Here is a 72,089-nt window from a genome sequence, read left to right on the forward strand (position 1 = left end):
GTGTCCTGTCACCATAGGAGTGCTAACTAGTTTTGAATCCTCCAAACCAAAAGTTTTCAATATTTCCTTCACACACTTAGACTGAGTGATGTATATACCATATCTCATCTGATATACTTGCAAATCAACAAAGAACTTGATCTATCCAAACATATACATCTCAAATTTTCAATAAACTTTAGTGTTTTCCAAGTGAACTAGGGTTGGCCAAGTGACAACAAGAAATGTTAAATTGAAATCAATACCTTCCATTTATGAATAACCTTTACATGCCAATCTTTCTTTAGTTTGAACCACTTTATCTTCCTTATTTAGCTTGATTCTAATTTATTTCTAATCATATTCTTGTTCAAGGGTCTAGAAACAAGAATCCAAGTATTGTTCTTCTAATTTTGATCCAATTATTTATAGATTTCACCCAACTTTCATCATTATAGGCTTTATTAACACCTTTAGGCTTGATCTTGGATATTAGACATGTTTCACTCCTAGCAATCTTTCCTCTAGACTGAACACCTCTATTAATATCACCAATAATAGAATTCTTTATATGATTAATCCTTACATGTTGTAGAGACTTTGGAGTAGATCTTGTAGCACTTTCCTTGGTATCAACATTTCCACATTAACCTCTATCTTATCTACCAAAAAATTCAACAACTCAATCTAGATCTGCATTTCTTCATTTTGACTATCTTCTTCATTTATATCACATATGTAGTTGCTTCCAAATATTTTTACACTCTCATCAACTCTAACATTAACACTCTCAGCAATTTTCTCCAGTATAAATTTGTAACATTTATAATCTTTTCTCTTAGTAGAGAAACAAAGAAGTATTCCCCCATCACTTCTACAATCAAACTTTCCAACATCTCCATCTCTGTTTATATAGAATTTACTTCAAAAAAATCTAAAGTATTTCACAATACGAGCACCACCATACCATAATTCATAAGAAGTATTATTGGTTCCTCTCTTCATGTAAACTTTGTTCAATGTATACACTACAGTACACATGACTTCTCTCTATTAGATTTACAGAAATTTTCTTTCAATAATTATAGTTCTAGTTGTGTCTAGAACTCATCTATTCCTTTTCTCAATAATACCATTCTAATGTGGTTTTTGCAATGCATAAGTTTGTCTCTTAAGTTCATGTTCATCAGAAAAAGCATAGAATTCACTAGATGCGGATTCACCCATATCTAATCTTAAACACTAAAGTCTTATTTTGGATTTAGTCTCAACCATCATCTTAAAGATCTAAAAATTCTAAAATGATTATAATTTCTCTTCCAAATATGTCACCCACATCATTTCAAAGACGTCATCAATAAATAGCATGAAGTATTTGTCTCTATAGTAACTTCTTGTTCTTGTAGGACCACATAAATTTGTGTACACCAAATCCAAGAAACCACTCATGTAATGCCTACCCCTAGTTGACTTTTCATGTTAGATTGTTGAATTCTTTTAGGCCAGTTTTATGATTTTGTTTTATGATTAGTGATACTTGGTTACCAAATTTTATTAGATGTATTTCATATTTAGTTGATTTATGTGATGAGTCACTTAGTTATTTCATGTGTTTGGGATTATTTCTATGATGATACATGTATGTTCATTTAGTGGTTTCTAGTTATCTCATGATGATAGTTAAATGTGTAATTTATATGTGATTTTGATGGACACTTACCCCATACTTGCATGTGTATGGTGTACTTGTCTATTTTACTTTATGATTAACATTTTGATGTGGTTGAGGGAGGGAGTCATAGTCACCTACTAGTCGGGATCTACACGATGCACCACTTACCGCCATTTCTTATTTAGTTTAGATTATATGTGTATGTACATGCTCAAATTTTATACAGATTACAAGTATCGAGCATTGACTTCCCTAAATTGCCAAGATGAGTGTGCCCTATCACAATATCTCAATGGTAAAAGAGGGGAGATAATTCTTGAGTCCAAATCCTAACCTAAGCCAATTGTCCTAGAAAGTAAGACAAGTATCTAAGTTGTTTACCCTTCTAAATTTGTCAAGTGATGTGAATTCGTGATTTTGACCCTGGAGTTTGAATCTATTATTTGTCTTCAATTGAGTTGTTGTATTTAGTCTTGTGGGTCTGTTGTGATTTTTAGTTATAATTAAATCAAATTAAAATAGTATTTAATGATTTAATTTAATAAAAAAATTATAAAGAAAATTCAATATTTAATTATATATAATTAATTGATAAATTAATTAAATAAAAGAATTAAATTTAAAGATATATTTAAAGTTCTAATTTTGGCACAATCATATTTATTTTATTTAATAATATATATTTAGGAGTTTCATGTTTATAATAAACTCTAAATATTAATATTTATATTATTTAAGTTAATAAATAGTTTATTAAAAATGTCTCAAGAATTAATTAGCAAGGGAAAGAAATTAATTTAATAAAGATTATTTTAATTAAATTGCAAAAGCTTGCACATGAAAATTAAAATATAATAAAGTAATAAAGGAAAAGGGTTTCACGTGATTGCACAATCGAAGCCCTAATTTGGGGAAAAACTCTTTTTTAGGGAATTAGAGTTCATTTCTCCATGTTGAGGTTTGGAGGAGTCGATTTTTAAGAAGAAGGTTTCAAAAAAAAAGGGGAAATTATTTGTGAGCTCTTTGCATTCATTATTTTAGCATTAAATCCAGGTAGGATCTTGTGAGTTTTACGTAGTAGATTTGTTCTTAAAAATATATGTCTTCTCCTTGTCTGATTGAAATTGTTTCAGATTATATTTGGGTTGAAACTCTTGTTTGAGAAAAAAATTGATTTTTGTTATTGAATTGTCTGTGATTTAATCTGAAACCCTTGTTTGGTAAATTAGGTGATTAGTAGTTGAATTTGTTAAAATAGCATGTCATTTTAGAAGAGAAAACTCGATTTGTTTATCAATTTGATTGTTTTATCTAACATTATTAAATATAAAAAAATGAATTTAATTGTGGAAGGGCATTGATATTTGTTTTTAATAAATAATAATAATAATAAATTATATGTTTGAAGGTGGGTGGGGCCACCAATCCCCCACCCACCCTGCGGCTACAAGACAGACCACAAGGCAACCTATTGTTGTCATAGCAACAACTATTGCCTTACGGTAAATTTAAAAAAAAAGGTAAGGTGGTTTTATAGTCCACGACACTATGCCATAGTTTTTGGGTTTATGTATGGTGACAATGATATGCGACTACCTCGTACTCTTTCTCAAGAGGCGCTTGGCACTACAAATGAGGCGTACATACCCTACCCCCCAGTGGGATTTGAACTTGTGACCTCTCTTTCAAGAGTACAAATTCTCCACCACTAGGCCAACTTAGGTTGTACGCTGCTATTGCAGCATGCCACGTCAACTTTTCCATAAATGGTCAGCAGGCCTTAAATGCTTATTTTATTTTGTTTGTTATTTTTTAAAATACTAAATTATTAAATTTTTTAACTTAGTTTGTGCTTAGTTTAAAATAATTAAAATTAATTTAATTTAGTTAAATTAAAAGATATGGTAATATTAATTTGTTAATATTATTTCATTGTTATAGGAATGATGATTGTTAATAAATTAAACTATTTATTAATAGTTAATAATTATTATTTTAAATGGTTAATATTAATTATTTAATTTTGTTAATATGCATTTAAAATTATATTTGAGTTTGAAAATTTCAAGTCGTTTGGAAATGAGGTTTTGTGTTAAATCAATCAGGTTTAATTAAACTATTTATTTTGAACCTAATGTTTGATTTATCTAAATAATCATGATGAACTTCTAGGGTTACATTGTTAAATGAAGTATGTAAACTTGAACCCTATTGATTAAGCAAAATCTTGTGTTTTCAAAATGAGATAAAATTATGAAACTACACTGCTAGGTTGTATTTTTTCTTTTGTGTTGAGTTTCGCATTTGATTTAGTACATTGACCAACCAAGATGTTTACTAAAGGCTTGGGTCTATGATGATGTTATGTACATGATCTTTTATACTTGACCATGGTAATGTGTCATATGTTGTCTATGATGAGTTTTGATCATTGTTTGTTAATGTTTTCCAGTTCTTGTATAGAATTAAGGTGATGACTGTGACTTTCTTTTTGTAACCTTTGAGATTTCGATCGGTTATCTTCTAGTGCTTTCCAGTTGCTTGTTTAGGACTGAGGTGATTATTGTGATTTTTCTTGTGGTGCTTTCCAATTGCTTACATAGGACTGAGGTGATTGTTATGAATGTTCTTTAGGTGCTTTCTAGTTGCTTGTATAGGACTGGGGTGATTATTGTGTTTTATCCTTTGGTGCTTTCTAGTTGCTTGTATAAAACTGAGGTGATATTGAGATTTGTCATTAGGTGCTTTCCAGTTGCTTGTAAAGGAGTGGGGTGATTACTATGTTTTATTTATTGGTGTTTTCCACTCACTTGTAAAGGACTAAGTTGAAAATTATGATTTTATGATTTGCACTTTTATGAGCCTAGGGTAGGTAATCTATGTGTACATTAGGAAGTGGCTTGCAATGGAGGTCGGAGCCCAGAGTGGTTGCTTGGGTAACCCATTGTAAGTTGTTTTAATAAGTGATAACATTTCACTAAATGGGTTTTTAAATGAATTAATAAGAGTCATTATTTTTCCTTGCCCATGCCTGGAGTGCTACTACAAGTTAGGATGGGAGTAGAGAGGATGTTTGGTTGTGACTTTGCTTTATTAGTATGCCTTGTCTGTACGAGAGGATATTGGTACCGCATAGAGACACTAGGAGGCTAAAGTCCAAAGAGGTTACCTGGGTAACCTTAGAGTTGGTTCATGCGATGACACTTGCCCACTTACATATTATATTTCCTACATGTATTTTTTGTCTCTAGGTTTAGATGATACTTGTGTCTTGGTAGCCTTTGAGATAGTTTTCTATCATGATTTCCTTGACCTAGATGTTGGTTATGACTTGTGGTTTGATTTCTGTATGGGACTTGAGACTATCGTGTGGGAGTGGGCCATTTAGGTCACCACGAGGTTGGGTGGTAGTGCATTTTTCTTATACCATTGAGATTCATCTATTGGATGTCGTTGCTAGATGTACCTGTGCAGTTGATCCTTTCTATCTGATCTTATATTTCTGTTGGATAGTTATATTTTGTTGTACTTTATTTTTTTATTAAATATCTTATGAGATGCTGTATTTTTATCCTTGATGTATATTCTTTGAGTTTTTCATAACATGTGACTTGTACAGTGGATGATTGTGCATTCCGGTTATGCCAAGTGGCATCCTATGTAATTGTATATTCTTTTAATCGATCTGTATTTGTGATTATTACATGATGTGGATTTTGGTTATGTGTTACATTTAATATTAATAAACTTTTACATATGACTCAATGTCATGGAACCCTTAAGAGATGTAATCTATTTATGATGATTGTATGTATATGAGTCATTGCTTCTACTATATTATTTTTTGATGTTATTATCTTTCAAAAATAAAATTGTTTGGTAAACTTAGTGAAACTTTAGGTTAATTTCTTTTGGGTTCCCTGGCGAGGTGTTACAACTTGAAGCGTACATCTTATTTCCAAAAGTAGATTTAGTCATCATTTCCAATTTCCATTCTTTACATATGTTATTATGCTTTATCAATCTAGGAAAATCTCCAACAATATTGCTTACACTAACATTTATCATTTTGTCAAAGTTTACATGATAAATCTTCTTAGCCATAACCAACTATAATAAATCCTACAAATTAAACATGTATTATCAACTAGCTACAAGTGAAATAAATTACCTTCAATCTACATACCAAATACAATTAATTATTTGCTACTTCCAAGAATTTTGCACATATCGTTCATGAATTCCAACTTGTACCCTTTAGCCAATAGTCATCCAACATTCAACAAAATATGTTTTAATCCTTTAACATGCATAACATATTCACTCTTATTCTTACCATTAAGAGAAATGGAGTATTTTTTGTTTTATCCAACAAGGGACATCATTTCCAAACCTAAAAATACCTCTAGAGTCTTCAAATTTTACAAACTTACCCTTACCACAAATCATATGATGTAAACATTTGATATCTATGACCTATTCTCTTATTTTCTCAACATACAAAACTAAATATCTCTCTTCATTAGTATTCTCTTCTTTAATAGAAATGAAATCAATCTCTTCCTTATTGGTAACATATGTAACATATTGATCATAAGGCAAAAGAGCAACAAGAGTGCGCCGAAGCTGCCCAGACCATGCTCGAGATGGAGAAGTAGTTTGCTAGGTTGGGTCTCTGTCCTTTGGTTTTTGTTTCTCCTGGCTTTGACTTTTTGTCTGGTCTCTGTTTTTCTGGTTGGTTCTCTGGCCTATTTAGTGGGCAGTTGTTTCGGGCTGGGCCTTTGGGCTTATTTTCAGCCGTAAGACTTATGTTTTGGCTGGGCATTTTTTCGCTTATTTTCAGCCTTTCTTGTTGTTAAACTTATGGGTTTCAGGACCCCTTAAAACCTGTTTACCTTATCAAAAACATATTCATTATCAATGACACCTTCATCAATAACATAATAAATTTTATGTCCCTTATGGCTGTATTTATTATACTTTCCTTTAAATTGTTGATCTCTAGCAACTTTATTAGGATATCTAGATGCAATATGACCAATCTTTCTACAATTAAAGTATTTGAAAGGTGTATTTCCTTCATAATGACTAGATTTGTTTTAGGTGTTCTTCTTACAATTAGAGCTTTGAGCTCATGTAGCTTCCTCTCTTCAATCTCTTCCCAATCTTTATCATATCTTACAAGTCTAGCAGAACTTGATAAATTTGCAGAATTGTCATACTCAACTATCCTTTTATGATTATTTTCAGTAAAAGAATCCCCATATTCAATTAATCTTCTATCCTTACTTATTCTATCTTTTAATGCAATCTAAAATTTTAGGAGTTCCTTATCAAGGTAGTCATCTCAAGTGCACAAAGTATTACAACCATTGCTTTTGAAGAAAATTTTCTAATTATTCTTCAATAGAATCAACTTTATCATTATAACACTTCAAAAAATATCTCATAATCTTGTTTATAACTTTATCTTTTGTCAAGGTTCCTCCAACACATTTGATTGAGAAAACTAAATCATTTATCCTCTACAGAAATGATGTGATCGTCTCATTTTTACTCATTCTCATTTCTTCATACTTTCCTTCCAATACTTGCAATTTAGCTTGATTATTATATTGATCCCCTTCATAAGTAGTTTCTAGTTTAGTCCATACCCCATAAGTTATTTTATATCCATAGATATGTGAATATTCATTATCAGACAAGGCACTAATAATAGCTTCTCTAAATATCATATTTTCTATTAATTTCTTCTTCTCTATTGTTGAAGCTTTTGATAAATCATTCGATATAGAATAACCTTTGTTTGACAATCTACCTATACACATCTCCCATGCATATTAAGTATCCATATAATCCTTCCATATTAGATAATTTGCACATCAAACTTCAAAGTCTCTTTCCTCAAACTTGTCATACTGCATGTCATTAAAGTAATTAATCTCCTCCAAAAATATATGCACTTTGATACTAGTTATTAGACCCAAAGAAGGAAAGCATGACTAAGAGGGGAATGAATTATATATAATAATTAAGTGCATAAAACCACACAAACATAAACAGATTTGAATAATCAACAATGACTGCAAATATTCAACACGTGACACAAGAACACTAGATCTGTTCTATTACCAAAATCCGGTGGGAATCTAACCCATAAGATGATGTATTCTACTAGAAGTGCTACCTAATTAAGAGCATGAAAAATAGAGAACTAAAGGTGCATATAAACCCATAGGTTTACAACCAAATCAGCAAGGTACACTTCTCAGAGAACACTTCTCACGTACAATGTAATATCGATTCCTCAATTAGGTTCACCTATCTTATTACTACAATTACATCAAGTTGGACAAGCAGTCTATTACAATCAAGCTAATAAAAAACATCTCTTGTGCCAATATAATCCCAATGAAATACAATATCTATCTTCTCATACTTACCTCACATTCATATTCCTTACACCCTCCTCAAATACTCACAAATTTAAATCGATCTATCATTTCTACCAATTACAAAGAATAATTAACCACTAGGCTTAATAGATGACCTAGCATTACAAAAGATGTAACAATTATGCTCAACCTCTCATGCGATAAAAAATAAGTTGATTAGAACTTAGATATGACTCAAAACTTGACTCACACCATCACCAATGTAATACCAAACACCAAAACATGTTACTTCATCAAATTGGTCAAGAACTAAATGAAGAAACATCCACCCACTACCAAATTACAATTTCAATCTCCTTAATCAATGTGAACCAACAACATGATCGTCACATGATTCAAGAATAGAAATAGGCAACTTGAAAACCATCATAAACCATCACAATACCTCCAACATGAAATCCAAACTTATCTTTAGAGTTGAACACTAAGAACATTAAACTATCAACTCAGTCAAATCAAAAGATAGCTAGTTCATGTACTCAACATCATGAGTAATAGCAACTGCAAACACAATGATAATGCACAAAAATAATATCAACATCGCAACCTTTGAATTGTCAAAACTAGTTCGTATCGAACCAAAAACCCAACCCTTGCACTTAGGAACATTGTAGCATTTGTAACCAAAATATTTATCAAAACTCATCCAAACAACCATCTAAACCTTTGTAAGTTAATAAGCATCAACTACAGACAACACATAAACTCTAACGAAAATAGCGTATGTAGATCTTTATTGTAATACCCAAACCAACACAAAAATACCAAAATAATGCATTGTCTACAACAACAAAGATTATGTTGACATCAATGACAAAACATTAATGTCAACATACCAAAGCAACATCTAGCAATCTCACCAAATATGCAACACAATCTAAAAGCAGTTACAAGATCTTAATGAGTTTTTATAATACTTAGATTTGAAGAGGGTATAACAGATGTTATAGATCCTAGAATTGATTTGTTCTTATAATACAACTTTAGGGCTTGATTAGGTGAAGGCCTCAAAATTTGTAACCTAGTCTCCTATTTAGTTTATAAATGTGTTCACAAAAATAATCTCCCACTATTTGGAAATTAACTTGGCCTATATACTAAATCCCACGATACCCATGGTTTTGCTCAAAATTTGTGGGCAAGTTTTGTTTGCCTTATAGTCTAAAGTTTAAATCTCAATAATGAACCAAGAATATTTACAAAATCCTTTAAATAATCTATTGATTTGAAAGAATCATGTTCTCCTTGGATTTCTAGAGGACCAATTCAATCACTTTAGAACAAAGATAGAAAACAAAAAGCATTTTAAAGATATCTAAGATTATATATGTTGATGTGTGCTTTAATCATGTTGTTATAAATTATCTATATTAATATTCTCTAATTATTATTGAAATAACATCATTCAGATAAAGAGTACATAACTTTTTAAATATTTTAATGTAATATACAAATCAACTCACGAAAATAAATCACAATATCCAAATTAAATATTAAATTTAAATCTTAAAAAACATAACTTAGTTTCTTTGTACCCGTGTAAATAATTCAAGATAATATACTATTACATAATTCAAAATCATATAATATTACATAATGCAAAATCATACAACTTTCACAATTACAAGTATTGATAATTGCTGCCCAAGATAGTCAAAAGCTAAAAAGAACCCTCCATTAAAAAGATGACTACAATAAATGTTCCAAAGTTGCTTTCTCAAAGGGCATGAAGGTGGTCCCCAAGAAAAAGCTGCACAATTAGTACCATGATGCAATAAGTATAAAGAAGATGCTCATGACCAACATACATTGACTAGAGGGAACTAAATGTTCTTGATAAGATGCACAATGTACATATGCCAAAAGGGAATACAATGACACCTAACATGCGAGAAAGAGGAGATGCTCATAATTCTCTTTAACAATTTGAGCCCACCATAAAGAGACCATGATGGTACTGGCCTTACATTCTCTATGCTTGTCTCACACTCTGAACTCCATTCATCTCCCCTCCACGATGGGATTCCCTTCTCACTTCACCCTTCAATCAATTGTCGTCACCAATAGAAACCCTCGAAACAGCCTAAAGTTCTAGGTATCCCTAGCTTCCAAACCCTAAATTAGGGCAAGGTGCTTTCAAACCCTATATTAGGGCAAAGTGCTTCAAACACTAACTTATTTAACCCTCAGATCAGGGCAAAGTGCTTCAAACCCTAACTTGTTAACCCTCAGATTAGGGCAAAGTGTTACGAAATCCTAAATTAGGGCAAAATGTTACAAACCCTAACCAATAAACCCTCAGATTAGGGCATGGTGCTCCGAAACCCTAAAGTAGGGCAAATAGTTACAAACCCTAAGCAAGAAACCCTCAAATTAGGGGTACGAGGAAATAAACGTTTGTTTATTGTACCTGTGAAATGGGCATGCATAGCAGACAGGACGACCAAGCGAAAACTAATAATGGAAAGACGACAGAGCAAGTAAATCAATCAGCGGAAATATAGCCACTAAATCGACAGAGATGGTTGAGAATGGAGAATGGTGGGCCGTAATACAATAATCCGCCTTCCATAAAGTAAACAACAGACAAAAATAGTTTAGTCACGTTGACGTCTGGTTACATAAGCACAACTTTTTCTGGTCGAGCTTTTCAAGGCCAGGGTTTTGGAATTTGCCTTTGCTTCCTCCTGCATAGAAATGGAAAGATGGTGATTGAATTTGACGGTTGGTCTTGTCTGTGAAGATAATGAAATGGTTTTGTTGAGATTTTTTTCCTTAATTTATATACTGTTAAGTATTTTGATTTTATGGAGTATGAGTTTACTATTTTAATCTTGAGCTTACTCCTTATCTTATTGGATTCGGTTCAATAAGAATCTTTCTTTCAACTTCATACATTTATCAAGGATGTATTGAAAATAGAAAGATGTTTTCACATTTGAATCTAGAGATCTTTAAATATAAAAATATTTTCATATTTAAACAAATAATATATAACGTGGAGATAGGAATGATCATATATATTTGTGATCATTCATATATTTTAGTACAATCTTTTTTGTTTAATAATTTTATTTATTTTTATTTTTAATATGCTACAATTAAAATTTAATCTTTTTTTAGGAATAAGTGTGTGAGAATCTATTAAGTAGGAACTAAATACATATATTCACAAAAATAATTGGGCTCTAGAATAACACATCCATAGCTTGGAAAACTTATAATGACGTAAATTAAAGTCGCTTGAGTGGTGTGGAAAACACTAGTCAAATAAATTTGGATTCTGGTCATTTGGTTTACCTTGTACATTAGTATGGTCATCAAGCGGGAATACACCACACCTCTTCTTCTTTATCCTTGTGTTCAAATGTACACATCCTTGTTGTCCAAGGTGATGTTGAGAATAGACCACCCCGTATCTTCTTAATTTTTACCCTTATCTTCTAGTTAGCGTAACCCCTTTTAAGCATTAGAGGTTAGCCAACTAGAACTTCAAGAATCTAAAGTTGATTAACTAGAACCACTACAAGCTAACAACCTTGCAGTCCCAATGAGGGGGTAGAGATTGACAAGTAGCTTATGATGAGTAGTTGTGGTTGCCTGGCAAGATGGGGGACTAGGGTCGATGACCACAGAAATGCTAACATGTGTGTTAACCATAAGAGAGAAAATGAGCCTGAGAGGCAAAATGGTTTGGAAACACCCTCACAATAGTGTAAACTTGTAGCATTGTCACATTAATCAAGTAATTCTATTTTTTTAACCCAAGGTATCCTCGTGACCTAGCCTAGCCCCCTTGGAGATGCACTTACTCATCCGCAGAACCAAGTGCATCAAAGAAGCAAGTTACCCTATTTGAACCCAAGACATGGGGACTACCCACAACATTAATCAAGTAATTCTTAAAGGTGAGCTACCCCGGGCCACCTTGCTAACTTGATGAATCTAGAGCAAAACATTTGAGCAAATATTATCTTTATAGTAAAATGAAACATTTGTAGCAATGCATTAGTTAATAAAAAGTGCAAAAATTCTAAAATTGGGATCTGAAGAGGATTCCAACCCTAAAAGAAGGCCAACTTTGATTATACCTCGAGGAAATGTGAGGCCAATGCCCCCAAAATAACCATATGTTGATGGAAAGACTCTAGGCAGAAGGGACAAAAAAATGAATCCAACACAATGGTTGTTGACTATGCAATATAATGATAAAAGGTGTTGAACGAGTTGAAAAAAATGGTTAACAGTCTTAGATTCCCTTATGTCCGAGACAATACCCTATGAATAAGTCTTGGAAAAGAATACATCGAGCAAAGTGTGGGTGAACTTAGGCTCAACAGTTTTTGGCCAAATGTTGTGAAATTTGCATTGTTAGAGCTAGAGAAACAAAGTGTCATCTCAAATTTCACAAAAAAATGTTATACATCAAACACTATGACCACCTAATTTAGCATATTCTCTTGGAAGTGAATTATAATCTTAGTTCCAAATTTGGTGACACTTTGAGCGCATTTAATGATAATATTCATTTTTAATTATATTATATCATGACAAGAATGATGATTTTTTTCAAATTTTAATAGATTATAAGATGTTTAAAAATATAGAAATATTATTATTATTTGATTCCTTATGTTGATCTTAATTTTAGTCGTATTCAAATTAAATTTTATTTTTAGAATAATTCTAATTATAAAAATGAGTGTCTTGTATTTTATCAGTATCTTGTGTGTGTATCTTGTATTTTATTAGTTGTTTATGTTTTTCTATGTGTGTTTTTAATTTAGTATTATAGCACATAATTTTATTATTTTACATATGTGTTCTCTTAAGATTAAGATAAGATAAGATAATATTAATGTCCAACAAGAGACCACAACACAAGTCTCGCGACTAGGAGCTTACAACCAAGAAGATAGCACCAAACGGAACTCCAAATGATGCTGACAAAAGAGCAAGCAAGAAACCTAAAATAGAAGATGAAGAAGAGAGCAAGAATCACCCCAAATAGGGTTAGTGTTTAGGGATCCTTTCTCAAAGGGAAAAAGGACAACAATGAATGAGATGGACGGGGGCAACCAGGGGCTTTGTTCTATCGCTGAGTGTTCCAAGAGAAGTGTCTCTGGCGAAGAGGAACACGACGGGATTTCACTGATCTGGAGTGGCCAATATAAGATTGTTTATATTGGCATAAGGAATTCTTTTATTTTCACTATTTATTGGCATAAGGAATTCTTTTATTTTCACTATTTACTTTATCATTTTATGTTTAAGGGAAAAATTGCTCAAACCCTCTTGCAGCAAAGTTGTTTTATTCATTGGATGAGATTAGCATGGTGGATCGTCGTGAGGTCCATCTCATTGAATTTAGAGCAAGGAAGTCACGCATTGTCGATTGTTTCATCACATTTGGTGAATCCATTATTTCTTGGTTACAATTCTTGCTTTTATCCTTTTGACTGCAAGGTAGGGCCTTCTTGTTTTATTGTTTTCACTCCATTTGAACAAGAGTACCTAGGGTAGACATGTGGAGTGGCTTCTCTCGTGTACCCGGGTGGTTGACAAGGTAACGTGGAGAGGTTTAAAAAACTGATAACCAAAATTAACTAATGGGCAATAAAACTTAATGAAAAGATAAGAGAACATCTATATAGTTGTTGAGCATCCCAAGGGAGCTGATTCAAGGGTGAGGTGCATATACGGTCGTCAATCTTTTGCGGGAGTTGATTTGAGGGCACGACATGAGGCCTCCTATTAGAGTTCTCATGCCTCTTGAGGGAGTTTAGTGATACTATATATAGTTTGGGCTTGTCCATGCCAGGAAAATTACACTCCATTAGAGTCCCTAAATAGTTATCTCATAAAGTGTTTGACCAATGACCTGTTGGGAGTTGTATCTTCCCAATTCAAAAGTTTGCCTATCGAATGCTTTTGGGTTCGAGCATTATGATGTTGCACCATTGTTGCATTTAAAACCAGTTAATGAACTTGTATGGTTTAATCACCTAGGAAATTGTGTTTGGGCATTATAAGTCACTTTGAAAAAGTGTTTATATTGGCATCAGGTATTCTTTTATTTTCACTTTTTACTTTATCATTTTATGTTTAGGGGCAAAATTGCTCAAACCCTCTTGCGAAAAAGTTATTTTATTCGTTGGATGAGATTAGCTCAATGGATTGTCGTGAGGTCCATCTCATTGAATTTATAGCAAGGAAATCTTGCATTGTTGACTGTTTCATCGCATTTGGTGAATCCATTATTTCTTGGTTACAATTCCCGCTTTTATCCTTTTGACTGCAAGGTAGGCCCTTCTTGTTTTATTGTTCTCACTCCATTTTAGCTTCCATTTTTTATTGCATTTGATTAGAAGATGAGAGCTAGTATTCCCCTATGGTTCCATGGTTTAATTCGACTTAGTTGGATGGGGCAAACATCTCTATGCTTTGGGTGTTTTAATTTGTAAGTTTTCATATTGTTATGTTGTTGGAATTGTCTTGAGAGGTCGTAGCTCAATTTTCATTTGAGATTTGGGTGTTTGATCTCATTTAGCAAGTGGATTTTTTATTTCATCAAATTCTAGGAAGTTTAATTTTTGGGTCGCCTCATTTTGCATGCCACCCAGATTTTGTAGGTGTTTATTGGCACAAGTTTTGGTTGTGGATTTGGAATGTTTGCTAGGGTTCCAATCCAACCATGGTCTTAATTTGTGTGCATTAGAATTTGTGTTGAATCCATGCTCCCAGGAATATGTCTGGCACTGAATTTTACACTTTCATTTTATTAGCATATGTTTTTTTGGTTCCTTTGGTTTTTGTGAAGTTGGTTGTGCCTACACATGAGTAGGTGTGTGTGTATAATAGGATCTTGTGAGAACCAAACTCCTGGATAACATGTGCACGTGCGTATAACAGGATCTTGTGAGAACCGAACTCCTGGATATAGGTCGGCTAAGAGATTGTTCATTTGAGGGTTGGGTTGGGGATTTGTATTACCTATGGGTACTAATCATTTGATGAGCAAGAGTACCTAGGGTAGACATGTGGATTGGCTTCTCTCATCTACCCAGGTGGTTGACAAGGTAACATGGAGAGGTTTAAACAAGTGAACCAAAATTAACTAATGGATAATAAAACTTAATGTAAAGATAAGAGAACACCTATATAGTTATTGAGCATCCTGAGGGAGCTGATTCAAGGATGAGGTGCATATACGATCATCAGTCTTTTGCGGGAGTTGATTTGAGGGCACGACATGATGCCTCCTATTAGAGTTGACTCATGTCTCCAAAGGGAGTTTAGTGATACTATATATAGTTTGGGCTTGTCCATGCCAAGAAAATTACACTCCACTAGAGTCCCTAAATAGTTATCTCATAAAGTGTTAGACCAATGACCTGTTGGGAGTTGTATCTTCCCAATTCAAAAGTTTGCCTATCGAATGCTTTTGGGTTCAAGCATTATGACGTTGCACCGTTGTTGCGTTTAAAACCAGATAATGAACTTGTATGGTTTAATCACCTAGGAAATTGTGTTTGGGCATTAAAATGAATACCGTAATAAATGTTAGCTTATATCTTGGAATGAATATTATATGCTTAATTCATGTAGTTGGAAATGAATGCATTGGTAAGTAGTGATGCTTAGGGATCTTTGGTCGTTCAATGTTTAGTCTTTTGTTGCAATCTTTGTAAGTATGTTTTACCTTTATCTTTAAAAAAATAGCCTATGTTTATCCCTATACCCAAGGATCTTTGGGCAGGGCATTACAAACTATATTACTATCCAAAGAAAGATTATTTTAGCAATTAAAACACATATGCATGTGTCTTTCTGTATAAAACTCCTTTTGCCCCTTCTCTTAAGCATGCATTTGCAATGTCTCAAACTGAATATCAAAATCATTTACATAACTCATAATTGCTTTGGTGGAGAATTACTACTGTTAATTTGAATATTGGGCATTACCTTACCAAGAATATCAGACCGCTTTACAAATTGATTTGTTTTCTTTCTCCTCCTTATTCAATGATTTCTCCTAAGTTTTAGCATGTGCAAGAACTGTTATCTTCATTAGCTCATCTTCATCTATATTCTCCAAATTTATTTGACCATGAGTCTCAGTTAAATAAAGGGATTCTAATGATTCTCTTGCCAACAATGGCTCTATCCCACTAAAAGATGTACCTTTTTTAATGTCAATGAGATTAATCTCATCCAGTTTATCAACATTATTAGATATCTCATTGAATTATCTAACTTCCTCAAGAACTTGCACATCTAGGCTATCATATGTTTGTATGTCTTCTGCTATGGTGGTCTCTATGTCCAATGGTTGTGTACGGTAGTCTCTAGTTCATGTTCAATAGTCATAAGCCCAATGATAGAATATCCTTACTCAGTTATCATCTCTTTAAGTTCATATTTCTCAATATTGACATCTTCTTGTGAATAAATTGTTATGGAAACTCCTGCTATAAATGCATTTGGTTCTCTTCTAATAGGCAAAAAATTGATAATCAGTAAATTTATTTTTTCCTGTCCTCTTAGTTCTAGGCTCTTTCCTCTTAGAGACATATGACCTCATTTCTACAATCATCCTACTAATAACACCATTTGTGTTGGCAATCATTTCATTTATCCTTCAAGTCATCAAAATATCACTTCTTTTCATAGTAAGCATGATCTTAGCTTTCCCTAATAGATTGGTTGTCTCTCCATTTCTAATTGACGGGAGCATCCCAGATATAGATTCTTCTTGAATCTATATTGCTTCCAATACTTAAATGATTGTAAGTATCAAAAATTCTAGTAGAGTGTCTTATTTGCAATGATGATTTAATTCTTACCAAAGAAGGTAGCCTCATTGTCAAATCCAAGAAAGATTTAGGCTTTGCATTTGAGATTAAGAATCTTGATCTTATGGATTGCTTCCTAGCATTGGAAGTGTGGCAAAGACCTAATGAGATTATTCTTAGTCAAGGGAAATACACCAAGGATATCTTGCAATGGTTTGGGATGATGGACTGGAAATCCATACCTAATCTAGCTAGTTCTAATTTGGCAAATCTCAACATGTACATACATCTTAAAACTTTAATATATATAGTGAATAATACACCATATATTTGTTATGTAACAAGCACTCTTAATCAATTCATGTGTGAGCCAAAATAAAATTCATCTAACTATAACCAAGCAAAGCATATCTTGAGATACTTGTGTGGCATAGTGGGATACAATTTGAGATATACTTCAAATGAAGATTTGAAATTACAAGGTTATTCTAACTCTGATTGGATCAGGAGTGTAACTAATACAAAAGCACCTACAGATGTTGCTTGATTTTGGGGTCTACCACTATTTCCTAGTATAGCAAGAAGCAAACCTCAGTGCCACAACGCAATGCATAATTGAATGCATTACAACATGTGTAGCACCTCGAGAAGTGTAGCTTTGAAAATTGCATGCAAGTTTGTTTGGTCAAGCATTGGAGCCAATTGTGATTCATTGTGATAATCAAAAATGTGTGAAGCTCTTTCTCAATCCAATGTCTCATGTTAGTACAAACACATTAAGATCAAATATCATTACATCGGAGATAATGTTGTTAAGGAAAGCTATTGCTCTTATCAATAGGGAGTCTCAACATCAATGACCCCTTCTATGTGCTAAAATGCACATTTCTCTAAGATAGAGAAATAAGAGCCAAAAGCCCTTAAGGGACTCATGGTGAACTTCATGTTGAGACTTCATGAGACATCACATTGAGGGACTCCAAGATGAGTACTAGTATATTTATTCCTTTTCTCACATCGAAGTACCCATGGTGTACATCATATTGAATGACTCCATGACGCTATCATGTTGAGAGATTTCATGATAAAAATATTTTCCACAAAGTGGTGGTCATTATAGGTGTTATGTTGAGAAACTCCATTGACATAGATATTTGGAAAGACACCTCTCTAGCTAAGATGGAGTATTGATGATATAGTTGCAAGAGATATCTCTCTCCATATTCAAATTAAATAACTGATTGGTAAAGTCAATCTTTCTATTGTGTTGTTGCTTCATATGTTGTTGAAGTCGAAGCAACACAATCATCATTCCATGTGTTCCTCTATCATCACCTTTTTTAAGTAACCTAGTCGTAGAGACTTCAAATGTCTTGGAATTTTCTATTTGTATAGACAAACACTCAACTCGTAATTCTCTTCGTTGTCTCGATGATGAAGAGTTCGACTCTCCATGAGGAAGGGAATTTAATAAGTTTGTGCAACATCGAGAGACAGTTTGATATGTCTCGGCTACGTTTATTTTGGGCACACCAATGTTTGATATTATTATTTGCTTAAGTTGAGGCATGTATGAAGCATTCTTTATTGTCTATAGATATTTAGATGTTTCTTTTTGTTGTCTCGGAGATACCAATATTAGAAAAGATTAGCATGGTTTGTGTACAAACATTTCGAGAGAAGTGTTGTTAGTTCGTCATTGCAGTTTAGTTTTGTGTGAATTGTAAATCAGACTTCAGCTTATTCATCAATAAAGTGATATTTGTGACCAAGTTCTCTCACTCAAATTGGAGGATTTTTCTAGGGTAATTACTTGTGTTTTCTGTATATTGATTTTTCCTTTGTGCTGGTCATGTTCGTTTCTAATATAAAATCAACATTTTGGGTGTGTTAGGGAGGTAACGTCCCCAAGATACTAACAAAAGGCATTAACATTTTTTGAGACTTGTAAATCAATGAATCTGGGTTCCCAATCAGGGATTGGAAGCTGGTAAATTTAACAGCTGAGGACATCTACCTTGTATTTGCTTTGTCTCATTGCTAAGGTGGTCACCAGAGAGTAGCTTGGTACAGTACAACAAGATGTATATAGAAAATTGTAGGTTGGTAAATTTAACAGCTGAGGGCATCTACCTTGTATTTGTTTTTTCTCATTGCTGAGGTGGTCATCGGAGAGTAGCTTGGTACAGTACAACACGATGTATATAGAAAATTGTAGGTTGACCATAGCTTTCAATTGAATATACTCCTGCAAGATTGCCAATATACAGCACTCAAGAGTGTACCTAGAGTTTTTTCAAACAACTTAAAATGTTTACATTGTTAAATAATAAAACAAAATCTATTCTCTTATGAACTCTCACCAAGACAAAGGTGAAAAAGTTCTATTCGGCGTAGTAGGTCAAAATTTATTAAAAACCACCCGAGGGACCTATTTTCCTTTGGCCAATTAGGGGAGTCGCCAAATGATACTAGTCGGCAAAATGACAATAAATTACAGACTTCCAAAAGAACATGGTATAATACATAACATCTCTGGCGTTATAGCATGGCACTTGTAGTATTATCTTGCAGTAGCCATGCTATGTGGGGCGTACAAATTAGTTTTTTTAGTCTCCTTCATTAGTCCTTTTAGATGAGGATTTAAATTGATAAATTTCCCAGTAAATATATAAAACTTGCATTTTAACTAGATTTGTGTGATTATTAAAATTAAAGCTCAAATCCAAGTGCAAATGAATGACAGAAATCTTGTATTTGACAATTGATTCAAAAGAACCTTGAATTCAAGGCAATTAAAAATTAAACAAGTGCAAGTCGCAGCCTTTCCTACCTTCATCAATATGTGCATGAGAACTGCCTTGAAATAACAACAGTAAGCACATCGAGCAAATTTAAGTCGATGTACATAAATAACATATCAAATTTTAATGACCAACAATTCATTTTATACAAATAAATGGAGATCCTGTCTGATCAATGCTGGTATCCATTTCAGGAGAGATTGTATAACTGCAGTAGGCGACTCTATTCTGTATGTGTTGCCAGAAATCCTAACATTCATCCTCCCTTTGTTTGAGCTAGTAGCAAAGACTGGAGACCATTTTCCTCATTCGGACTTCAAATCCCCTATTCCATTAGAGGAATTCAGCATTCCTGAGTGCCTTGAGGAAACCTGCTCTGATTTTGAGGAACTAGTCTCTTTTTTCCGTCTTTCCCTAGCATAATTCTGGGCAGTTGCTGTAATTATTTGGTTGAAGAAGAAAATAAGCATAAGCCATACGAATGTATTCCACATGAGCGCAAGTGAGAAATTCCATCTTTTACCCTGCAAAAGTTTCCCTTGCACACGTGAGGACTGAGCAACAAAAAATTCAAAATGCTACAAACAATCCAGGATGAGAAATATAGTCTCATGCACAAGTATCAACTGGCAATTTCCATCACAACAAGAGTTAGTTATGTCACTTAGGTTTTGCTTTTCATGGATATCAAGAGCTAATCAGAGGCAGCTTCTTCTACAAAATGTCCCATACCAAGCATGACCTCTGGGACCTTCCGAAAATTTTATAATGCAATGCTTCACAAGGAATATAAGACAGGTACTTCACAGAATCTCTATTATTTCCTTAGCAGAAACCAAGCAGCTCTTTGGAAAGGAAAGCTTTGTCCAGTTAACACCAGAACATCTCTAACAATGACCCTACTCAAGCTTTCAAAAGAAAGCTGGAAGCAGAACTGGGTGTAAAGGCGATAAGGACCCGATATGCCAGTTTATAAGGACTGTTGAGTAAAACTTCAAACCATTGGAAGTGCAAGAATTACAAAACCAAGAGAGATTTGGATGTTCAATCTCTCATCTGCAGTTATTTTAGTGCATTTTCCTAAGCAAAGAAGACGGGATCTAATTTTACAATGTACCATCCAATTTTTAAGTATGCCAAATTTCTTCTGATGTTCTGAACATTCATTTTCCCCTCGTGTGTCAGCCCCCTTCCAAAGCTTCCTAATGTTCAAAAGCTTCCTAATGTTCAGAGTTATATTCTCCTATAAAAATTTGGAATGAGTAGTAATTAAACAAGATTTGTAAGCTGGACCAGCAACCGGAATATACAGTTACAGCTAATTGCACCATCAACTAAAATAAGGTTTCTCATATACAGATCTATGTGAATCTAGACATAAATAAAACTCAGCTGGAGAAGGTTAAGTGTTAAATTGAAATTATATTTGGACTCTGTAAAAGGACTATAAATGCATTCCACTGCACTTTAAGCATCATCATCATTATGCTCACTTCCTAAAGAACTGTTCATATTTCACAAATAGCAAACCATCAAGTCTATACAGGAAAAAGGCTCCATATGTATTGGGATTGAATACCAATGATCCCTTTTGAGAACATCTAAATTCCAAGGTATCCTGTACAGGAAAATACTGTATATTCACTAGGAGTGTACCATGTAATAGCTCAATCAGTCTGTTAAGGTATTTCATTGATATGGCAATGCTGTTAGACCAGTTGGAGGATCAACCTTAAGATGAGGTGATGTAATGTCCCCTGTTTAACCAGTTTGGATATATGTTGTCGTTAGCCTACTTCTATGTGGTCCCGGGGGCTAACAAGGACATGGACGGGATCTTGTGGTGTTTTGGCCTAGTCGATTTTGTTCTGGGGCCAACTAAGTTCGTTTGGAGGCATTTACAATGTGACTTACTATTTTTAGTAAGTCAGCCAGGCTAGCCAGATGATAATTTTGATGATGGGGTTGGATGTGTTTTTCTTAGCTCTTTCTAACGAGCTATCATTTGTGGTGTTTCGAGATCATTTGCTATGGAATTTTAATGCCGGAAGTTATTTAATAAAGTAACTTCAATTAAATTAATATTATAAGGTTACTTTATTATATTTTGTATTTATATGTGTGCCCAAGAGTGGGACACCAAATGATCTCCTTGGGACTTTAAAGTGATAAATGGAAACAATATATTAAAATGCAAATATGAGATTTAATCCCACATTGCTTGTGGAGTGGGGGTCGACCCTCTAAGAGGACTTTATATACAGCCATGAATGGGGTGTGGAGATATGAAGAGATTGATGAATTCAAGCTTAGTTTGGTTGGTTTGGTTGCTGGCTTTTGGAGACGAAATCCTCCATTGGTGACAATCCTTTCGCTCTTGGAAGACAGAGTCAAGGGATTTAAGATCTATTAGCTTCATACTGTGTGCATTCAGCTTCAATTTTTCAGCTACAGGTAAGATTGAAATTGTTCCATTTCCAAAGGCATATCATTGCAGACATTGAACAGCATGGACAGCAGATTTGGAGGTGAGATTTGGAGCAGGTTTGTGGGTAAACAGTGCTGCTACAGTGCATGTGAATAGTGCGCATGAACAATCCTCATTCTGTGTACTTGGAGGTCATATTTCATACCCTAACCGAGCAGCTATTAGATGGGTTGCTAAACTGGACATCCATCCTCAAATTTCGAACAGCAGCGATCATATTATTTCCAGGTTCTTCTACACCCGATTATAATAGTTCAATGAATGTATAGGTGTCATAATTATAAAGAGTTTTGCATATTCAGTCACTGTGTAACAGTCTTTGCACTACAAACTCAGTCACTTTTGTACACAGCTATATGAAGTTTGTATATCTTGAATAGAGGAATAAGTGTACGGAACATTTACGATCAGTCCATAAGAACTCTTTACATTGCATATTTGTAGTAGTGTTCAAGTGCCAAGATATTTGTCCTTGCTATTCTTCAGATCATATGGTCATTGTTTGGCAGAGAAGTATTATAACATCTGAACAAGAACTCAGAAATTATAAATCAGACTTTGCACACCAACTGTTTGACAAAATGTTGTTGAATCAAAACTAAAAATTTCAAGGTAGAATTAGTAGGGTATGTTACAGGTGATGGGTCAGTATCAATCACGGGAGCTTTAGTTTGTCTATGGCAGCAAAAGCAACCTCTGAACTCTTCAAATGTCAGGTTCCTGGCCAAACATCTACGCTTATTCTGAGTTCTGATAGTTAAGAATTCTGTCAAAATATGTTTCGTACTCTTGAGAATTACTAATTTCAAATTTGTTATGGAAAATTCAGCTTGGATGCTCAAAATAAGGGAAGACTGACATGCATAAAAGCCAGTGTTCTAAATCTGATTTAATCTTCATTGGACGAACTAAATTAAAAAGGAATCAAATGCAGAATGCTACAAAGAAAGTATATTGGCACAGTGCTAGCCTGCAAAATCAGAAAGCGACCTGGCATTTAAATGCTTTGGAACTATAGACAAATCAATTTGACCTCTGCACAATCATCCCAGTGCCAGAATGCAAGATCAGAAAGCCACATGGCATCTAAAAATGCTTTGGAATCATAGACAAATCAATTTGACCTTTGAACAATCAGCATAGTGCCAGAATGTAAGACGAGAAAGCCACATGACACCTAAGAATGTTTTGGAACTATAGACAAATTAATTTGACCTTTGAACAAACTAAGCTGGGACATTAGTCAAATACAAGATACTAAAACGAAGTAAAAGTTAAAGAGTGTCAGGCATGCTTTGGAAAATAGACAACCTCATTTGATTTTGCTTCTAGTAAGAATATCTAGATCAGCCTCAGGATTGTTACCTTAAGTTTACAAGTTCGTTTTATTTACCTCAATGTATATGCCCCAAACAATCCTGTCAAGATTGAAAAGTAGAGACTACTGGAAAGATCTTTGAAGACTTCAAGATGAATTCACACAAACCAGATTTACTCTATAACCAAGGAAAAGATGGTCTATTCCTTCGAATCCCACTCTTTGGCTCCTAAAGTGTATGATAATTAACCTGAAGCTGTACAGACTGAAACCAAAGTAGGGTAAATTCGCAGATAAGTATGTCATGTCCCCTCTTTAGTCTGACTAGCAGAGTTATGTGAGTTAGCCTATCATGGGGGTCTCGTAGGCTAGCAAATGTGGATAGAGACTCATACAGGATATTCCGTGACCAGGCTTGACTTTACAGGCAGTTGGGAGCCAGTTGGGTGCAATTCCTTGATTTTGGGGGATATCCCTACGTTTTAGGAGGATGTGGCAGTTTCCAAATGTGAAGTTCCAAGGGACCATTCCATGGTTTCAATTTCAGAATGACAATGTGTGTTCCCTAGTTTCTAGGAGCATCCGGTATCAGTTACAGAATAATTTATAATAAGGCTATTTATATAGCCATTTCAGAGCAATAAGGGGAATATGGCTTCGTTTGATCAAATGTGTCCTTGTGTTATAGCTTGTTGGAAAGGTCTTGAATTATTATAAACTATTTTCACTATCTGGAGACTTTTTGGTGCTATGAGTTATGACATTTTAATAAAAGTAACGTTTTTCCTATAGCATGGATGCCTTTATTTGGGAAAATGCCATTTTATTATAAAGTGCAAAGTGTAATTCACTTAGGGTTCAATTTGCACTTGGAAAGAGTTATAAGGAAAATGAACATCTAATTGTTCATTATCTTTTGGCATTTTAAAACTCATGAATTGTGAAATCGCTTTGGAAGGTTGATTTTGTGGCTTGGGACGAAACCCTCAAGTCTGGACTGCTGGGACGCAAACCTCAGCAGGTCTTGGTGATTGGAGTTGTATTTCGTTGCATTCACATTGACAAAGGAGGTGGAGATTTATCTTGGCATTGTCATTTGAGTGTAGGAGCGCACTTGCAGCTGGGCGGCCAGCTTTTGGCAACAGGCATTTCATTGCAGCAGCTCACGTGGGGGTTGGAAGACTTTTCTTCATCATTGGACACCATAGCTTCCTTTTGGCATTGGACGGTTCATTGCAGCAATTTCTTTAAGGTTGAATCATTCTCAGAGCATCTCCCTGTAGCTGGTGTTGATCCCTGTTTAAGACAGTATTGTATACTAGCAGTGATCTCTTTGAATTTAATATATCAGGTTGCTAGTTGGTTCGGGTATGTACTATTTCAGAATTCAGTAATGATAAAATTTGCAGCATATGTTTACATTTCTTAAGTGCTATTTATTTTCTATTTGTTATGCAATTATTTCATTTCCGAAAAACCCCAAAAAACTGAAAAAACAAGAAAAAGAAAAAAGAAATCGGAATTCAGCTAAGATCATTCAGTGGTAACAAACGCTAGTCATAGATTCAGATTTTGAAACAAAGGGTAATTTCTACGGTCACCGGAATTGGAAATCTTTCAAGGAACAAATCAAAATGAACTAGATGGCTTCACATATTAATTTCCTTATAATCAGCCTTAGTGACAATTTTTGTTTCTGGATTCGATTGTGTAAGTTTTTTTCATTTTAGCATCAACATTTCGGATCACACTCCGTGATCCATCATCAAGATGAGCGAGAAGGATAGTAGAGAAAGAAAGAATTGCAGACCAGCTAGACCAAGAAGAGAGAGAGAGAGAGAGAGAGAGAGAGAGATGCAACACACAACGAGGCAAAGAGATAAGAAGTAAAAATAAAAATGTCATAAAAGTCAAAAGAGATTGGATTTTGCCTTTATCTCAATGTCCGTCTGGAAAAACTGCTGAACTGAGAGGTTACACTAAGTTTTCAATTTGGCTTTCTTTCAGTGGTGAAAATAATTGTAAACTACTCTCATATTTCAGCCGGTTCATATTTCAGCCGGTTTGGAGTTGGGTCTGGGAACATAAAAGAAAACATCAACTTGGCGCTTCGATACCATGTAGCTTCAGAAAACCTCACAATTACTTTCTCTAGCATCACCACCCTCTGTATATTCTTCAAGTTTCTTTTTCTTTCTCTGCAATCTACTTTTATGAAACCACTCCAGAACTCTGGAAAGCCAACATGGATAATTTTAAACTAACAGCTGAGAGACTGAGTTCTTAAATGGGCTATAAATCTGTAAACGCTGAGGAAATTATGCTATATCTGCTCAAACATACATATGTCAGACAGAGACACCCAAGGTGAGTCCTCTGGAGCAATGTAACCCTACTGAGAGATTATCTGAATACTCAACTATTAGTGTATCATTCTATTCCGGTCAACCATCCTGAAAACCCTATCAACTTGGACATAGCTGGCTCTTTCTTACTTGATGGTAGTATCTACTGACAATCATGACAAACAAGTATCAATGCTTGAATATGCGCTGCAAAGATGGGACAAAGCGGAATAGATGATCATAATGCATCTAAGGTTTTAAATCAGCAATTCAAGATTGGTAGCCTTGGTGCTATTGTTCACACGACTGTCAAAATCAGTATTAATGCTTAATTTTACACATCTTGGTTACTCTTCTAAAGCTCCTGATAAATTATATGGTTGGTTTTTTGTTTAAGCCCTAAACCCCTGTGCCACCTTTTAATATCTGTGTGGCTTGATGAATTGGTGAGCAATTTTGTTTTTAGCTTTCTGTTTTAACATGCTAGTGCTTCAATAAATCTAATTGTTAGTTTGACACTTATAGCTGAGAATCTAAAATATGATCAGGATTATTTTTGTCTCTGTGAAGGTCTCTTGGCCTGTGACAGAGTTAAGTTCAGAATATTATCAACCATCTAAAGTCTGACATGAATGTCTCAATCAATATTGATTGATCCTAAATAGTACCTGGCAGGGTATGGATTTTCTTTTTGTTGGGTGAACTACTCTCAATCAATATTGGTTGATCCTAAATAGTACCTAGCAGGGTATGGATTTTCATTTTGTTGAGTGAACTACCTCTTCTACCTTTACACATCTTGTATAGAAGTGTATGAGTAGATTGCTTGATCTCTCTTTAAGCCCCATTATAATTCTATGACAAAATTTGCAAACGCTTATATTTAGTGTGGTTAACTCTACAATCCAGCTATATGTTTTGTTGTCTCAGAGGTGCCCTGCCCTGTTGGCCATAATTTGTAGTGTGGAATGCATAATCATAGCTCCTGCTAAAGATTAAAGACTATCGAGCTTATCAAAGAAAAAGTTAATATAAATCTCAATCATCAGAACAATCAAAGAAACAAGAAATATTCTTTCTCAAATTTCCCAAGGCTAGCAAACAGTAAAGACCTTTGCTTTGTTTGTTGGTATAATGTCCTGATGATAAAATTTCTCCCTTGCAGTGTGCAATTTCTCCATGAGATGAGGTAGAATGTGCGATAGTGCTGGTATATGCTCTAGTATCCATATAAACTCATTTTCCACCCACTCTACCAGTTGGTTGTTGCAAACCAAGATGATAAAAGCAGTCTGTCAAAGCCACAATAAAAACAGCATTTAAAAAGATTTTTTGCAAAAGGCAATTAATAGATAATGATATGACAATTTCCATTATTTGCACTTCCAAGCTGAATAAAATCTAATTCCAGAACAGTATCATCCATTTCACATTAATCCTACTTATCATTTAAATGTTTGTACCAGTAAGGAGGACACTGAATTCATCAACTATGTGTGGTGACCGTATTTGTCATATTATTGCAAAAATTAAAATGGCCGGGTCAAAACTGTATCTGAAGAATGATAAATAGTGTATACAGTAGAAAAATTGATTCATTGCAAAAATCAATAATGATATTACAAAAGTAATAATGAAAATGAGAGCGAACTGGACATAGAAAAACACTTTAACCAACATAAAAACATACCCAATGATGTGTACAATGTTTTGAAAAAAGATGGTACTTTGAAAGTACAAAACAGACAAGTTGCAAACATGGATTGTAAGTGGAAGACATCAGGGTAGAATTTACCATGTAAAAAACTAAACACTCCTAATGATCTGCAGACATTCAGTATTTACAATTATGATTTCAATAAAAAGTGTAAATTGTACACAGGGAAACAGCTTACTAAGAATCTGAGCAATTTGCACAGAAATTGTTATGGATAATCGATGATATTGTTGTATTCGATAGAGTAAATGAAAGCTCCTTATATAGATTTACAAAGACAATGTTCTATTATGAAACAACGGAAATCAAAAATAGAAACTATCTAATAAAATTATAATTTAAGAGATGACCATTAAAGAAACATTACAATATTCTAATACCCTCCCTTAATGATCATCATCTAACTGTTGTCTTTTAGTCCCTAATTCTTCGGAACATTCTGAAGCTTCTGAGACCCTCCCTGGATCTGCAAAATGTAAATGACCAAGATGCCAACAGACACCAACAAAGGTATAACTCCCTGTAGCCAGAGACACCAAGATGAAACTCATACCACGATTTTAAGGGAAAATGTCAAATCCATTTAAAAGATGAGCCCTACATCCCACAACTGAGTGCAAAAAGCCCCAGTTGTTTAGGAGAAAATCAGAAAAAAAACTGACAGTTTTGAGGTGAAAATTGATCAAAAGCAGACTACAGAATCTGAAACACAGAACAGCATACAAAATTATAAACCCACCAGATAATTTTTTAAGGGAAAAAAATATATAAAACCCATTAGAGAAACTTTCATGCGACAAAACCAAAGAACCAAAACTCAGAATCGGCAAGGTCGGCTCGACTCGTAAATCAGATTGAAATCAGCTATGAATCAGCAAAGCAAAGTAAAAAAAACCCTTGAAGTTTAGAGATTTTAACAATTTAAAACTTAATTCATGCACCCTTAATTGAATATAACTTAGAAACACTAAAACATCATCAGAAAGAAGCTAACATACATAAACAAAGAACATAAATGATAAAACCATCACATATATAAAATGTAAATTGTAATTTGTAGCTGAAGTAAATAGAAAACATAGGATCATATGACATGGATATATATAATTATAAATGTTGTCAAATCATAAATGTATGCACGATGAAGATCCGTAAAATCAATGACATCAAATCACAAATTTTAAAATTTATGTAAGATGAAAAAACAAAATGCAAAAACAAGTCTATCTGCTCTAGCTCTAGCTCAAGTCTATCTCTTAGTTTTCTCTTTTTGTCATACTCAACAAATAGAAAGCCTCCTGGGGTTATAAGAAAGAGAAATGTTAAAACAAATTATTAAAAAAAGTTGTATTTTTTCATGTTTTTAAGTTGCCCAATTGAGCTGCCCGATTTACAAGCCGATTCATGCCAATTCAGGCGATTCATGGACAAAAATTGGTGATCCGTTTCAGTGGCTTGTCAAAAATCGCCCAGCATGTTTCATATCATAAAATCGCATGAATCGCCACAATTTTTGGTTCAAGTAAAACAGCACATGAAACTTAGCGGGTAAAACAGCACATGCAAGAGCATGCATCTCACAAAAAGCACATGCAAGTACACCAACCTTCAGAAATCAAAGCCTTTTGCTCAAACAAGAAATCACACACTCAAAATTCTTGACCAGGCTTGCAATTTCCAGCAAAAATCTTCAAAAACTAACCACAAAATTCTCATATAAATACCTCCAACCATTTTTATTTCAAAAATCCGAAGAACACAATTCTGGAAAAAATTCCAAATCAGAAGGGGCTCGAATTTTTCTTTAAAAGTTCGCTAAATTTTATAAAATCTCATCGACCCACACTGCTATGACAACTCCTTATACAGATTTACAAAGACGATGTTCAATTATGAAACAACTGTAAACTATAGACAAAATAGAAACTATCTAATAAACTGAAGACTAAGGTGACCATTAAGGAAACATTACAATATTCTAATAGAATATGAATATCAAAGATATAATTGGAAAATGATTCTAAAAATTTGTGAAATGTGACTGTTACATTCTACTTTTTGAGAGCAAGGGTAATTCTTCCCACAATCAGACGATAGCTATCAATTTTAAAAATTTGTCCATAGGCTTTAGTTTCTATCTAATGGCTGTATCTCAGGGCAGATATATTGTTGCAAATTTTGAACTTAATAATTTTATAGCTTATTGTTTCAATCTATGATTGTTCAATATTGTCCATGAGCAAATATGCTTGCTATTTTAGTTGTTTACAGTAACATACACTATTTTACTCAAACCATTTATCATCTATGTTCACAACATTTCCAAGATGGGGGCAGCAGTCCAAGGGCCATTTTTTGAGGATGATGGTGCAGTAACATATATATTGATGCAGAAGCATCCTTCGTTCTTGGCAATCTTACATTGATCAAAGATATTGGATTTTCAATTTCAGTCTTTCTTCTCTGTTGTGGAGCTAGATTCTGCTTGTGGACATATTCTTGAATCTTATTTTGTAATTTCCAATAGTTTGGCTGAGTTTCCAGTAAGTTATCGCTTCCTGAGTCATCAGTTTTTCTAGAGTAGTTTGAATTGCAATGGCTAGTTGGATTCACCAAAACACCATGAAGCAATTTCATGGAGTGTGGACCAGACCAGCACATCATTCTATGTCCCTTAGCCCTTGGCCGACTTTCTCTTAGGTCCACACGTTATGTTATGCATTCATCGAAGGAATTCTCATGTGGGAGCTGACATGATTCTTGTTTCAGTAATTATCATTTGAGCCAACCAGAATCTTTAGGTCTTTTGTGGGGTATTTAGTTCAATGTGACAAATTGACAATCATTGTAGGCAACTCTAAGAATTCTGGTCTTGAGGAGGTTAGCCTCTAGGATGAATATGGATCTCTAAATGTAATTGGGCATGTGCGCCTTCCAATGTAGACCAGCAAGTCGCTGAGCAAATATAATCTAAATTTGTCGTTCTAAGATAATGCAGAGGCCAATATGTGCATGTTTTTAGTCCATTGTTGAGTTAATGTTAATTCTGTTATGTTCACTCTTGTTGCATGATCTGACCGGTTCTTTTGGGAACGTGTCAACCATGACTGTGTCAGATGGTATCAGAGCGAGTTTCATTCCTATGATAGACAATTTATAGGGGATTGTTGTTCCTAAGCTTGCTAAGTCTTAGATGGGTTGTTGGGTGGCACAATGTGGATCCAGTCGCGATTGCAAAAGATGAGAACCAAGGAGTACAACGACAAAGGTAAAAGAGGTAAGCATGTCTATGAAACTTTTGACATTAGGTATGAGAGAAGCTTCTAAGGACAAAGTAGATAAGGTAGATATCGATGTGATTGAGTTTCCTAAGCAGTTGATTGAGTCTGATGAACAAGTTGAGCATGTTAGGGAGTATATGACTCAAGATGTTGATATTGTTGAGGTTGGGAAAGACTTTCCTTTGATTGGATATAATGACCTAGTTGGATTAGTTGGAGAGTATGTTGTTGAGGATGATGGTAAGGGTCATATTGATGATGACACTGTTGTCGACAAGTATAAAAATGTTTTGTATAAGGTCTTCATTGGTGAGAATAATCCAGCTACTGATGGAAAATTGCAAACTCAGATGTTTTGGTTAGATACTAATTTGTTACAAGATCACCTAGAGGTTGTGAGAGTGAAGACAAGTGTTTCTTGGTTGGGGTTGAGTAATGAGGTTGCTTTTCTAAAAGAGGACGTTATTGCATATGTTGCAGTGCAATAATGGAAAGAGGAGCAGTATTCATTTGATAGGAACTAGTATTTGAGCATTGAGGATGGCCATACCGAAAGTGAAGATGAATATTAAATTGTAGATAAGGAAGTGTGATAAGGATGAAGATAAGTGGCTGAAGATAACTAGCGGGAAAAGCAAATGCCACAGAGGACAGAACTGGAGAAGATTGAAGAGATTTTGGATAGCAGAATTGGACAGAACACCTGGCACCAACAATACAAAGAATACCTTGTCAAATGGAATGGCAGACTAATGGAGGATTCTTCTTGGACTTCTTAGGCAGAGGAAGACTGACTTGGTTTTCCTTTAGTCCTGGCAAAATGAGAGGCTCGCTTTTCAATCACCCCGGATGTTTGATGCAGGATCATCCTTGGTTCTCAACAATCTTTGCATCGGGCAAAAATATTAGGAAACAAAGGCAAACTATTGGAAACTACAAAATAAGATTCAAGAGTATCCTGCAAGCATTATCGTTGGGCAAATATGATGTAAATTATTGATTATGTGATACTGTGAAGGCATGAACAGGCATGTTTTTGGTTCATTGTTGACTTGATGTTGATTTCCAGTTGTTTCTACTGTGTTGACCCTTGTTGTGCATGGTTTGGCCAGTTCTTTTGTGAACCTCACCAGCTGTAACTGCATCAAATGGAATCAGAGCGATTTTGTTCCTGTGATGGAAAATTTATAGCTGATCGTTGTTCCTAAACTTGTGTAGTCCTAGCTGACTTCTTGTTGGGTGGCAGAACATGGATCTAGCCTGCGCTTGCAGAGGATTCACGCAAGGATGGATCGAAAGGTAGTTGTTGATTGTTGTGAAACTTCGAGTGGGTTTCGGTCCTTAAGGGAATCTCGTTGGTGCAGATCACCGAATTAAGGCAGGTTATGAGCATATTCAATAGATCACCAAGTAAGAGGCAATTGATAACTTGCAGTTAGATCGTCAAACAGAGGCAGTTGCATTGAGGGGAGGGAGAGATATCATTGACTAGGATGAATCCCAGTAGAATAAAGCAGACATTTGCAGACCTCAGTAATGAGATGAGGAATGATGATAAGGCTGCATAGTTAAAATCAGTCTAATGTATAGCATTAAATAAAAGAAAACAGGGAGATTTTACTAAAAGAAATCTGGCAATATTTCAACATAATTTTGGAATAGCTAGTTAATTTATTTTATTCCTCTAAATTTTCCAGGTTCCTCAAATACAAGACATTAGCATCTTTTATTGTTGACTCTAAATAAATCACATGCTTAAGATCAGCTATGTGAAGTAAGCTGAGTTGGTTATTATTTTGATTGAAAATTTCAATATACCTAATTGTTGGCAATGGGCATATCACAATATTCAGTATCTATAAGTTAACCTGATCATCAATCATATAAAAGGAAATATTTGATATTGCCATCCAGTTATAGTACCAAATTTATCACAGCATGCAATCCCTTAATTGGCAACAACAAAAATTTAACTTGTCACTGAACCAGATGAGGATAGTTCTACACAAAACCAGACACGATCCAGAAAGTGCAGCTAAGGTCATATGATTAATGACATCAAAAAAACAACCACAAGGATAGATCCAAAATAGAACAATTCAAACAAGCAGAGGAATATAACAAAATTTCCTTTATGACAGTAAGCTAACACCAGTAACTTGCCAACAAAGTCTCCTGCACTAGAGACTATATTAAATGAAAATTATTAATCAATAACTCATCTAATCGGCAGGTCAACTCATCAGCTTAAAAGTGAAGAATAAGATCTATCAATAGGCTATCTGGTCTGTTCAACAAAACCAATTCTCAAAACATTCAACCAATCCTCTGTACAATAAAAATCTAAAACTGTCACACCTCATCTTTGGGACCTTGTGCACAGAATACAATGAACAGCCCAAAAAACTAAATGAAAAATACAACAAAGCAATGTTCTTGGTAAGCAATTCCTGCATTTCACTCTTGCACTAAAGCACAGACTCCAGACCGAGAAAATAGAACAACATTACATGCATAGATATGGAATCATAACTTTTATCTTAAAGAATTGGAGTAAATATGCATAAACATTTCTTTATGACAGTAAGCTAACACCAGTAACTTGCCAACAAAGTCTCCTGCACTAGAGACAATATTAAATTAAAATTATTAATCAATAAATTGTCTAATCAGCAGGTCAACTCATCAGCTTAAAAGCGAAGATAAGATATATCAACAGGCTATCTGGTCTGTTCAACGAAATCAATTCTCAAAACATTCAACCAATCCTCTGTACAATAAAAATCTAAAACTGTCACACCTCATCTTTGGGATCTTGTGCACAGAATACAATGAACAGCCCAAAAAACTATATGAAAAATACAACAAAAGCAATGTTCTTGGTATAAGCAATTCTTGCATTTCACTCTTGCACTAAAACACAGACTCCAGATCAAGAAAATAGGACATTACATGCATAAAAATGGAATCATAACTTTTATCTCTAAAGAATTGGAGTAAATGTGTGTTTTGATAGTTTGACTACAACATTAACTAATGGGGATTCTATGTCAAATTATTAAAATAAAAATTATAGACAAAGACACAGTCCTTGGAAAGTAAAGGATGACTTTTAATTTCACTTGTACATTCACACTTAAAAATTAGAGCTCAATCAAAATTCATTACCTCAGGTAAAGACAATAATACACCACATGCATTCAAATGGACATAAAAAAATAAAATTGAAATGGAGTCAGAATCATACTTGTATGTGCGTTTTGAACACAGCCTTTCCAATTAAGGTTGCAGTAAAAAATTCCCAGAAAGAAACTGAAAATTGTCCACACAACATCCCCGCAAGATCAAACAAGGGATTTGGTACCTGCAATGTGAATCACTACCATTACAAAAAAGACAGATAACAACTATCATGTATGCCCAGTAACACATTATTATTAAACCATAGGACTCCTTTTCAGTTAATTATAATTCTCTTTTCATTGAGGTTAGTCAAAAGAAAACATCAACAATCTGATTTAATTTCAATAGCATGAAGAGAGACTGTTATCAGAAGACATGTGAGCCTTGTATCTCCAGTAATTCAGCATTCTTCCAAAAAAATTCATTACTCACAGACGCAAGCACAAGGATGGTTAAGAAATTCAGATGCTGTGACTTCGAAAAAGACCATCGCTTCAAACGATTCAACCAGACTGACCAAGTTCCACTTCCCTCAGCAACAGTAGCATTCAACTCCTCCAGTGCTTCCATGTTTTTACCTGATAAGCGTGCTGCAAGAAATTCCAAGCATAAACTTAATACCTCCTAAACAATTTTAAAGCAAAGGGTATAAAACTATAAATAAAGAGCTAAGCAATGCAAAGAAATATTTATTATGCAATAAAATGTAATGTCTTGCTATAAATAAAGGGAATCATTTCATCATTAAGACAGTTTGCTTCAACAAAATGTCTTGCTATAGTTAAAGGAAACCAGTTCACTATCACGACTGTTTGCTTCAAATGCTGTTTTAAACTATAATTAATAATACTAAAATTGGTTATATGATACTGAAGCTATAATATTTTATAAGTGAACACCATATGCACCTTGTGCCTAGAGGGAAAAAACAATCTCAAAATGGTGTCCGCAGGAACTAATAGCAACAATTTCTGTATACCTGCCCGTGAGAGAAAATAAGGAGGAAGTTCCCCAAGAGCCGTTCCCAATCCCCAAAGAACAGCTTCGAGTTGGACCTGAGGTAAAATGCTAAAAAGTGGAGTTCTAAAGCGCTCAGAATTAGGCAGTTGAGGAAACAATGGGGAGCCAAATTCTTCACAGGACTTATCAATCCATGATGGAGCTCTATTCAACTGGATGGTATCATACGGAGCTCCCTTCAAATCAATTCGTCCACACTGAGTAGCTTTAATGGTGAAAAAAGCAATATGGGGACCCAAATACAACACAAACGTGTGCAAGCCAGATCCTGCACAAACAAAATGAAGCAATATAAGTAAATACTTTCAAAAGTCGCACCTCATTGGTTGAAGTAGTAAATCTTCCGTTACTGGTTAGAATCAAAGTAGGTGATATTTAAAGAAACAACACAATGTGCCATGTAAGAAATAGTCACTAGAACCTTCTCTTAGTATACAGAAACCAAAACAGCAATACAAAAGACACAATGGTGAAGCAGTTTCATATTGAAATAAGAAAAATCCTCACAACTCCCCATCTTTACTCGTATTATAGCTCATCATTTTTCAGTTAAAGACTCAAACCAGAGTTCACTGAGACCTCTATGATAGTTAGAAACCACTTGTATGCCTTTTGAAATCTAACAGTTATATTTTGCACAACATAACCATTTGTATGCACTTTAGAATCTAACAGCTATAAAAATGCATTAAATCACATGAGAATGCCTAATTCATTCAACTGGTCCCTCTTAGCAAATCCAAACAATTAGGAAGTCGCAAAGGAGTGTAAGTTTAAACCATAGATCTAAATGAAAAAAAAATGTTACATTGACCAACAATCATTAAAACAATTGCTTTACACATTTCAGTCAGTCAACCTTCTACTCCATAGACAACAGAAAACACCAACTGTATCATGACAAAATGTAATGCAGTGCATATTTCAGTTATTAGGACTCCCTTCACATATATAATGCACATCACAAAAGGGAATTATGTCCATTTTTTTTATTTCAGGTTAGACAGAACACACCAAGAAAGTGAAAACACACCTAGTCCAATTGACGAAGCTACACCAAGGCCAACCCACCATAGCCCAAATCTGATATACCGAAGAAGCTCATCCATATGCTGTAAACAGATGCAGGGTAAAAGAATTCAGAAACAATGACATTCAACATGGTACATGTTAATCTTTATAAAGCTGCATCTCTGTATTGAGAAACATTTTCAGATGGACTCAGCATTTATCTAAGATACATATTCTACATCATGTAGAATTGTAAAATATTCATAACCTGTGAGCATCAAAGTGAATACAACCTTTGGAGGGTACAATCTTATCACTAATTTTCATTTTGAAAATCTAAGAATGATAATATTTATTATTAATTATTTATTAGCAATTTATAGATATTTGACTTAAAAGACTTTTAAAATCACATTTTAAGTTTATCTGCTTAAGATATTTTCCCTCGTGGATATTACTGCTCCTCCTACAAACGAATCTTATCTACAAATCAAGCATTGCACTCATAATTATAATTTTTGCTGCATGTGTTTAGAATAAATTTTGGGCATCTAAGGTACGTATTGTCTCTTATTTTCCTTTTAACATTTGATGCCCACTGGTTTAGAATCAAACCTTGAAAGCATTTTCATTCATTTAAACGTATTTGAGAACTTTTTGTATTATACTTGTTTCATTTTTCCTGAGATTCTAATTTCGGATTATAATCATCCTTACAGTAAAAGTAAAATTTTGTATCTACAATAGATATTGTGCACGTGAAAGTGAAAACTACAAAATAAAGATAGTATCTTGCCTTTCTTTAACACAAAGGAAGGTAAGGTCTTATCTTTATTTGATATTTATTGTAATTTAACTAGCTCATATCCTGTGTAAGCCTAAGTTAAACATCTAGATATCAAATTAGCAAAATCTACACTTTTTACTTCTGTCCATATTCTCAGGTGGCAATCAGAATCCTGCTGTGCACAGACAAGCTAGAGAGGGACTAAAAGGCACGGCATCAAAAATGTCAGCAATGTCAAAGGAAATTACATTTACCAGATCTGGGAGTTTATAATGTCAAGGCTAACATTCTAAAGATACATACATTTCCAATAGTGTGTGTTATAGCTTGTGCAACAGTCAGCTACACCGTTTCATTTTACTAAGGTAAATAAGCACCGGCGCCAGCTAAAACTTGTTATGTTTGCTCTAAACAATTAACTACCAGACTATTTCTTATTTTATACTTTGCTTAAGGAAACACAGACCAAGGAATATGCAGCAACATTAAAGGTCCAGAATATTTTTAGAAAACTGTTTCTTTGATTTATACGAGGATTGACTACAACTAAAATTTGCATTAATTAAAAATAAAATACCATATTCCCTGTGTTCATATTATTTTTTTAATAAAAGGATTACTCTGTATGCAGCAAATGCACAAGCATAGAACATGCAGCTATTACCCTTATTAATACATTATTAATTATTTATTACCACAGTATCTAGATAACATCATTATGATTATAGATTTACTTTTGTGTTACATCAGGTTATGCCATAACTACAAGTAATAAATTGGTGCTTTGGTCTTTGGATCTCAGATTTGACATTAATCTAATGACGACAAACTTCCATGCATCCTTTCCAGACCTCCATGGTTTTCACTTTGTTCCTCTCATTTTTGTCTCTCTTTCAAATCATTTGAACATCCATTCTCTCTGCTCTACAAAAAGCTCTGAAACATTTTCACTTGCAGTGCAGTAAACTTGCTCATTCTCCTCTAGAAGACCTTCAAAGGCTCCTGATTTGAACCTGTGAAAAGCAGTCTCTCTTTCAGTCTCTTTTTACCACCCTTCCCTACTTAGGACCTCACTTACACGTTTGCCATTCCTGTCACAGATTTAATTTTTTTCATCTTAAAAAGCCTAAAGTTAGCTGTGTTGCTTTGTTCTCTACAGGCTGAGTCATTTTAGTCTCCTTTGCACTTGGGTGTGCTAGGAAAAAACTGTACCTCCATTCCAATGAGCTCTGAGAAAAATGACCCTAAGAATTTTTAACTATCCTCAACCTCTTGATTATAAGCAGTTAAACACTGGTGTAAACCCACTGTAAACAGAAGTCGTCAACTCTCAGAAAGGCTTGTAAAATGCTCAGTATCATTCAATCTCTATGCCTTGCTAATGACTAACATCTATCTATGTTGCTTTAAAAATTCCCCCGGTTCATATCATTCCTGCTAACCCTCACGATGCCCAAGCATAACACTTCCTTTTGACTACTACAGTAGCTATAGCACGGTTCAATTAATCATGGGTAACTGGACCCCTAAGAGCTAACTTGACTCAATAACAAAGAAACAACTATGGATGAAATAAAACTGCTTGGGAAGAGCATCACCATCAAAAAGCACCACCTAACATCCATCATGTTTAAGCAGAAAACTATTATATCAGAGCCCCTTCCTAAATCTACTAGCAAGGTTTACAAAGCCTTTACTACTTTCCAGAAGCCCTAAGTCCTTACGGAGAAGGAAGAGAAATGGAAAATATGTGTTATGCTGCAGCAGACTAATTTGAGTAAAGTTGTTCAAGGCTCTTATCCCCTGAAGGAAGGTCCTGATTATGAGGATTTCACACATGTTTACAATTTCTTTCAGTTTTGCTTATTTTAGTTTTATAGGACAGAGTGCATGTGCCTTAAGGACCTGTGGTATTTCCTAGTAAAATTTGAATTTTCAGGTATCTGGTGGTTATGCTACAGGAAACTTGATTCAAGGATCTTTAGGACTTAAGGACCTGTCGTATTTCCTACTAAAATTTGAATTTTCAGGTATCTGGTGGTTATGCTACAGGAAACTTGATTCAAGGATCTTTAGGACAAGTAGACTCCTGCTACAGGAAACTTGGTTTTGTTAAGAACTCATACATTTATATGGATACATTGAATGAAAAAGCAGGGTAGGAAAAGTATATATTTCTTTGATAATTTTATTTTTTAAAGTCAAACAAAAAAGATCAACAGAAGGAAGATTAATAAAGAAGTATGTGCCTTCCAATCAACATAACATCTCTGAAAATGATATACAGATCAAAAACTGTAGATATTCCTGTAACATCAATTAATACCAGTAATTGCTTATAATAATAGTACACTAACATATTTGACTTTTGCATACACAAAAATTTACACAGCATACCTTCTCATGCGGTCCTTTTACTGTCAAAAATGTAACTCCTAAAGCTGTACTCAAAAGAGCAATCAGGAGAAATAACCACCCTTGTGTCATAGCATATATAAAGAACTGTTTAAGATGTTGCAAAACAGCCAAAGTGAAGAATCTTAATGTCTGAAAAGGATGTTTTGTCAGCACCAGGTCTTCCAACTGAATTTGAGGCTCTCTCTGCAATTCTGAATAATGCATGTTACAACCACAAAGTCAGTATTTAACTTCAATTTATCTACCTAGCCTGCAGATAACTACTGTATTGTTTGAATTTTTCATGTTCTGATTACTTGAGACCTAAAAAATTGCCACTCAAAAGGCAAGGAATAGGTTCATTAATTCTAAAACATAAAAAACGTTGCTGATAACAAAAAATTGAATGGAAAGTTGGAAACAGATTTGGTGATTATAAAAATAGTGAATATACGAATCAACTATAAAAATATTAATGATTCTAAGAGACATAATTATAATGGCAATTTACAACTAATAATATTAATTGGTAATTAGTTTATTAAAAAGAATGTTTAAACTTTATATATATTTATAGGGTATTTAAATATTTCAAGAGTAGCTTTTACATTGTGTTTGTTGATAAAGTTTAAACCTACATTTTTTATACATATTAAATTAGTATGTATAGGATCTATAAATATTTAATTGCATATTTTTGTACTGATAATTAGCGATTTATTGGGGCCCTGACTTTATTAAACTTTTCATATCAAAAAAAGGTTAACAATCCAACAGTGACAACCATAACCACACTATGGGAATTCTTCTTGGCGGTCTTGCCATACAATAGTAGGGGCAACCGGCCCCACCCCCCACTATAGAGGATAAGTTGGGCATCACCCGGGGCTTCACCGGCATGGAATAGGGAATAGAATGCAATGGTATGGTAGAGGGCTGCCTGCGCCCGCGATGACTGTCCCCTCGTCCATAGAGACTGGCATACTACCGTAGCGACTCCCGCTAGATAGCTGCTCTTCAAGGAAAACACTCACCTAACAAGAATAATAGAATAATAGGGGCCACCCGCCCCTTATGGCCATAGAATAGTAGGGGCCCACCCAACCCTACTATTCATGCCTCTCCTACAGATATCATGTACAAGACAGCAAGAGACCTATAGTCATACCCATCCCAAACAAACCCATGTATTGATTTAGGCATGACGGCATGAGAAGAATTTGATCCCTGCATAGATATTCACAAGGTAGGCTCTGTCTCACAACTACCCTGAAAACTCAACACTCTCTCTTAGCAAGAGAGAGATCCTTATAGTGCCATCTTCAGACAAGTACATTTTGCTGCAACAAAAGATATTGTAAACAATAATTTTCATCATAGATAAAAAAAATTATCTCAATATAACAATATTCACCATAGTTCCTTATAGAGGATGAACAAAGAAGCATATAATAAAGTCATGAAGTCACACTCCTATCTTCCATCATGCCTACTAGCAGAGCATGGGTCAAGGGATTTCACTTCAAACTTATCTCACAAAGAAGAGCGCATTAACAAGGGATTGCACCTTCAACTTCTCTCACAAAGAACTCATTAACAAGAGATTGCACCTCGAACTTCTCTCACAAGGAAGAACACATTAACAAGGGATTGCACCTCAAACTTCTCTCACAGAAAAGAACTAAGTGACAAGGGATTGTGGGATTGCACCTCAAACTTCTCTCACAAAGAAGAGCTCATTAACAAAATGCATAGAATCACTAAAGCTTATATTTTGTCTTGCAACAAGATTGTTTTTCACTATACCAAGCTTGTCCTAAAAGTAGCAAAACTTTACTCTTGGAAGTGGCTTGGTAAGAACGTTTGCAAACTACCCCTCTATAAAAATGTACTTAAGCTTTGTAGCTTTCCTTCGAACCATGTCCCTTAAATAATGGTGTTTGATTTCCCCGTGTTTTGACCTATCATGAAACACTAGATTAATTTAAAAGATTTACACAACTTTAATTATAACACATGATTTTTGTAGCTTCCAAAGGTTCTCCAAATAATCTACAAATAATTTACGAATCCACACAACTTCTTTTGCAGATACATGTTGCAATGTGTTTTGCTTCAGTTGTACTTTGAGCCACACAAGACTGCTTTATGTTGCACCATGAAACCATGGCTAAGCCAAAGACTGAAACAACACTTTGAAGTGTTCTTCCTATTAGGTACACACCCTACCCAATCTGACTTAGAGAATCCCTGTAAGTTCATCTCAACACCTAAGGAATATTTTAATCCATATCCTACTATACCACAACCATATCTCAATATATGTTTGACTGCCACAAGATGACTTTGTCTTGGTTCACACATTAACTAACTCAATGTGTTCACTGCATACCATATATCACGTCTTAGGGTAGCCAAGTACATTAAGGAACCAATCAGCTGCATGTACATGGTATGGTCAACTAAACCTAAAACAGTTGCATCCTCATGTAGTTTTTTCAAATTTGCTTCCATAGGAGTGACTATAGGTTTCCACTCTACATTCCAAATCTTTTGAAAATATCTCTTGCATATTTACCTTGACTTAGAATACTTTCATTTGATATTTGCCATACCTTGTCTAAGAAAATAATGAAACATGCCCAAATCTTTCATTTAAAATTCTAAGTTTGTTCTTTCTTAAACTTAACAATGAGATTGTCATCATCATTTACCTTGAATTATAAATTTGGATCAACGTCAATCTTATTGAAAGCCAAACTTAGAAGATAGTGATCAATTCTTTCATACCAAGCACGGGGAGCTTGCTTGAGACCATATAATGTCTATTTTCAGTTTGAACATGTGATGACTCCCTGTCATGAATCACAAAGCCTTATGGCTGCTCAATGTAAAATTCCTCTTCAATTACTCCATTTAGAAAGCTGGTTTTTACATCCATTTGGTGAAGTTTCCAGCCCTTAACTGCTGCAATCAAAGTGATTGTTCTCATGCAAGTGTAGCAAACTGCAGGAACAAAGGCTTCTCCATAGCCTATACCTTCCATGTGATAAGCCTCTAGCAACAATCTGGCTTTATATTTTCTACACTTCCATCGGCAGAATGTTTAATCTTAGACAACCATTTAGAAGAAACTATGGATTTACCTTGTGGCCTTGGAATTATATCCCATACATCATTTTTAATGATTGATTGATACTCTTCCTAATGGCTAAAGTAAAACTAAGACTAGCTAAAGTATCAATAGGGTCAATAGGATCAATTGGATCAAGTGGTTCATTCACTCTACATTCTCCCTCAACTTTCAAAAGATGGAAAAGGATCAGGCATTGCTGAGACTTGAGGATGCTCAAAATCTTCCCCATCATTTTCAATATAAGACTCATTAGATGTTTTGCAAGCTATATTTTCATCAAAAGTAACATCCCTACCAATTCCAATTTGCCTTTGACCTAGAATATAAATCCTAAAAGCTTTTGAAGAATCATAGTATTCGACAAAAAATACCTTTCTTTCCAGATGGTTCTAATATTGATCTTTTCTCTTTCGGAATGTGAATATTAACTAGACACCCAAAGATTCTGAAGTAACTAATGTTTGGTTTGATACTTGAAAAAGCTTCTTCGTGGGTCATTTTGTCAAGAAACTAATGAGGGCTACGATTTTGAATATTAACTGTTTCATTGCATGCCTCACCCATAGAAACGTTTGATCATGAATCATTGCCTTTCCTGCCTCAATAATTGTTTTGTTCTTCCTTTCAGCAACACCATTTTCTTGAGGATTATAGGGGACACAAAACTTCCTCTTAATCCCAACACCAACACAATAATCATGAAATATACCAAACACATATTCTCCTCCATTACCAAACCTTAAAATCTTAATCCTTTTGTTAGATAAGTTTTCAACAAGTGCCTTCAATTCTTTGAAGAGGAGCAGCACCTCATCAAACTCTTTGACTTAAGAAAACATATCCAACAATAACATGAATGAAACATAATACCAAAAACCACTAAGAGAAGCAACAGACATGGGGCCACATAATTCTGAATGAATTAATTTTAGAATATCTTTAGCTCTACTTTTCCTCTATGATTTTGAGAGGCTTCAGGAGACCAACTACAGCCTTCTCCATAGTGGCTAAAGCTCTGAAATTTAAATCCCCAAACCTCTTGTGCCAAACTTCATTTGAGTCTGAAGTATTAAGAGCAAGTGCATGCAAAGGACGAGCTGAAGGCTTGTAGAGACTATCATGGCAAACTCCAATTTCACGAGCTGATTGAATATTACAGTTCTTTTTCCACACCAAGACTTAACCATCAGCAAAAGCACCATGATACCCTTTGTCTTCTAATGCTCGTATAGAAACCAGGTTCCTCTTTATGCCAAATACAAATTATACATCACTTAGATGAAGAGGAACTGCAGAATCTAATTTAAAAGACGCAGCACACTTCACTAAATAACTTACATCATCACCAATTATGACTTGAAGATGAGAATCTTTTTCTTTCAGAGGATGCTATTTGTATCTAGTAATATGATGAAATGCACCATTGTCAATCAGCCAAGTATCACTATTTGTAGAAATATTGATTGAAAGAGCAGATATAAATAAGAATCCCTCTGAATTTTCAACTGACTCCTTTTGGGGAGAAGAATTTTCTACAATTGTTGTAGTAGCTTGAGTCTTTGGTCTAGAATAACAATCTCTAACAATGTGATCAAACTAGTCACATTTGAAGCACTAAATTTTGAAAAAAAAAATCTTCCTCTCTAGGAGTCAGGAGCAGATTCAAAAAAATTATCTCTGAACCTCTTGAAGTTTTTTCTCTTCCTTTTTCCTTTTCGAGGTATGAGCTGCAAGAACATGATCGTCTTCAAGATGATTTTTACAACGATTTCCTCTTGCTTCTATTCTGCATTCACATTGAATGCAATATGCCCTTAACCTGTCAAATTTAGGAAGTTCATCTCTTCCACTAATGCAATGAATGAATGATTCCCAAGAATAGGGAAGTCCATTCATAGCAAGCATGACTAGATCTTTGTCTGAAAATGTCCCAACAATTACACTAAGTTGCTCCTTCAATTCTGTAATTTTCATAAAGTATGACACTACAGAATCACCCCTTTCCATTTTCACGTGCAGAAGTTGACGTCTCAAAGCAAGAACTCTGTTGGTATTATTAAACTCGTACAAATCCCTAAGAGTCTAAAACATTTCCTTAGCTGATTCCAATTTCGAAATGAAAGGAATCAAATGATCTTTGACATAATTGATCATGATCTTTTTAGCCATAATAATGTTCTTCTTCCACTGATTTCTTTCAGTTTCATCAATTGTCTCTGCAACTTCAAAATTAAAACAATCCAAGTGATCATTCTCTTGAAGAGCAATGAGAACCCTGGGCTTCCATGAAGCAAAATTTGAGGAGCCATCTAGCCTATCTTCAATTTCAGAGAACAGTATAAGAATGCTTCTGGTTCTAGATCGAAATTTCTTCATAGTAGCTCTGATACCATGTTAAATTTGAACCAGAAACATGTAAGGAAAGAAAAACAAAAATGCAAAATACACAAGAATTACCTTGGGGAAACCCTCCTCAATTAGGGCAACAACCCAACCCACCAACAATAATGCCTTTACTCAGGTGTCTGAGCAATTAAAAAATACTGCTAATGAACGAAACATTTTCAATCAACAATCAATAGGCTGATATAATTTAAACTGGAATTCCTCAAACCTCTGATATAAAAATCAGACTACACACAAAAATATCACTTAGAAAATGCTTGATTAATAGCAATCGCTATCACTGCTCTGAACATAAAGAGTATATTGCTGGCATTACACAGAAGATACTGATATGATCACAAAATAGAGTTTTTACACAAAACATTATGAATACATCATTGGTATTGCATAGAGAAAAAAAAATAACCATTTGCCACACCAAATGACTACACCTGATGGATAACGAAAACATTACATACCAATCGCCTCATAAAGGCAACGTAACAACAGGTAGATTATTAATGTGGCAATCCATTAAGAATATTGACTACCATAAAGAGAGAACCAACACTGCCAAAGGAAACCATCGACTTCAAAATAACCCAGCATTAACAACAGAACTTGCATATTGCCAAAACAGCAGTACTCAACATAAGACAGCCAGCATGGAGGATGACTCGCACAAGGTGCCAAGTCAACCAATACATGACACCAAGAGATAGCAACAGAGTATTCAAAACCTGCATATTCTTCGATGCATAATAACTTGCATAGACTTCACCTAGGAATAATATGAATAAGAACACATACGAGAATAATGCAGATGAGACATTAGGAACATGTAAAGAAACAGGAGCATCAAACAAGGATTGAGAACATAATGGAGCAACTAATCGATGAAGAATGAACGTCAACAAGGAGAGGAGGAGCTTGACGAAGAAGCATGATGACATGAGAACTTAATCACTGCAGAGACATTCACAAGGTAGGATCTGTCTCACAACTACCCTGAAAACTCAAAAATGCAAAATTATAATTTCAATTCTTGAAGGATGCCATAGTATGTAGTCCCAGTTTCAACCCATGTATGTAGGTTAGCTGGTATAATGGAGGGTGTTTACAAGCACATTTTCTAAATCATTCATTGTCTACATGAATTGAACAACACATTAAACGATTGTAGGAAGATATATAGTGTGAAGGTATTGTTAGAAGCTATATTCATGGAAATGTTCACCTACAATCATAACACCTCACTTGCTTTGTTTAGCACTTTTACATAGAGGGAGTTCATCAAACATATGGATACTATTTATTTTTCTAAGTTTTCAACTTGTAAATTACTTTCCTTCTTTTCAAACATAATTGCCCCTTCATCTCACATCTTGTGTAGATCATAAGATATACTAAATTGACTCTCCTAGTCTTGGAGAGATATACGAGTCATTTGACAACATGCTTGAATAGATGAAACAAATCATTATGGTAGAGAGTAGTTTTGAATATTATGAGCATATTAGCTCCATTGTGACATGGTGAGGAACATTGTAAAGAGCCCATTGCATATTGGAGCCTACGATATAAATCCAAAATGCCATGCAGAAAGGCCTTTGACGGAACCTCCATCAACCAATGAAGAGAAGAAAGAAAGGCTCATGGAGGCCATTGCAAGACAAAGATTAATAAGGAATGTAACTTAGAACATAGCAACTATCCTTTGTTGATATCTATCGTTCAAAATTCAGCATTAGACACAAGAACAAATAGAACTACATTAGCTCCAAACAAACCCTATTGAATGGTGCACAAGGCATGGGAAAGAGTACAAGAGTTAAGGGTACTTGTCACTCATCTTCTTTCACAAATCATTAGTTCCTCTACTAGACTGAGAATTTGGCTTACATATAACCTCATCAGTTGATCAAAACATATTGGCTTACATCTCTCCACTTGGACAAATCCATGGCCATGCCTAATGCATTATGAAAGTATCAACAAACTTCTAAGCTTCACAAACTCCAACTGGGTGTGTGTGTTAAATCCCAATTTTTGCTTAATTTTTAAATTGCTCATATAGCCGCTGTCCTTGATTTGAAAGCCAGATGACAGTTAAAATTGGTTATGATCATGTGAAATAGTAAGGTGGTGAATCGTTAGTATTTCATGTGAAGATGACATGTTAGTTATCAATTTAAGATGTTGTTATATTGCATTCTTTAAATATTGGGAAGTTGGTAGTTAGCCGTTATGATTTATGATTAAAAGCTCGTTAGAATAATTTTGAATATTTTGAAGAATATGCTATTATTGTGGAGGATGTTCTTCTTGCAGGAGCACATCGAAGGGGGGAAGCATTGCCAAGAAAGGAGTTAGGCAAGGAACACCACTTCATCTAGGAGTCGACAGCGATGAAACCTAACCACCAAGGCTAAGGAGTAAAATAGCTTGGCAAGCAAGAGTATGTTAAGGACTACCATGAGCTACTCAGTCAATAATTGTGTGCAATTAAGAAAATACTAAACATTTAATTAAAATGTAATAGCTTTTGGTAAGTGATCTCATAACTTCTTGTAATGTTGCCATGCCTTGGCACATTAGTGTCATATATCATTTACTTATACTTGCATGCATATACATACATACATATATATATGAATTAGACGTATGTATGTGTCCACTTATATGAGACATATATGTTATATATGTTGTTAATATACAACTCGTGCATATATATGTGCATGTATGAATGTACACAAGTATAGATAGGTGGCTGATGACATTATTGTACAAAGGTGTTAAGCATGAATTAATTATTCTTAGCAATAGTTTATTTTCTCTTTGAACGGTCACCTTTCTATATTGCTCTCGTCTGCCTTATTATTATTCATTTTTGGGCAGCCATATTATTAATATTATCATTGCCACATGGAGTCGACGGCCAAAGAATCTTGTAACTGTTGCCACCCTTGTATCTTGCTCATAACTGAGTCGAGAAGGCTACGTTTTATGTGATGGCTTTTGATCATATATATATCTTTCTCTTGAAAAAAACAAGCCACTACTACCTCAATTTCAATCTTTGTTCTACTCTCAATATTTTTCCAACAACTTGATACACCTCTTACATGCATTTGCATTCAATGTTTCTAACATCAGTGCATAATCAATCACTGCATATTGAAGCCTCTTGGAGTGGGCATTCTGTGCATCAGCCAGAGCTGCTCATACCATGCAATCCAATCATTAACCAAGTCATGTTGTTTTATAGAACTGTGAATGAAACGATGATCTTCCTATGAATGGTAGGATTGTGACAAACTACAAAGTCTATATTTAATTTTGAAAGTTTGTACTGAAATATAAACCAGCATGGGTGCATCTTATATAGGAGTATATGCAATATACTTTCTACGATGAGAATTTTGTATCTTGAAGATTCAGATTTGTAAAAGATCAAACTTCTATACCAATGTGTATTAGCAAGCCAAAATAACTGAATGCTGAATTGATTAAAGGAAACTATCATTATGTTGCCAACACCAGAATTGCAGATATGCAGGCTGTTATATGAATGCTTAATCATTTTCAAATTCCCTTTTGAAATGCCAACGCCAGAATAGCAAAAGAATTGGCCACGCATATTAAGATTTAAATTCATAATTCTCTTATTGAAGCCAAGGCCACAAAGGCTACTCCTGCATGATAAAAAGAAGCAATCATCAGTACTCAAACAAGAAATAAGTTGTGTGTATCTGGATTAAACTGTGTAAATTTTATTTGCACCAATGTTTCAGATCATACTCAATGATCCATCATCGGGATGAAAAAGAGCTGCATGAAAGAATTAAAGAAGATTGCAGACCCAATTGGTTATAAAGGAAGGGGTGAAGGGATAGATTGAACAGATTACGAGAAAAGAAGAGACAGAAAGGAAAAATAAAATAAAAATAAAACGAACCTGGAAGGGTAGCTTAAAACCCATGGTCAACTAAAGTCATTATTAAAAGAAATCGTGTCAACTCATGATGGTCCTTAATGTAGTCTTATTGTCAAGTCGAGCTGTGGGTGATCGGGTACACAATGCCCTCACAAATCCTTGGCCAAGGTAGGTTTGTGACATGCTTGCTGCTATGATCACTAGAGGTCAAAGTGCTAGCAGTTAGAAGATAGGTTGATGGAAGATGTCCGCAGCCTCACATGCTAACTAGTTGACATTCTAACACCAAGATGCTTAGTGATTGTACAGTGGTGCCCCAAGCTTGATTCCCATGGTAGGGAGGGCCTTTCTTGGAAGATGATTCTGTGGGGATACTTAAGGGTCCATGGTTGTGAGGTTAAGCCAAATGGCAATACTTCTCCAATAGCCAAGGCTTGTACAACTCAAGGTCGAAGTCTTTTACAATCATCTGTAAATCGGGTACTTTATTTAACTTAAATATATTGCGATTTCCAATTAGGAATTATAGTTAGATGTAATAGTTGTTTCCATGTATATAGACTAAAAAGTTATATTATTTAATCATTATCTTGTTATGTCAATAAAAGGAAAATGAGATAAATACATAAGTAGTTGGAACTTCCTTTCATGTTTCATTGAAAAGAATGTTATTTTTGAGATATGTTTCAGTTAATTAATTGTTGTGAAATTTTAGCATGATACAGTGTGGATGTCAAACCCAAATATGCCACTACAGTTGATGACAAGGAAGCATGTGAGGGATCGGTTAGGGCTCCATCGGATGATCATAGTGGGAGTTACTCGAACTCAAGCTCCAATTTCGATGCAATGTTACTAAATGTTAATTAGAAAAAAAGCATATTTTCTGATAAGTAGGAGATAATTTCCACAGCAAGTCAAATTGTGATATTGCTATCAGGATTTAACTGTGTGATTTTTGAGTCAAACTCATTGGCCCATGTTTCATGAGTAGTGATTCAACATGAATCCATCTCTCATGAGAATAAATGGAACACTTAACACTCATTGGATCTAGGTGATGCTCACAGGGGTGAAGCACCGGGACTTCCCAAGAGGTCACCCATCCCAGTACTACTCCAGCCTGAGCGCGCTTAACTACAGAGTTTCCTCCATGGTTAAACCCAAAGCTTGCAACCCCATTTGCAAAACCTTCACCAAGTGTTGTGCCTTATGAACCATTCTTTATAAAGCCCCTTAAGCTCATCAATTGATAAGTAGGAGATAATTTCCACAGCAAGTCAAATTGTGATATTGCTATCAGGATTTAACTGTGTGATTTTTGAGTCAAACTCATTGACCCATGTTTCATGAGTAGTGATTCAACATGAATCCATCTCTCATGAGAATAAATGGAACACTTAACACTCATTGGATCTAGGTGATGCTCACAGCGGTGAAGCACCAAGACTTCCCGGGAGGTCACCCATCCCAGTACTACTCCAGCCTAAGCGCGCTTAACCACGGAGATTCCTCCATGGAAATTATCTCCTACTTATCAATTGATGAGCTTAAGGGGCTTTCTAATGAATGGTTCATAAGGCACAACACTTGGTGAAGGTTTTGCAAATGGGGTTGCAAGCTTTGGGTTTAACCATGGAGGAAACTCCGTAGTTAAGCGCACTCAGGCTGGAGTAGTACTGGGATGGGTGACCTCCCGGGAAGTCCCAGTGCTTCACCCTTGTGAGCATCACCTAGATCCAATGAGTGTTAAGTGTTCCATTTATTCTCATGAGAGATGGATTCATGTTGAATCACTACTCATGAAACATGGGTCAATGAGTTTGACTCAAAAATCACACAATTAAATCCTGATAGCAATATCACAACAGCATATTTTCTATTTTTTTGTCACTTGTAGTTGAAAATGTCGACTTTAGGCATTTTGTTGCAAATTTTACTATTTATATCTATGTCTCATCAAAGCTAACCCATTATTTTTATTTTTATTTTTTCCCAAATCTTCTATGTGGAGAATTTGAGGGAATTTGGCTCAACAAGTGAGCATGCCACGAAGAGAACGAGTGTCTCATCGTTGATTGTGCAAGTACCTATAGGGAAAATATCTCCTACTTATAGTTGTTTTTGCTAATTCTTTCATGAGCCTTAGGGGCTTTCTAATGAATGGTTCATAAGGCACAACACTTGGTGAAGGTTTTGCAAATAATGTTGCAAGCAAAACGGGTTTAACCATGGAGGAAACTTCATAGTTAACCATGCTTGAGCTGGAGTGGTACTGGAATGGGTGACCTTTCGGGAAGTCTCGGTGCTTCACCTCTATGAGCATCACCTAGATCCAATGAGTGCTAAGTGTTCCATTTATTCTCATGAGAGATGGATTCATGTGTGAATCACTAATCATGATACATGGATCAATGAATTTCACTCAAAAACTACATAGTTAAATCCTACTAACAATACCCAAATTTGACTTGTTGTGGAAAATATCTTATGTTCGTTTTTACTAGTTCTTTCATATCTTAGTATAATAGCATCATGCCTATACTCATACTTGGGTGGGTGTAAAATATGTACGTAGGTATACACACACACACGTGTATGCGAACATGTGTGTGTGTGTGTATAAGTGCATCTATATACCTACACGTTAAGGATACTCAAATGAGCATGAATATAAGGGGCGACATCAATATATTAAGGCATGAATGAGGTCATTTGTTGCCACCCTTATTATTTTATTTTGGAACTTGGCAATGGTTTATTTATTTATTTTGCCTTGAGCAGTCACCTTTTTCATATCCCATTTGTGGCATCGAGCTACATGTTTCATTTCATTTTATTCAAGTTTGTGCGAACACCTTGCCACCTCAGTAATTCTTGCACAATTGAGCATGAACGCGAGTGCCTCTTTGCTTATCTTTGCTCGCCTCATTAAGGATGCATTATATATATTGCCTCTCACCTTCTCAAGCGGTTCTTGCGACATTATTGTTTCCTCCGTAATTCATTTGGCCTGCCTTGTTTCTGCTCTTTCGATCCAAATGTGATCATATGCAGCAATTGTTATTGTGAAGCCGAGTTTGCATAAGATTTTGAAATGTTCCTTTATACAGGATGTGACAGGACGTGAAGCTAAGTTCTACTTGCATAGGAGGGCAGTATACTCCACACCAGATTATTTCCAATCTCCAAATCGAGCAATACCAATCTCAGGTCATGAATTTAAATCTGGTTACTGTCTTTTGATTACATAGGTTTGCATTTGAAATTGCTGACTTGCATCTTAGTAAAGGCTTCAATGTTTCTTTTCTTGAAATCAGCATCAAAATGATGTCAGTCTTTGAATTTCTCCTTTTGTTAAGTCGATATAAGAGAAGAGCTCTCGCAATCAAAAGTTTATGCCAATGTTAACATTTTGAATGAGTATGTACATATGTTTATCCGTCAAAGAATACTATCCCATACAAAGATATGGTCAATATATCTCTGAGATGCGAGTTGCATCTTAAGTCAAAGAATTTATCAGAATGCAAGCATAACTCATTTAAGATCCCATAGGCCAGATTTGGCATGAAAGATAGCAATATATATACTCTATAAACCAGATCTCACATAAGAAACCTCCCCAAAATTCATCCATGAAGGCCGGTATGGTTGAGATTAAGAGAGTAAATGGGAATATCCCTGCAATGAAAAGTGAACATAATCAGTCACAACATTTAAATTTCAATAACTAAGTTAACTCATGGAAACCCTTTGCATACATTCTTGTTGTCAAGTCGAGCAGTGGATGATGGGGCATCTATGTTGCCCATCCAAAATTTGTGGCCAAGGTAGGTTAATGGCATGATTGCCGTTGTGATCACCAGCTAACTAGCTAACACTCTTAACACTAGGATGCTCAGTGGCAGGACAGTGGTGTCCCAAGCCAACTCCTAGGGTAGGGAGGGCATTTCTCAATGGAGATTGTGTGGTGACACTTAAAGGTCCATGGTTGGGAGGTTAAGCACATGGCAATGCTTCTCCTCTCTTCCAGGTGCCAGGGCTTGCTCAACAAGGACCTCAATTGCTTTTTCTTTGATATCTATTCCAGGTTCTATATTTCATTTGATGTACATATTATCATTGTGTAATTTACTTTTCTTCTTTTAGATGTCAAAAAAATTAGATAGTAGAAATGAAATGCAATGGTAGTTATAACTGAATATCATGGGAACCTGGTTGTTGAAACAATTGATAGATTCTAGTTATTGGAATATAACTTACGGTTAACTAGTGCTTCCTTGTCATGTGAAAGAGTAGAATAACTGATATAGCTGTAATTCTTTTCATTCAGTTAAGATTTATATCTTATTTCAGTTATTTATTGGTTAAATAGTTCCCAGAAACTTCGTATGTTACACTAATTCTGTAGGAGGAGGAAACAACCAAGTTCACTTTGCAATACCTAAGTGTTTTAATAGGCTTTGCAAGAATCAGAAACCCCCAAATAAATAAAACATGATGAACTTACACAGCAGGAATATACATGGCCTTAAAATGTCAAATAGGAAATATGTTGTCAGAAAATGATCTTAATAGTTTGCTGAAAAAATACATTATATCTCTACAACATATTAAACCTGTGGGATATCATTCTTATTACACTCTAAATCTTTTGTGCGATAAAGCTACTTTTATGTATACTAATCATGACAAAAACAAAGGAGGAATAGCTTTTCTCATTAGTCCCCAATGGGCTGACAAAATTGAGGCTGAGGGGGTTCCTCCATGTCAAAGAGCCCAATGGATTTTATTTAGGCACAAAGACAAAATGGTAGGAGTCTACAATATATATGCGGCTAATGACTATAGAGATAGAGCTTGCTTTTGGTAGTAGTTATCCATCAATCTCCCCAACGCTCAGTGGATTATTATGGGAGACTTTAACATGATTGAAAGTAAGGAAAAAAGGTTGAGGTATTAGTCACCCCCGGAAAGGAAACGAATATTTTTCCTGGGCAATTTCGAAAGAAAGTTTAGACTTGTTGACCCAATGGAGAAAAGGAAGAACAATGGAGATGGTATCTGGTACACATGGTGCAACAATCAATCTAGCAAACAGAGGGTTTACTGCAGACTAGACAGAGTATATGCTGACGCCACTTCTTTTGGTTTCTTTCAGTCCCCTAATGGTAACCCTGTTAAGGTCTCCCCGGCTAGTATTTCTGATCACTAGCCCATTTCCACATGCATTTGCATGGATGAACATCTCTCCCTGAGCAATCGACAAAGGAGAAATAACATGTTTAAACTCAATATTTCCCTTCTTCAAGATGAAGACTCCAGGGAGACCATTAGAATGGCTACTTGAGTGTCCACATTTTGTAATTCTGGATGTTCTCCTAGAGATCAATGGGATCACTATACAGAGACTTGGAGGAAGATGATCCAGATCATTGGTAAAAAGAATGCTAAATACAACAGGAGTGGGGAAGTATACTTTCAGGAAAGACTTAATAACATTGAACAACAACTTTAGGAAAAGGGTAATAATAAACAGTTGGAGGAAGAACTAGTTTGTGCTAAGATGGAGTTAAGAAGAATTCAAAATTATGAGATTCAGGGGCAAAGAGTCAGAGGCTAGGATGAATTGGCCTAGAGAGGGAGACAGAAGAACTAAATATTTTATCAATCTCATGAAAGCTAAGCAAAAAAGGGAACTTATTGAGGATATTCAAGTGGTTAATGGTCTGACTAGAGATAACAAAATTCTGACAGCATTTTATAATTTCTATAAAAATTGTTTACATTGGAACATAAGGTTGAGAATCAAAGAGCCTTAGAAAGATGTTTAAAGATGATTCCCAAAAAAATCTCTGAGGAGGATGCCAAACTATCTGTGCAAAATATTGAGTTAAAAGAATTGAAGATGCTCTCAAATCAATGTCTAACGAGAAGTATCTTGGTTTGCATGGGCTCCCAATTGAATTCTATAAGCAGAACTATGAATGGGTCAGTCTGGAATTATTGAAACTTTATGAAGATGCATTTGATAAAGGATCTCTGGTGAGAATATTAATATAGGAATAATAGAACTACTCCCTAATGGTGGTGATAAGATATCGGTTAAAAATTTGAGGCCTATTACTCTTCTTAACCTGTCATATAAGATTATTGTTAGGTTGTTAGCTAGAAGAATTGCCAAGATTCTAAATAAGATCATTTCAGTGACTCAAACCAGTTTTATTGAAGGGAGATACATTCTCAAAAATTTAATCAATAGTTGGGAAGCCATGAAATTGTCTAAAATTGATGATCAAAGTGTGGCTATGATTCTACTGGATTTTGAGAAAGCATGTGATAGAATGGAATGGCCATTTGTTTTAGGCATGCTTGCTTTTGGTTTCCCTCCATACTTTTCCAAATGAATTTCTATACTCTTTAACAATTTCTCTACAATTATTGAAGTAAATGGTGAAATCTCTGAGCATATCCCCCTTAAAAAATCTATTAGACAGGGCTGCCTTATTGCCCAAGCACTATTTGTTATTGCTACAGATTCTCTTTATTTCATTTTAAGAGCTACAGAGTTGGATCCTCCTGTAAAGGGTATTTCCCTACCTAATATAGAGGATTTGATAATTGCCTAGTTTGCAGATGACACTGCTTTATTCTTAGACCTCTCTGTCGTGAACTTTGATAATGTAATGGAGAGATTGAATTGCTTCTGCTTGGCCTTGGGTGTGAAAGTGGCACCTCAAAAATCTACTGCTCTTGGTTGGTCTGAAGTTCCCCCTTATTGGCTACCACTAATGAGTTGTGTATGGACTGGTGCTAATACCATCATTAGGTACCTTCAAATACCATTAGATAAGGAAATGTCGATGTGGGTTTTTCAAAGATTGAAAAGAAGCACATCAACTGGCAAACCCATATGTTATCCTTCACAGGACGAGTTCAAGTTGTTCAAAAGGTGTTGGCACCTCATGCTATCTAGTGTGCATCCTTTTGGTTCTTTGCTAAATATCAAACAAATAAGCTTGATAAAATTTTGAAAGACTCCCTAAGGTCGGATGGTATTGGCAATAATAAGAGACATTGTGTCAGATGAGATTGGTGGTGTAGACCAAGGAAATTGGGTCTGATGTGTTTGCACCTTTATGGAGTGCTTGGGTTCAGGTAAGAAAGTTGCTCTGTTCTAAGAGTGTTGTTAAGGACCTCCAAATTATTTTGTCACTGATAGATCCATTTGGGGGGGAATCTACCTCAATGATAAACCACTTGCTTTAACTCTAAGTTGTTCTGCCAGAGTATAGAATGCCTAGGGCATCTCACTGGTTGAAGACATTCTGATTGATAACCAACTAGGGACTCAAGAAAAACTCAGGGAAAAGTTTGGTATACCCATCTCACATAAAAAGACTTTAATTACTAAAGTATCTGGTAACTTTTTCCTGGTAAAAATGTACGACAGTAATAAATTTTTGTTGCAGTTGAAATGGTCTGATGGAAATATAATGTTTGATGCATCAATAAAGCAAATTTATAAAATGCTAATAGATGAATCTTCTATAGGCAGATGGATCAATCAATGATGGGGCCTCTGTTGGCCGGATTCTAGTTGGCAATTTAGTTTTGAATAGTTTTGGCACTCCCTGCTTGAACCAAAAAAACCTTGTTTCCATTGGATGCTGCTTTTGAAAAAGCTTGCTGTTGGGTCTGTACTTTCATCTACTGGCATCAAACCATTGCATTGTTCAATTTTTAATTGCTTGGAAACTTTTGAGCATCTCTTCTTTGAATGTAAATTTGTCAGTAAAGTTTGGTCACTTTTCTTTGGTAAACCTGTTTTGTGGAATAGTAAACCTGGACTGTTTTGGCATTAGGTGTTAGCCAGTTTAGTTGATGCTTTGGTCTCAAGCTGAATAAATTTTGGTGTGTTTCCTGCTAAAGTTTTGTGGTTTTCGTGGAAGCGGAGGAATCATGAGGTTTTCCAAAAGAGGAAGAGAGATCATTCTAATTTTAATTATAAACCAACTCATTACCACATCATGTCTCAGGTTTTTGCTGTTTTGGAGGTCTCTAAAGACAGATTCATGATACTCTTGCAAGAAGGTGCCATGAACTTGTATAAAGAAGATATTCAAGCAGCACACTATTTTGATACGTACTCTGATATGCTGAACCAGGAGGAGCTGGACAACCTGAAACAATTCACTACGATAAAAAAATTGGCATTTACAAGGAAAATGCTCAGATAGAGGGAAAGGAGGAAAAAAGTGGACCAAGTTGGGAAGATACTGCAAACATACTTCATGCAGTAGATCTGCCTACTGGTGCCTTTGAATGTGACAAGGCAAAGTGCAGCAATAACATCATTGCCCAGTGGGACTAATGAAGAGCTCTAATATATTTTATTCTTCTCTTGCATGTAAGTTAAATGACGACCTGTGTATATTCTCTGATGGTCAAGTTTGTATAATGATAGATAGGTGCATAGTGTATATAGTTATGATATACAGAACTGTTTCAAGTATAGTTTTTGATGCTATTACTCTGATACAAACTTGATGATGTTATATACTGTTTACAAATACTTTAATATAAATAAAAATGTTTAACACAAAATTTTTTAAAATTTTGTATATTTAAAATTCTGTATTTTTTAAAAATTTCCTTTTTGTTATTGCAATCCCAAGCCATAACCCTAAATAAATGCCCTACCAAAAAATCCATCCTGGAAACACTTTCACTTCTGCAGCCTAAGTGATTTTATCAATTCTTTCAGTTAATTATCTGCAGAAGTTGTATACTGGAAGCTAATTTTCCTCAAAAAATGCATAGATGGATATACAACCCATATCATGTTGATATAATGTTTCTAACTAATAGGTATTCTGTACGTATAATAAAAGAAAAGCAAGTAATGAAAAGAACATTGATCAAACATATGCAGCAAAGTTCCAAATGAAGGCTTCCTAACAGGATAGCTGTTTTCTAGCAAATTTTGAATTGCTCAGGCAGTCTACTGTAGGTCAAACACATACATATCTCAAAATGATTTGCATATATCTTTTATAGTTCAATAAGTAAAATGATCAAACCAATGATAACTTTTAAGTTCAACAAGTAAAACGACCAAATCAATAAAAGAAATCTCAGTAAAGTATGAATGGACAAAAAAAATTATAAACTGCGAAAGTCCAATCAATGAAATTGAGAGCAAATGTAAGAGTGTTGGGAAATGAACTGACTAACCTTTCTGCTTATTGATTGGTAATAGAAAACAATGAGCAACCAAATTCATTTTCATAACCTAAAAGAAAACAGTTGTTCAAGTCAACGCATAAGGAGGAGGGTTACAAAATGCTGGTTAAGTATAATTTTGAAATCAACTGCTCTTTAAATTGCTGGTTAACTAGAGTTTTGAAATCAATTGCTCTTTTGATGATATGTTTTTCTTAGAAAATGCTCTAAATGGCTGAAAACCCCACAGAAGCGAAGGTTCTTCAAAGGCAGGTCGCACTATTCAAGCAAAACGGTTTTTATTTCATTTTCAACGACTATCAACATCATTCTCCTTTTTAACAGTTACTTTTGCAACCCTGCCAAGAAGAACTCTTCAGTGCATTCCTCCTCCTTAAATACTTGTATACTTTGGGCTTCAGATTGATAGCCGGTTGCCACCAAATACTCTGTAATTAACCCTGATATAAATCAGGAGACACAAATTCAGGTCGATGGAAAGTCAATGAATCTATCTACGGGTGACGCAATCACGAACTCTAATCCCACTGGCAAATACGCCCGATCTCAAAAGTCTAACTTACCCAATCCAACTATTAAGAAACCAATAGAGAGAATTTGTAAAGGCAAGTAAACTACTCGGATGAGATGAGCGCACGTGGTAAAAGCATAGGCCCCGTTTCAAGTTCACACAATGCACAATAAAGTTTTGAAATTGAATAAAAATTGCATCCTATTCGCTCGAAACAGACGTTGGCACAGATAAATGTGCACGAAAGTTCCGAGTAAATTTAGCACGACAGATACGTACCCCGTGGAAATGAATTCTAAGCTCGTCCCCGAGACGGTCGCGACAACTAATTCCAAAAACCGAAAATTAAAACATCCCAAAATAAGCTTCCTAAGAACTTACTTGAGATCGCCGAGCGTTCCATGATCTCCTCCTGCTTTTGAAGGCCTGAACTGATCGCAGAGGCCGCATTAGATGAATCCATGGCTTCCCTGCTAAAGCATGCCTTCCAAAAGCTCTACAAATTAGGGGTAAGAGGGGTCAAATGTCCGTGCGCGTAAGCGTAGCACTGAAACTTAACCCAAACAAACCCTCGCCTCTTTCCGGTTCGCGATTTTATTTCTCCTCGCCTCTGCACTTGCTACAAATTGCAATGAATTACTTGGATTTTGGGCTGTGAATGCAGCGGATAATATGCAAAAAATCTGTTGGGGTAAGTAAATCCGCTACCCAAAAGACCAAATCCTTCTCCACAAAAACAAAGGAATACTATTATTATTCTAATTTATAGGCTGGCGAATGGATCATGCATCTTGGTTCCAAGTCATGGGATGATACGTGGGTTACCGTTTTATTGTTGCGGCCACACAAACTGTTTCTATCGAATCAAACGTGAACATGAATTAATTATAGGGTTTCGTATCGCCGCATGACAAGCATTATAAGAGTATTGCAGGACAGGTAATTTCATACGCTTCCTTCCTTGGGGAGACACCAAGAAAGGGGAACCCAAATATTGGCGTGCTGAACAGGTTCGTGCAAAGGAATATTCGACCCTGCACTTCTTTTACTTATATAAGGTTAGCACCACGAAAAGGAATTATTACTGGTATATGTCATTTTCACTATAATATTATAATAATAATAATAAACATGTTAAAAGTTACTTTCACAAATAAAATAGACCTTTTCAATGTGGAAATAAAGGAAAAAACATGAGTAGTGAGCTCCACTTTAGGAGCGTGAGTCCAGTTTGATGATAAGATTGATGTAAAAAAAACGAGTAGTGAGTTTCACTTTAGGAGCATGAGTTCAATTCGATGATAAGATTGATGTAAGTTGATATATCTTTAAGAAAATAGATTTTTTACAATTTATAATCAATGTTAGTCTTTTTGTTTTTGGATTCAACATTGTAGAAGAATTGTGCATCAAAGTTTGAAACATAATTGCGATTCATCATCTTATAGGAGTTTCGTTATGATGATGGATCATGAAGTGTGTGATCTAAAGTAGTGATGCAAAAAGCTTGTACACTATTCAATCTAGAAACAAGGCTACTATAAATGGAGATTGCTATATAATATGTTTTCATGTAAAAAGAGTGGTAATTAGAGCTTTGTCTCTTGATATAAGATTTTGATTAGAGATGCATTGAGATGTAACCCGAAAAATGAAATTGAGAATTAAATTAGTAATTGGGAGATTGAGATAATTGGAATATGAGGGGAAAGAGTTTGGGATAGAATATTGGCATTGATTCTATCTTGAGGTGCAATATTGTCTTAAACAAAATTTGGCTTGTGATACTTCCAACACATATACACATGTTGATACTTTAAGTATAAAAAAAGGTGGTGGTTCTTAGGAACATCATGGAGGCTAGCAATGCAATTAATGAAGTATAAGATTTGTGTGTGCCTTTGTCAAGCTCTAAGATGGAGTTGGTGTTAATGAGATTTGGAGATGGATGTTGATGTTAGTGTATGATAGATAGGTTGTCTTATACTTGTAAATTTCTTAGACATGGGTGTGCAAATGTGTTGTAATCCAATATACTCTTAATGTGATATGATACACTGATGCGTGTAATGGACTGTGGACAATTTCATTTCAATATATAGCCTACACACCAAATATAAACACTTGTGGAACACATATCAATGTCTAACAATCATATCAAGTAATGTTAGTTGTAAATATTAAATTTATAATTTAAAAGGGGTGGATAAGATCAAAAATATGATCTTATCTAGGAAGAGAAATGTCGGCACAACATGGCAAGAAGATTTTATTATTATATTAGAGTATTTTTTAATAGAGTTTTCTGGCATAACATGTTATAAATGAATCTTGCACCATAAATGTGTGTGTAGAGCAGCCCAATAATTTGTTAAAAACATTTACTAATGATGTTAACACAAAGAAACATGAGTTATTTTTTGGAAAATTACAAGGGTGAACTTTATTTGCCACGGCATAAGGATGATGTTTATTTCAAGAAATTTCTCTTTCTTAAGTTACATAGTTTTATATCATAAGTTGTTTGGTCGATAAAATTATATGGTTTGTAAGTACTCCTTTAAAAAAATTTGTGGTTTTGCAGATTCAACCTCATCCAACTCTTGCAATTAAGAAGCCAATATCAAACTACACAGATAAGTATAGCAATAAAAAGTATTAAAAACTAAAACTCAAGACTTATTGAATCTATTATCAGATCTTTGAACCATATGATATCAATATTTCTCATTAGCTTTTATCTTTGTGTTCTTGTTTTGGTCTACCCTCAAGCATACTCATCCTCCTTGCACTCCAATGAAATAGATGGAGAGAAAGGATGGTGATTGTTTGCATCTAATATTTGTTTAACAACATGAGCATCAATACCTCATTTTTTAGTTGGTAGTGATATAGAGAGACCATAGAGTTTTTATTTTATATCAAGTAGGGGTATCATGAGGAATGCACATTCAAATTATAACATACTACAAATTCAAAACTAGCTTAAAGGATAATTTTGAACTCAAATGTCTTGGAAATCATAAATAAATCATATAAGTGTTTGTGATAAAAAATAAGATCTAAATATATTTAACAAGTCTTGTGTTAATACTCTCAACAAACTATTTACAAGGCTGAAGTAAGCATATATCAACCACCGAAAGGAGCTTAAATCAAGGATAAAGTTGCTTCTTCATTCCTTTTGTTTTCCCTTCCAATAATATGCACTACTAACTATGTGAGAATTTTTTTTTCAAAGTTGCTTATATAAAATTGATTATTTAGACCCATATACATAATATACATTTTATTATAAGTTATATATGGCATAAAAATATTTATCTTTTTTTGTTAATCTTGCACTACAAAACATTTATCGCACATATTCATTCTTGAGTTTTACATATATATTTGTCATCTACCTAGAAGCTTATGAAATAGTTGTGGAGATTTACACTCCATACATGGATTACGATGACTTTTAATTGGCATGTTGTCTTCTCTTCTTTTCCTCTAGTTAAATATTGTGCTTCTATTTTATCTTAGATAGTCATTGATTGTACAATGTTACATGGTTTTCCATGCTATTTTTTTAAAATTTTGGTATAGGTTGCAATATTTTTGGGTGGCTTCCCATAATTTATTGTTTCTATTGTACCAAAAAGAATCTACATCATTCATCAACACAAAGTTCAATCATAAGAACAATAGAAAAAATTATGTATTGTGTGTATTTTATATTTCGGCATTGATTAAAGACGACACGGTGATTTGAGTAGCCCCGCATTAGGGACTACCATATGTACTATCTTAAAATGGAAGCACCCATCATTTAAGACTTCTTAGCACCTATCCCATAAAGACTTCATGGACCATGGATGGGCCCATGCTCAATGTGTTGATTCTCCTATTTCTTTCAACTTTTCCTAATTCGGCCTACACTCTCTTTGAGACCTCCAGGATCTTTTTTTGAGCCCTTCCTTAGGAATAGGTTGTCGTGGTTGACCTATTCTATAACAAGCCCAAGGAAGAGGTCGACTAAAGAGGCCTTAGGTCTTGAAGTACCTCGGGGTGTCCAAATATTTTCTTTTGATCTCCAATCAACCTGCTTTATTTTCTCACTTGAAAACTAGTATTAAAACGAGTCTTGGGATCTTCATTTGACATCCATGAATTTCAGGGACATTCATGTTGGAAATACAATAGGGAAATTAAACTCTGGGGGGGGGGGGTGGTTTGAATCAGTCATTCAAAACTTTAATCCTTAAAACATTCACCACACATCCATCTCACAATTTGCATGTAGACTAAAATAGCTAGGTAAACATATTCATCCATAGCATGAAAGCAAATAACATTCAACACATGTATGACACAAGATATATGGTTACCTAGATACCCTCCAATAGAAGGTAAAACTGGGGTGGAGATGACAACCACAAATCTCCACTAGTACAGTAATAAACTGTATCCATTGAAGGCTACAATGTTTGGTCATAAATTATGATCTACCCTATGAAAGGTCTACCTTGTTAAAGGCTTACAAGATTGTTAGATCTAACCCTATTAAAGGACTTAAAACTCACAATGAAGTAAGCACCTTGTTAAAGGATTTACAATAGTCTATTAGGACTACTTTGTTAAGAGATTTAACTAATTCACCTGCTAGAATGTCTCAGCAATGATCCTGCAATTAGCACTCTGCTACTAGATAACGGATCACCTCTTTCCTGATGTGTACTTGATCCTCACTGATTAGATATATCACTTCTATCCTCTAACTCCTTTCCTTTATTCTCCTCTAATTCATTTTGTAATGTATCTCAATTCATAACTCTGTAGCCACCATGAATGCTTTGTTTATGCATGCAAACTGCTCTCTTTGTTCCTTTCACACACATAATGTTTAGGGTTTGTCCTCCTTAAGAAGACCTAGGTGACTTAGGATTAGGTATGAATCTATGATTGTCATTCACCCATTTTATTATTTAAAACATTCCTTCAACTGATTGGTTGCATGTACTGCATAGGGATCCTTAATAAAGATTCATTATTATCATCTAGAATCATAAAACAATCCTTAAGTTGGCTCAAAAAATGGTTTACATAGAAGTTTATGCCTTTACAAACAACTATGTCCAAAACTGTTTACTTGACACTCGAAGTGTCTGGTGCTCAGCATCCACTATCTCTTCAATGTTGTAACTTGACCTCTGAATGACTAGGCATCTACTATTTGCTCGACACTTGAGTGACTCGACACTTACTTGTTACTTGTCACATATTGTATATCTCTCGCTCGACATATACTATCTAGCAACTTATGCTTGACATACATTACTTGTTTGGCATGAACTAAGCAAATGACTTAAGTATATTGTCACTCATATGTTAGTACCAATCTAAGATTTAACAATCTCCCCCTTTGACATGAGTGGCAAAAATACTTTGTCATGCATGAATAACCTTAGCCCTTGAGCATAACTTAGATAATATCCATATAATACTTGGCTTACATACAAAATTTCAAAACTTCAAAATTTTCCAAAACTTATGACTTATTAGTCATACCTCAAAATTCTATAACTCCCCCTGAGTTGATTGTTCTCTTCTAATTCTGAAACTAAATACTCCTACTAAGTAGATCTATTATGTGTTAACCCTATCTCTATAGCCTCTATTTCTATTTGGTCTCCCCCAAAACTTATCTTTTCCTTTCATTCACTCTCCCCTTCTTCACTCCCTCCCCCTTCACTCATTCTCCCACTTTTGACACTTATGTCATGGGTTGCACATGAATTGTGTGTTTTTCCAAGAAAGATTTATGGACCTCCATCATAATCTCTAGTAATGCATCCCAAATTGTCACATGCTACCTCCAAAGATTTGATTTGTATGTCTAACTCGACAACAAGGGTGACTAAGCCTTCATGTGTAGAAAGATGGGGATCTTTCTTCAACAATGTCTCTGTGTAGGCTAATTCCTTATGTAACACCTCCATGTGAGAGGTTAACATGGATTGGATGCTGATCAATGTAGCCCTAATATTTGCATCTTGAGCATGTAAAGCTGCTAATTGACCCTGTGTTGATAGTAAATTCTTGAAATAAGACTGACATTGACCAAGAGATTGTTGGAGAATGTTACCTGTTTTCTTCAAATCTCCCTCCAGATGGTCAATGTGTCTCTACACTTCTTATGTGAAAAGGGGAACATCACACATCTTGGTGTAAAGAGAGGAAATATCTTCCAACATCTTCTTCGCACTCTCAATCTTGGTTTCTAATTCAACCTGGCGTAGTGCAATGACACAAGATAACACCTTGGTTTGAAACTTCTTCTCAAACCATTCCAATAATTTGACATTGGAATCTAGGTCTTCATCATTGATTTTCTCTACAATATTTGCCAACTGCTTAATGATTGGCTTAGCTTCATTGGGTGCAGGGAAGCTAAATGCATTAAGAAATATGTCCTTGATGTCATGAAGTGCTTATTTCTACCTATGCTCCCTTATGAGTAGTTCTTGGCATTTCTTCCTTGCCAAAGCATCCTGCAATACGCTCATTTGCTCTATTGTGATTGTTGTAAGATCATACTTTGGCAACTCAATCACCTCATCTAAGTTTATGTCACCATAGGATGTCACCTCATCAACCTTAGATGTTCTAGGACTTGGCCCTGATGCTCGCAATGGTGTAGCTTCAGTACTCAGCATGTGAAGTACTTGACTAGGAGTAGGAGTAGCAGTGGCTGGTAAGGTAACTAGTGTTTGTATTGCTATCACTTCCTCTTGTTTCGTAGTCAAGACTGAATCTTCAATTCTATCCTTCTCCTTTTCTTTGATCTTTGCTCCACCTTGTGCTTGTGGTGCAGGTGCAGGACTGGCTTCCTGACCTGTTTGGACTGGTGTCCCTTCTTTCTCAATTATTGTAATTGCTAGTACCAAAACATTTTGTACCTTAGTGTTGATATGTGAAGGTATTGTGTCCTTCCTTTGATATACTACCATATGCATGACAAATTGCACCGTTGTAGATTGAGAGGGGGGGGCGGCAATGGGTAATGCTTGTGTTTTCTCCCCTGTAGATGCCAATTCTACCTCCTCAATCTCATCCACACTCACCAAAATAGGATGACTCCATAGTTATACTTTGATGGTGGACTTAGTTAATATCTTTTGCATATCCTCCTCTATTAGGAGATTGATGTTCTAAATGGTGTCAGACACATCCTTAACCTTACTATATTTGCTTGAGGATTGGCACTTGACATACGTACTTCTAGTACATTTTGGTCATGTTGTTGCTCTTCTTCAACTATTGTCTTTGTAGTGTCTTCCCCTTCTTCAATTTTGTTCTATAGAATGTTAAAGGCTCGGTATTTTGGAGCAAAGTGTCCCTTATGCTTTTTAATAGCCTTTGTCATTTCAAATTTGTCCAACTCTAGCATCACTTTTACAAGTGTAGTCTCTCTAATATTTCTTTCAGTTGTGAGACTAAACTGCCCTCTTTGCTCAACTTTGTCAAATAGGCTCTTGGGTAAAGAGTTGGCAATCTCAATTGGAGTCTTCCTAAATATTTCCATCATGGCATATACAGATTCTTCTACTTTGTTCATTTTTATCTTCCCAAGTGTATCAAACTCAACATGTGTAAATCCACTTAAATCAACATTATTATTGATATTTTCACATAAGTTGTCCAAATCAGAAGAGGGACTATGACTTGCCACTTTAAATTGGTTGTTGGTATCTGATTCGATCATCTCCTCATCTAATTTAGCTGGGGCGATATACTTCCTTCTTTGTTTCTGCTCAAGTTCATCTTCTTTTGTAGTTGTACTAGCTCTCTTGCCTTTAGGCTTCTGAACTTCCTGAGTCTTCTTAGCAATAGCTCTTGTGCTAGCCTTGGTAACAGGAACTATAGGCTTTGGTTTCATGACCTTTTTAGGTTTTCTTCTTCCTAGTTTCCTTGCTTTTATATTCTTTTCTTCTGCAGCAATAGGTTCTTCACTGGTTTCTTCTCCCTTAGCACCTTCATCAAATTCTGCTTCTTCTTCTCCTTGGTACTCACCTTGACCCTGTGTGAGAGCAAGTGGTGCTTAGGCAAGTGTAGCTTCATCATCTTCATTATCTTCTTCTTCTTCATCTCCTTCTACTCCTTCACCAAATTGTTCCTTGAGTTTCTTCACAAGCTTATTCTTCTTCCTCATCACTGAAGTTGTCTTTAAGTCCATTGTGATCTTTGACTTTGCTACATCATAATTTCCAAAAGTAGTAGCATTCTTATATACTTTCTCTGCTAGTAAAGAAGTGATGGTTTCAGATGCCTTATCCACATTAATCTCATAAAGCAATGGCTTGAACCATCTCACCCTTGGAACAACATCTTGGACATAAGTAAAATCAACATCAACTAGAAAACAAACATCATTGAAATGCTTCTCAACTAGTGACACTGGAATCCTCAATCTTTGTTTCATTGACTTCTTAAAGTCTTCAAAATAGCTAGTCATCATAGTCTCAAGATTATCTCCAAGTTGCTCTATAAATTCACCAATATGTACCGCAACTAATTTGTTAGTCTTCCAAGCTATCTTCCCAAATGAGGGAAAAGTGTTATGCACATAGAAAAATATACAAACAAGTATTGAACCTAATTTGCATTGTGCACTTTTAGTCTTTCTTATGGCTCCCAAGTTTTTTGATAACTACTAGAGTTTTAATTGGGCAAGGTCATAAGAATGGTCTTTCTTTACTACCTTGTAACCCAAATCCACGGCCATACATGGTACACTATTCAATTTGTTGGATTTGAAAGAACTTATGTGCAATAATTCTTACTGCAAATGCAATTAGGGGATCAACAATTGTGTCTATGGTCATCCCTCTCTCGTTCCATAATGCCTCTATATTCTTCTCAATTGCCTCCTTTTGCATCACTCCTCATAGTCTTAGGTCTGTCTAGGGTTGGATGCCCTGTGACTCTTTGAATAATCCTCTCTGTGATTTTGATAGGGCCATCCTCCAAACATACAAAATTGTCATGCATTCTACTAAGAAAAATCTTAATCCACTCTGTCTTGAACATGTTTGGAAAATCCAAGGCACAGGTTAACCCTTTTCTCTCTACAACCTTGTATTCTTCTTTCAATGCTCTATTTTCATACAATTTTCCATACAAGTCTCTTTTTTCCATGTCTCCAATGCTTCCTACCTTACAAGTGTAGCAACACCTTACATCTTGTATCATCAAAACTTGTGGTGGTATCATAGATAACGCACCAAATAGGTCTCCTTTATATGCAATGTCAGGAATTGCCTAAAAATGTAGTTGTTTGATCTCATTCCTTATCAATTGAGCATTCAAAACTTCCTTTCCTTCCTTAATCACAATAGCAAAAGAGTTATATTCCATAACAACTAACTAGGGTTTGTGTAAATTCAAATAACATAGCTCAGCACACGATAAATACCTTAAAAAATATGATGACTAATGTCAAGTAGCAGTTGAATTTAGTTTGCAAACACTTTAATTGATTTCTCCAATTCGCCTTAAGTTCTTTGTGCTCTCTTTAATCTTGAATACTTGCAAATGAGTCAAAAGTCAACCATATAGCCCTTAAAACTTTGCAATAAATGCTCAATGCTTACACAACTGTAAGTTGCACTCCAAAAGCAATTCTGACTCACTCAACTTCCATGTAATTCCTTCTATGCTTGGCAACCACAGTGAGATTGGCCAACACTCTCACCTTTGATAGCTCGGCAACAACTAACTTTCACTTGGTAGTAACATGAAAACTTATAGATTTCTTCTAAGTTCTAACCAATACTTTGCATCTTACTTTATGTATATATGATCTTTTTAGAATCGACTCCTTGGAACTTATGTATAATTGAACTTTGAAATATCAGTCCCATACATACCTCTTGATTGCCTAGTAGGGGATGGTGTGATCACCTGATCCATTAGATGAAGTGATCCCATCTAAGCTTGATGTATTGCAATCTTCCTTTTTCTTCCATTTCTTATTCATCTACACTTTGACTTATTCAACATCAACCTTTCCTTTGCCTTTATTGAATTCACTGCTAGGTGCTCTTGACCTTGTTGGACAATTTCTGCTTATGTGACCAATCTTCAAACAACTAAAACAAGTAGTTTGACTCAACCATCTACTGTAGTCACTTTTGAAATGTGTTCTGATGCAATTTTCAGCAACATGTCCATAATCTTGACAATAGTGACAACTATAACTTGTATTGTAATCCCAATTATAGGATATGTCAGTATGGTTTACCTTGGCTTGCTTGTTTGATGACCAGTTAAGCTTTGATCTACACTCATATGCTCTATGTCCATACTTCTTATAGTTGTAGTAGTAAACTTCAAATCTTTGTGTGATTGATGTGTTGGTCTTGCATTCATGTGCCTAATGTCATTATTTGTTGTATGATCTGTCTTTCCATAGTTATGACAAGTAGGTTTGTAGTTCTTACCTTTGTTGCTCCTTTGTTCACCATTGTTAGATGATTCTCCTTCTTCAATTTTGGTGTAACCCAATCTAGTAATATCACTATTAGATCTAGGAGATCTCATCAATTTCTCAAAATACTTGATGGCTTCACTAAGTCATATTGAAACTTTTAGCAAATTATTTTTCTCTTTTCAAATCATTTCTCAGTTGTTCATTCTGCAACTTCAGTGTTGTGATTTCAACATCTTTTCCATTCAATTCATGATTGGGAATCATCATTTGATTCAATGTTTTCAATTGCATGTGAGCAATCCTATTCACCTTTGATGTCTTGTCTTCCAATCTTTTGGTCGGTATCCTTTTGTCATCTTCAATCATGACTTTGTCTTCTTCAGCTTTCTTTTTCTACTCGGACACCTCACATAACAATACTGATTGGACATCTTGTTCTATCTTAAGACTTTTGAACTCTTTAGTTAGCGCTCCATTCCTTTCCATCAGATCTACAACTATTGCATCAAATTCACTTGAATTTTCATTTGCAAATAATTCAGTACTAGTGTCAATCTTTTGGTAATGTGTGTCATTTTCTTCAATAGCTATCTCTTTCCTTTTCTTCAATGAGTGCTTCAACTCATCTCTCACTTCATTTAGTTGATGTAGGGCAAGTTGGATTTGAATCTTTTGATTATCAATAACCTTTCCCAACTTGTAGACTTTCATCTTCAAGATCTTTCCTCAAAGTTGTAAAGCTTTCCTTTCTAGAGAACTAATGCTCTAATACCAATTGTTGGATATACAATAGGGAAAGTAAACTCTAAGAGGGGAAGGGGGAGGAGGTGAATTAGTCCTTCAAAATTTTAATCCTTAAAATATTCACCACACATCCATCTCACAATTTGCATGTAAACTGAAATAACTAGCTAAACATATTCATCCATAGTATGAAAGCAAATAATATTCAATGCATGTACAACACAAGATATTTGGTTACCCATAAACCCTCCAATGAGAATGTAAAACTAGGGTGGGGATGACACCCACAAATATCCACTATTGCAGTAGTAAATTGTATCCAATGAAGGCTACAATGCTTGATCACAAACTATGATCTACCCTATGAAAGGTTTGCCCTATTAAAGGCTTACAAGATTGTTAAATCTTACTCTGTTAAAAGATTTTGACACCTTGTTAAAAGTGTGCCTGATTAAAGGATTTAAAACTCGCAATGAAGTAAGCACCATGTTAAAGGATTTACAACAACCTATTAGGACTAAGTTGTTAAGAGATTCAACTGATTCACCTGCTAGAATGTCTCAACAATGATCTTGCAGTTAGCACTTTGTTGCTAGATAACATATCATATCTTTCATGATGTGTACTTGATCCTCACTAATCAGATGTATCAATTATGTCCTCTAACTCCTTTCCTTTATTCTCCTCCAACTGATTATGCAATCTATCTCAATCACAACTCTCTATCCACCATAAATGTTTTGTTTGTGCATGCAAACTTCTCTCTTTGCTCCTTCCACACACATAATGTTTAGGGTTTTCCCTCCTTAAGAAGACCTAGGTGACTTAGGGTTAGGTATGAATCAATGATTGTGACTCACCCATTTTCCTGCTTGAAACATCCCTTCAACTAATTAGTTACATGTGCTGCATAGGGATCATCAATAAAGATGTGTCCTTATCATCTAGAATCGTAAAACAATCCTTAAGTCGGCTCAAAAATGATTTACATAGAAGTTTGCACCTTTACAAACAACTATGTCCAAAATTGTTTACTTCGCACTCAAAGTGTCTGATGCTCGACATCCATTGTCTCTTCAATGTTGTAACTCGGTCCCTAAATGACTCGACATCCACTAATAACTCGGCATCTACTATCTACTCGGCACTTGAGTGACTTGGTACTTACTAGTTACTCAACACATATTGTATATCTCTCGCTCATCATATACTATCTGGCAACTTATGCTTAGCATACATTACTTGTTTGACATGACTAAGAAAACAACTTAAGTATATTGTCAATCATATGTCAAAACCAATCTGAGATTAATAATTTATACATCCAAAAACATACTCGAGGCATTCAAGCAAGAAGTTTTTCATCAAGCATTCAAGGCACTCAAAGTTTCAAGGATCCTTTGTGAGCATTTCCTCTTCAAGATCTAGCATTTTGTTGGCCATCAAGGGAGGAGATCTACATTGAGGCATTCACCATCTTCTTTTTTGATGCACACTTATATCCATGGCTCTATGATGTGGTTTTGGCAGATACATTGCAATTATGGAGATATCCTACATTCTACATAGAAAATTTAACATCTACAACACATAAGCAACACAAACCCTTACTGATATGGGTTTATATAAGAAAGGTGAATATTTAAATTTATCTTGTTTCCTTTACATACATTTACATTTCAATTTCAAGGTTGATTTCTCAATCTAGGTCTTGACCAAGGCAAGTCCTCTCCACCCAAAAACAAAAAACCAAATTTACTATGTGCATGAGCAAGTTAGTTGTAGTGCCTGCCCCTAGTTTACATTCAGTTATTATTGCCAAACTCTTTTAGGCCAATTTATGTTTATGCATGATTAAACTTTGATGATGATTATTTACAGTGATTTTAGTTACTTGATGATGTTAGTAGATGGATTATTTATATGTGTTTTCTTATGGATACTTACCCCATACTACATGAGTATGGTGTGTGTATATGTTTTCTTTATGTATGATGTTTCTGATGTGGTTAAGGAAGGGAGTTATAGTCACCTGCTAGTTGAGATCTACATGATGCACCACTTCCTTCCATTGTATGTTTAGCTTAGAATATATGTGTTTGTACATGCATGGGCTTTATGTAGATTGTAGGTACAGGGTATCAACTTCTCTAAATTGCCAGGATGAGCATACCCTATCGCAATATCTCAATGGTAAGAGAGGGGAGATAAATTCTTGAGTCCAAATCCTAACCTTTAAACCAATTATCTTAGAAAATTAGGACAAGTATCTAAGATGATTACCCTTCTGAATTCGTCATATGACGTAAATTCATGATTATAAACCTTGAGTTTGGTCTTGTATGTGGTATTTTATGATGGGTTTTCATATTTCATCTTGTAGGCCTTTGGTGATTTT

The 72,089-nt window shown here is 35.0% G+C and overlaps 1 protein-coding gene across 1 annotated transcript; it reads right to left on the reverse strand.

Moving 5' to 3' along the window:
* Positions 1-19,641: 19,641 nt before the first annotated feature.
* KMS1 (SNARE associated Golgi protein family) lies at positions 19,642-59,208 on the reverse strand. The gene is made up of 8 exons (XM_089825902.1): positions 58,852-59,208; positions 39,253-39,464; positions 36,091-36,169; positions 35,017-35,325; positions 34,470-34,627; positions 34,102-34,218; positions 26,969-27,148; positions 19,642-20,229 (listed from the first exon to the last, which is right to left on the reverse strand). The coding sequence occupies exons 1-8, from the start codon at positions 58,931-58,933 to the stop codon at positions 20,011-20,013; spliced, it is 1,356 nt and encodes a 451-aa protein (XP_089682028.1). The 5' UTR covers positions 58,934-59,208; the 3' UTR covers positions 19,642-20,010.
* Between the last annotated feature and the right edge of the window lie 12,881 nt (positions 59,209-72,089).

This window comes from Cupressus sempervirens, chromosome 4, assembly GCF_028749045.1.
Source record: "Cupressus sempervirens isolate cs-2001-9-10 chromosome 4, ASM2874904v1, whole genome shotgun sequence".
NCBI lineage: Eukaryota > Viridiplantae > Streptophyta > Pinopsida > Cupressales > Cupressaceae > Cupressus > Cupressus sempervirens.

Bases quoted from the DNA above. Each gene is read 5' to 3' on its own strand.
- KMS1 (XM_089825902.1), bottom strand. From the start codon at position 58,933: ATGGATTCATCTAATGCGGCCTCTGCGATCAGTTCAGGCCTTCAAAAG. The intron at 27,149-34,101 runs GTATGATTCTGA...TGGCTTTGACAG, and splicing joins TGTTCAAAACGCACATACAA to ACTGCTTTTATCATCTTGGT. The intron at 20,230-26,968 runs GTCTTTACTGTT...AAACTTTTGCAG, and splicing joins TACCAACAAACAAAGCAAAG to GGTAAAAGATGGAATTTCTC.